This window comes from Channa argus, chromosome 4, assembly GCF_033026475.1.
Source record: "Channa argus isolate prfri chromosome 4, Channa argus male v1.0, whole genome shotgun sequence".
Classification (NCBI taxonomy): domain Eukaryota; kingdom Metazoa; phylum Chordata; class Actinopteri; order Anabantiformes; family Channidae; genus Channa; species Channa argus.
In genome coordinates, this window is record NC_090200.1 from 23,604,399 (window position 1) to 23,676,217 (window position 71,819).

The 71,819-nt window shown below is 43.4% G+C and overlaps 16 non-coding genes across 16 annotated transcripts; all 16 read right to left on the reverse strand.

Annotated features, from left to right (window-relative positions):
- Nucleotides 1-17,012: 17,012 nt before the first annotated feature.
- trnar-ucu (transfer RNA arginine (anticodon UCU)) lies at nucleotides 17,013-17,085 on the reverse strand. The gene has a single exon. It is a non-coding gene; the product is annotated as a tRNA-Arg (tRNA).
- Nucleotides 17,086-19,155: 2,070 nt separating this feature from the next.
- trnar-ucu (transfer RNA arginine (anticodon UCU)) lies at nucleotides 19,156-19,228 on the reverse strand. The gene has a single exon. It is a non-coding gene; the product is annotated as a tRNA-Arg (tRNA).
- A 2,062-nt stretch (nucleotides 19,229-21,290) lies between these two features.
- On the reverse strand, nucleotides 21,291-21,363 carry trnar-ucu (transfer RNA arginine (anticodon UCU)). The gene has a single exon. It is a non-coding gene; the product is annotated as a tRNA-Arg (tRNA).
- A 2,064-nt stretch (nucleotides 21,364-23,427) lies between these two features.
- trnar-ucu (transfer RNA arginine (anticodon UCU)) lies at nucleotides 23,428-23,500 on the reverse strand. The gene has a single exon. It is a non-coding gene; the product is annotated as a tRNA-Arg (tRNA).
- Nucleotides 23,501-27,696: 4,196 nt separating this feature from the next.
- trnar-ucu (transfer RNA arginine (anticodon UCU)) lies at nucleotides 27,697-27,769 on the reverse strand. Its single transcript has one exon. It is a non-coding gene; the product is annotated as a tRNA-Arg (tRNA).
- Nucleotides 27,770-29,832: 2,063 nt separating this feature from the next.
- Nucleotides 29,833-29,905, reverse strand: trnar-ucu (transfer RNA arginine (anticodon UCU)). Its single transcript has one exon. It is a non-coding gene; the product is annotated as a tRNA-Arg (tRNA).
- Nucleotides 29,906-36,249: 6,344 nt separating this feature from the next.
- trnar-ucu (transfer RNA arginine (anticodon UCU)) lies at nucleotides 36,250-36,322 on the reverse strand. The gene has a single exon. It is a non-coding gene; the product is annotated as a tRNA-Arg (tRNA).
- A 2,059-nt stretch (nucleotides 36,323-38,381) lies between these two features.
- On the reverse strand, nucleotides 38,382-38,454 carry trnar-ucu (transfer RNA arginine (anticodon UCU)). The gene has a single exon. It is a non-coding gene; the product is annotated as a tRNA-Arg (tRNA).
- Nucleotides 38,455-40,527: 2,073 nt separating this feature from the next.
- On the reverse strand, nucleotides 40,528-40,600 carry trnar-ucu (transfer RNA arginine (anticodon UCU)). The gene has a single exon. It is a non-coding gene; the product is annotated as a tRNA-Arg (tRNA).
- Nucleotides 40,601-42,672: 2,072 nt separating this feature from the next.
- Nucleotides 42,673-42,745, reverse strand: trnar-ucu (transfer RNA arginine (anticodon UCU)). The gene has a single exon. It is a non-coding gene; the product is annotated as a tRNA-Arg (tRNA).
- A 2,073-nt stretch (nucleotides 42,746-44,818) lies between these two features.
- On the reverse strand, nucleotides 44,819-44,891 carry trnar-ucu (transfer RNA arginine (anticodon UCU)). The gene has a single exon. It is a non-coding gene; the product is annotated as a tRNA-Arg (tRNA).
- A 2,059-nt stretch (nucleotides 44,892-46,950) lies between these two features.
- trnar-ucu (transfer RNA arginine (anticodon UCU)) lies at nucleotides 46,951-47,023 on the reverse strand. The gene has a single exon. It is a non-coding gene; the product is annotated as a tRNA-Arg (tRNA).
- A 2,072-nt stretch (nucleotides 47,024-49,095) lies between these two features.
- Nucleotides 49,096-49,168, reverse strand: trnar-ucu (transfer RNA arginine (anticodon UCU)). The gene has a single exon. It is a non-coding gene; the product is annotated as a tRNA-Arg (tRNA).
- A 2,072-nt stretch (nucleotides 49,169-51,240) lies between these two features.
- Nucleotides 51,241-51,313, reverse strand: trnar-ucu (transfer RNA arginine (anticodon UCU)). The gene has a single exon. It is a non-coding gene; the product is annotated as a tRNA-Arg (tRNA).
- A 2,096-nt stretch (nucleotides 51,314-53,409) lies between these two features.
- On the reverse strand, nucleotides 53,410-53,482 carry trnar-ucu (transfer RNA arginine (anticodon UCU)). The gene has a single exon. It is a non-coding gene; the product is annotated as a tRNA-Arg (tRNA).
- A 2,104-nt stretch (nucleotides 53,483-55,586) lies between these two features.
- trnar-ucu (transfer RNA arginine (anticodon UCU)) lies at nucleotides 55,587-55,659 on the reverse strand. Its single transcript has one exon. It is a non-coding gene; the product is annotated as a tRNA-Arg (tRNA).
- Nucleotides 55,660-71,819: the final 16,160 nt, after the last annotated feature.

Sequence of the window (71,819 nt, forward strand, 5' to 3'; positions counted from 1 at the left end):
GAAGCTAGAGACTCTGTTCTATTGAAATATGTATTGGAACTTAATTTGTAAAACTACTATCCCTTGATATAAAAGTATAACTCCTTTATTGGACGATCTTTCATTTATGCCAATACATTGATTTTTAAATGTCTAATGTATCACCGAGTTTAAGGCCCTAGAACAAGGATATAAAATAAACTGTGCAGCACTAAGGGGCCAAGGACACTTTCAGATGATTTTTCATTTGAAGTGTAATAAACAGTGTCTCTAAGATTAATCAAGGAACGAGGCACAAATATCCAAATTTGTTTTCTGGTTAATCAACACTTTGGATGATGAAAAAAAATCTACATTTAATAATAATCTATATAGTATATAATCTAAAACTGAAAGAAGATGAAAAATTTTGGGTTTTTTTAAGTTTACATTAAAGAATAACAGATTTTACTGGTGTCAGACTTTTGGAGTTCATTGTAAATTATCTCTGCACACATAATACATAGCAGTGCAAATAACTGGCAAAAATTTCAGAATTTGCTGGCTCATAGCAGGCAAAGGTTGGCCTGGGAGCTCACCAAGTTTCACTTTATATATTTTCTGTCCAGAAATTTGACGTAGCTTATTCAACATTATGACAAGTCCTCCATCCTTCATGCTGTAGCCCTTGTCGGTAAGGAAAGGCACATTTATTTATAGAGCATATTTCATCACAAAAACGTTATTTATTTAAGTCCCGCCCCCCAAAAAATGTTTATCTTGAATACAGCATTTATAACACTCAGCTCATCAGACAAAGCAAGAGTGAGGGTCAACAGTAACTAAATGCACCTTTGCCAGATCCTGATCATATGGTAGGTATGATCAGAAAGCCATTAGCTACTAACCTAAAAGATCTAATAGGATACAAATTGGTAAACAGTTGAAAAATACAGTGCATCCAGAAAATATTTTCAGCATTTTGTTATCTTCTTTTCCTTTCGGCTGTTCCCTTTCAGGAGTCGCCACAGCGAATCATGTGCCTCCATCTAACTCTATCCTCTGCATCCTCTTCACTCACACCAACTAACTTCATGTCCTCTCTCACTACATCCATAAATCTCCTCTTTGGTCTTCCTCTAGACCTCCTGCCTGGCAGCTCCAACCTCAGCATCCTTCTACTGATATATTCACAATGTCTTCTCTGAACATGTCCAAACCACCTCAATCTGGCCTCTCTGACTTTATCTCCAAAACATCTAACATGAGCTGTCCCTCTGATGTACTCATTCCTGATCCTGTCCATCCTCGTCACTCCCAAAGAGAACCTATACATCTTAAGCTCTGCTACCTCCAGCTCTGCCTCCTGTCTTTTCTTCAGTGCCACTGTCTCTAAGCCGAACAACATCGCTGGTCTCACCACCGTCTTGAACACCTTTCCTTTCATTCTCGCTGATACTCTTTTATCACACAACACACCTGACACGTTTCTCCACCCGTTCCAACCTGCCTGCACTCGTCTCTTCACCTGTTTTCCAAACTCACCGTTGCTCTGAACCGTTGACCCTAAGTACTTAAAGTCCTGCACCTTCTTCACCTCTGCTCCCTGTAACCTCACCGTTCCACCTGGGTCTCTCTCATTGACACACATGTATTCTGTCTTGCTGCGGCTAAGCTTCATTCCTCTGTTTTCCAGAGCAGACCTCCACCTCTCTAGATTTTCCTCCACCTTCTCCCTGCTCTCACTACAAATCACAATGTCATCGGCAAACATCATAGTCCATGGAGATTCTTCTCTAACCTCATCTGTCAGTCTGTCCATCACCAGAGCAAACAAGAAGGGGCTCAGAGCCGATCCTTGATGCAGACCCACCTCCACCTTGAACTCCTCTGTCACAGCTACAGCACACCTCACCACTGTCTTACAGCTCTCATACATGTCCTGCACCACTCTAACATACTTCTCTGCCACTCCAGACGTCCTCATACAATACCACAGCTCCTCTCTCGGCAACCTGTCATACGCTTTTTCTAAATCTACGAAGACACAATGCAACTCCCTATGACCCTCTCTGTACTTCTCCATCAGCATCCTCAAAGCAAATACTGCATCTGTTGTACTCTTTCTAGGAATGAAACCATATTGCTGCTCACAAATGCTCAACTCTGCCCTTAGCCGAGCTTCCACTACTCTTTCCCACAACTTCATTGTGTGGCTCATCAGCTTTATTCCTCTGTAGTTGCCACAGCTCTGCACATCTCCCTTGTTCTTAAAAATTGGTACCAGTACACTTCTCCTCCAGTCCTCTGGCATCCTCTCACTCTCCAAGATCTTGTTAAACAAACTAGTCAGAAACTCTACTGCCACCTCTCCTAGACACTTCCATACCTCCACAGGTATGTCATCAGGAACAACTGCCTTTCCACTCTTCATCCTCTTCAATGTTCTCCTAACTTCACTCTTACTAATCTTTGCCACTTCCTGCTCCACACCAGTCACCTCTTCTACTCTTCGTTCCCTTTCATTTTCCTCGTTCATCAACTCTTCAAAGTTCTCCTTCCATCTTCCCATCACACTCCTGGCACCTGTCAATACATTTCCATCCTTATCTTTAATCACACTAACCTGCTGCACATCCTTCCCATCTCTATCTCTTTGTCTGGCCAACCTGTACAAATCCACCTCTCCCTCTTTAATGTCCAACCTAGCATACAAGTACTCATATGCGCTTTGTTTGGCCTTTGCCACCTCTACCTTCATCTTACGCTGTATCTCCCTGTACTCCTGTCTACTCTCTTCAGTCCTCTCAGTGTCCCACTTCTTCTTAGCTAACCTCTTTCTCTGTATACACTCCTGAACTTCCTCGTTCCACCAACAAGTCTCCTTGTCCGCTTTCCTCTTTCCAGATGACACACCGAGTACCCTCCTACCTGTCTCCCTGATCAAATTAGCTGTAGTAGTCCAGTCATCTGGAAGCACCTCCTAACCACCAAGATTCTGTCTCAGCTCCTCCCTGAAAACTACACAACATTATTCCTTTTTCAACTTCCACCACTTCGTCCTCTGCTCTGCCTTAGTCCTCTTCATCTTCCTCACCACCAGCATCATTTTACACACCACCATCCTGTGTTGTCTGGCTACACTCTCCCCTACCAATGCTTTACAGTCACTGATCTCTTTCAGATTACAGCGTCTACACAAGATGTACTCTAACTGAGTGCTTCTACCTCCGCTCTTGTACGTCACCCTATGCTCCTGCCTCTTCTGAAAGAAAGTGTTCACTACAGCCATTTCCATCCTCTTTGCAAAGTCAACCACCATCTGACATTCCGCATTCCTGTCCTGAACACCAAACCTGCCCATAACAGTCTCATCACCTCTGTTCCCTTCACCTACACGCCCATTGAAATCTGCACCAATGACCACTCTCTCACCTCTGGGGATGCTCTGCATCACTTCATCTAACTCGCTCCAGAATTTCTCCTTCTCTTCTAACTCACATCCTACCTGTGGGGCATAACCACTCACAACATTGAACATCACCCCTTCCACTTCCAGCTTCAGACTCATCAACCTGTCTGATACTCTTTTCACCTCTAGAACATTCCTCACAAAATCCTCTTTCAGTATAACTCCTACTCCATTTCTCTTCCTATCTGACCCATGGTAGAACAACTTGAACCCTGCTCCTAAGCTTCTAGCCTTGCTACCTTTCCACCTGGTCTCCTGGATACACAGTATGTCCACCTTCCTTCTCTGCATCATGTCGATCAACTCCCTAGCCTTCCCTGTCATAGTACCAACATTCAAAGTCCCTACTGTCAGTCCTACATTCTTAGCTTTCCTCTTCTCTCTCTGCCTACGAACACACCTTCCTCCTCTTCTTCTTCGTCTTCGACCAACAGTAGTCCAATTTCCACCGGTACCCTGTAGGTCAACAGCACTGGTGGCGGTCGTTGTTAACCCGGGCCCCGACCGATCCGGTATGGAAGTCTTTGTCACGATTTGCATGTTTGATTTGGCATGTGTTTTACGTCGGATGCCCTTCCTGCCACAACCCTCTGCATTTATCCAGACTTGGGACTGGCACAAGAAGACACTGGCTTGTGCCCCCTTGCGGCTGCATTATTTTCAGCATTTTGTTATATTACAGCCTTATTCCAAAATTGATCAAATTCAACATTTTCCTTAAAATTATACAAACTAAACTACAAAATAATGAAAATGTTAAAGATATATTTTTTTAATCTTTGCAAATGTATTAAATATAAAAAACAAAAAATCATGTACATAAGTATTTATTGCCTTTGCCATGACACTCAAAATTGCCCTCTGGTGGATCCTGTTTCCACTGATTCTCCTTGAGAGCTTTCTACAACTCGATTGGAGTCCAGCTGATCCAGAATTAGTTGATTGGACATGATTTGGAAAAGCACACACCTGTCTATATAAGGTCCCTCAGTTAACAGTGCATGTCACAGCACAAACCACCAGGACTCTTCCTAGAGTGGGTCGGCCAAACTCAGCAATCAAGAGAGTAGGGCCTTAGTCAGAGAGGTGACCAAGAAACCGCTGGTCACTCTGAAAGAGCTCCAGCATTTCTCTGTGGAGAGAGGAGAACCTTCCAGAAGAACAACCATCTCCACCAATCTCCACCAATGCAGGCCGGTATGGTAGAGTGGCTGACGTAAACCACTCCTCAGTAAAAGGCACATGACAGATACCACTTCTTGGGTGGTAAGGAAGTGCTCCCAGATGACTGGACCACTACAGCTAATGTGATCAGCTAATGTGGTCATCTGGAAAGAGGAAAGTGGACAAGGAGACTTGGCGGTGAATTGAGGAAGTTCAGGAGTGTATATAGAGAAAGAGGTTAGCTAAGAAGAAGTGGGACACTGAGAGGACTGTAGACAGGAGTACAGGGAGATGCAGCATAAGGTGAAGTTAGAGATGGCAAAGGCCAAACAAAGAGCATATGAGGACTTGTATGCTAGGTTGGACACTAAAGAGGGAGAGGTGGATTTGTACAGGTTGGCTATACATAGAGATAGAGATGGGAAGGATGTGCAGCAGGTTAGGGTGGTCAAAGATAAGGATGGAAATGTATTGAGAGGTGCCAGGAGTGTTATGGGAAGATGGAAGGAGTACTTTGAAGAGTTGATGAATGAGGAAAATGAAAGGGAACGAAGAGTAAAAGAGGTGACTGGTGTGGAGCTGGAAGATTGAAGAGTGAAGTGAGGAGGACGTTGAAGAGGATGAGGTACGGAAGTGTCTAGGAGATGTAGCAGTAGAGTTTCTGACTAGTTTGTTTAACAAGATCTTGGAGAGTGAGAGGATGCCCAAGGAATGGATGAGAAATGTACTGGTGCTGATTTTTAAGAACAAGGGAGATGTCCAGAGCTGTGGCAACTACACATGAATAACGCTGATGAGCCAAACAATGAAGTTGTGGGAAAGAGTAGTGGAAGCTAGGGTAAGGGCAGAGGTGAACATTTGTGAGCAGCAATATGGTTTCATGCCTAGAAAGAGTACAACAGATGCAGTATTTGCTTTGAGGATGCTGATGGAGAAGTACAGAGAGGGTCATAGGGAGTTGCATTGTGTCATTGTCGATTTAGAGGGAGCAGAGGTGAAGAAGGTGCAGGACTTTAAGTACTTAGGGTCAACATTTCAGAGCAACGGAGAGTGTGGAAAAGAGGTGAAGAGGTGAGTGCCAGCAGGTTGGAACGGGTGGACAAAAGTGTCAGGTGTGTTGTGTGATAAAAAGAATATCAGCGAGAATGAAAGGAAAGGTGTTCAAGACGGTGGTGAGACCAGCGATGTTGTTCGGCTTAGAGACAGTGGCGTTTTGGGAGTGACGAGGATATACAGGATCAGGAATGAGTACATCACAGAGACAGCTCATGTTAGATGTTTCGGAGATAAAGTCAGAGACGCCAGATTGAGGTGTTTTGGACATGTCCAGAGGAGAAACTGTGAATATATCGGTAGAAGGATGCTGATGTTGGAGCTGCCAGGCAGGAGGTCTAGAGGAAGACCAAAGAGGAGATTTATGGATGTAGTGAGAGAGGACATGAAGTTAGTTGGTGTGACAGAAGAGGATGCAGAGGACAGGGTTAGATGGAGGCACGTGATTCGCTGTGGCGACTCCTGAAAGGGAACATCCGAAAGGAAAAGAAGAAGTAAAAGGCACATGACAGCCCATCTGGAGTTTTCCAAAAGGCACCTGAAGGAATCTCAGACCATGAGGAAAATTCTCTGGTCTAATGAAACAAAGGTTGAATTTCCCTGAAAAAACATTCCTACCTTACCTGTTATTCCTTAACAGAGGCTAGAAAAGCCCTGTAAAGTAATTACAAATTTGTAGGGCTCACCAAGTCATACAAAAACAAAGAACAGATTGAATCAGATTGGGAATGCAATCAATAAGTTCAGTGGAAGATATAAGCTACTGTATTCTGTTGTGAAAGTAAAATGTAAAAAATTTGGCAACACATTGTTTAAAACACAAGGGCTGTACGGAAGTTTAAAAGTATTAGTCTTTGTAGTTTTATTTGTATCTCTAATGTGATTAGAATCAGACTACCTAGTATAATCCTCCCAGAGGGCATTGTGCACTTCTCCTTTACATTATCTTCTTATTACACTGTATAAATGATATAATGTATGTAACTTTAAAAAAACTAAGAGTATATTTATGGGTCTATCTTAAATCTTATAATCTACAATGGTCAAACGCACACACAGACACAAGCACGAACACCAGCCACAGGTGGGAAACAATAGTGTTGGAACATGGGAAGAATGCAAAAAACAGGGAAGAAAGGGGGAGAATGAAAGATAAAGAAAAGACAGAAAAAGATGACAAAATTGAGAAAAGGGGAAGGAAATAAAAATGTCAAATGCTTATATTCAACCCTATGGTCAATACTTACCATATTTTTAATTAAATAAATTTTTAAAATAATGTTACAGGACGAGGTTCACCAGGTCGAGGGATCGAGTTGCATCTCCAGCACGGCTGAAGTTTATGATGTGCAGTATAGAAGTGTATTTGTTGACTATGCAAACCCAAATTTGCTCAAAATACTATAAATAAATTTAGTATTTATACATGAATTAAGGAACAGACTGACAACTGTTGGTTTAGTATTTGGACAATGAAAGTGTTACCATCTAACTTCTCTTAACCAATTGAGACCTAATACAACCTGTAACCTGGAATCATCTGTGATGCCATTTGACCTACCTGCTTTCTTAAAGTGGAATTGTACTTCTCTCCCATGCACATATATGCTGACACAGACCTATGCAGAGCAGGGAATTTTAGGTAACAATAGGCTGCAGAGGCTTACAGAGGCCTCGACATGCACGCCTCGAAAAATCTTAACAATGTGTTGTGCAGATATGTGTGTTTGATATTTATCTAAGCAATGAACATCTGCTCTCTACTTCTGTAAAATTCCGTTAAATAGACCACACCTCAGCACAGCATTGTGGCAAAGAACCATTCCTGCAGAGGTCTGGAAAAATGAATCAGGTCCTATCCATTTTATCACTGAAATTGGCATTTACCTGCAGATATGCTGAGTGTTGTGAATTATAGAATACGTGCATTTAATTTCTGCTTTCGAGTTGTTTCCTTATTTTCAGCAAATTGATATTTGTTGAACTCGATATTCCCCTCTTGTGGACACATAAGTCTATGGAGCAAGTACAAAAAAAACGTGTGAACATATCAGTGTAGTTCCACATCAACATTTAAATGCATCGATAGAGAAGTTTAATTCCACATTTACCTGTGTCTGCTGGGTCCCACTTCTTTCACAGTCACCCTCCAGCAGAGTTCATCATTTCTCCATACCTGACCAGTAGGTCTGCTCCCTTTTATGACATTATTATTTTCCAGGACTGACTCTGCACTTACCTGCTTTTCTATTCCAGTTTCCCAGAACACTTGTCGTGCAGTATTTTGTGGTAGAGAGTATACACCGGCATAAGGCTCTGCTGTGAATTCTAAATTTACAAGGTTATAATTTCTCAGTTTTTAGGTTGAAACTGTCAGAAAGGTGATAATTTTAATATGTGTGTTTGATTAAGGACATAGTGGCTAGCGGAGTCTAACTGGAGTGCATTATGAGAAGTGGTGGTGATATTTTGGCCACCTCATTCATTTTAAATTTTAAATTGGATAGCCAAAACAAATCCAGCCCTCTTTCTGGGTGCCCAAATCGTCAAGTGTTAAGTTTATCCTGATGTCTGGCAGCAAAGGCCACTAGCTGTTTGTCATAGTCCAGCATATTTTCCCACAGTGATACAACTACTGAAATGAAAAGTGTTACTCTAAATTGCAGTTATTGCTTAGCTGCTGGTTGCTGAGGGTTATAGATGTCTGTTCCATGAGTTCTACAAGATCCTCTGCAAGGCTGTGTACTCGATCCATACCTTGCATACCATGAACATCTACTGCCTAAAAAAATACATGATCAACAATTAAATAAACAAATTGCAGGAAATATAAACTGTATACAACATATGACTAATATAAAAAGACCTTTATAATGAAAAAGCAAAAACAAATCCATTAATATCATTTCTGCATAAGCAATAAACTTTTGTAACTAATAACAAGATATTCCAGTATATTTAGTAAAACAATATAACTGTATGGATTTTAGATGGTTGCAGACAGAATACAGGGAAAAGGTTGGGATGGTCCACAAGATTGACATACACCTTTTTATAAAGCTAATAACGCAGCTTCTGAAGTAAAATCATAGCCAACTCTTGACCAGTTTGCCATCACTAGTGTTTGCTCGTCAGCTCTGATGAATTATTAAACAGATCAAGAGTCCTAAGTGTGACCCTTGTGTGACTTTGTTTAAGTTAAGGCAAGAGACAAGATTGCCAACTCTTACACACTGAACACACCTTATTATACAGCCTATCTGCAGCCTATCAAGGAAGCTCTTCCAAAGCTTCTTGTCCAGTGAGCTTAATCACCTGCACTCACATGTCAACAGTGTGATTTCTGCATCTACTGTCACACTCGAGTTCCCTGCACAAAACAGTATTTGATTTACAATTGGATGTTGTAAAGTCCAGCAGAAGTTTTGATCTGTGTTCGTCTAAAAACCTTAATCAGCTATGTGCCAAGTTACCCTATTGACATGCAACGAGGATGGGATTCAAACCCACGCGTGCAGAGCACAATGGATTAGACGCCCATCACCTTAACCACTCGGCCAGAGATGGGGCAAAAGGGACTGCTAATCGGGGGGGGGGAAGAAAAAAGAAGAGAGGAAGGGAGGAAGAGAAAGAGAAAGACAAGGAGAAAAATTAAATAAAAAATCTATAATACACAGTAACAGTAACATAGAAAATGTTAATACTTCAGCATACATTGAGATATGGTTCAAATGTTTTGCCCCTAATTCATTTTAAACATGAATTAGGCCAAATCATTAGAATCACATCTTAATATAATGCACTTCAGCGCACCTCAACCACCCATTATTACCTCATTATAAACACATAGTAGGATTACAGATTATATTAAAAATCTCTTAATGAAAACTGGTATATGAAACCTAGTAAATGAAATACTGATTGTGCACATAACACACTCACACAGGATTTGCACCTGGAGACTTCCACCCAAAGGATGGATGTGTTTCTATTACACCACAAGAGTTGTGTTTTGTTTTTTTTTACTTTTTTTAAAGAGAAGGTGCAAACACAACAACTAAAGACTATATACAATAACAATTTAACCCTAACCCAAAACACAACACATATTAAAAAATTACACAATCCCATGTAAAGTGTCCCTCCACTGTGCCAAGGATAGTCCTGAGGCTTGACAATACCACTGCCCCTTCAGCTGAGTGTGGCCAGTTGTTTTATTTTTTGCCTTTTCACACTCCTTGCAGGTATAATGGTAGAGGTCCTCTGCAAGGCGCTTCCGTGGTGTTTCACCCCTAGCCACCCTCTCTGCATCTTCAGCTGCACTTTTCCGCTTTCTCCATGAATGGTGCCTAGGCTCAGTAGTGGTGAAAACTTTCTGTGACTGGTCAGTAGGTGGCTGGAACTGAGGAGATGCTTGAAACTGAGGAGGTGGCTGATTATCATTAATCACCTGTGGTGTGGTGGTCAGTGGTAAAAAAGATGCAGGAGAGGGAAATGGAGTGGGTGGGGCAGGTGGGTAGTTCAGAAATGGTGAGTAGGATGCAGGAGAGGGAAATGGAGAGCCTCTAGCAGGTAGGTAAGATCCAGGTGGTGGTCTGGGCCATGACCATAAAGGCCAGTTAGACGCCACTGACCTATCTAAGGTGCGCTTCCGTATTGTGTATTTCGCCTCCTGGTTTTCTGGCTTTCTGGTGGTGTTGTTTATTGGGACCAGAACTATGTTGGTCTGGCTCAGAATTGCCCTGCTGTCCTCCACCAGTTGTTTCAGATGGCTGTACACAACCACAATAGAACAGTCTGTGGAAAATGACAGTATATAGTGCTGTAAACTAAGAAAGATCAGAATAAGGGACTACTACTTTACAAAACAGTTACCAATTTATTTAATCAAAATAACTGCAAATTGCATGAAATCACCTCTCCGCTGCTTGCTGTCCAGGAGCAGAACCACTTCGCTTCCTGGATGCTCTCCAAGGTCCTGGTAAGGTCTTCTTCCTAGCCTTTTGGCTACATTTTGTAGGTGTCTTATCCATGGGATGGAGAGCTGTGTAAAGGCGGACTATGTCGGCCTCCTCTTCTGTTGATAAGGCAATGATTGTTCTATTCAGTCCAACTAGGTAGGCTGCTATTTCATCTACTGCCTCCCATCCCAAGACACCGCTAGAATCACAGTGGGTAATCTGAAAAGTGATAGTAAAATCAGAAACATTCTCATTAAAGTGTGTACTTTTTGGTAATCACATGCGTAATGTCTTAAATTGCAAATATATACGGTAACTGTTTTAACTTTACAAGCCAGTGGTTAAATATCTTGCAACACTATCCAGATATGATATTTTTGAAAAAATTAAAGATGACAGCAACAGTACCTGGCTTGATGTGCTGGGAACTGTGTCATCATCTTCTTCCTGCTCTTCCTCACTGATCTCCTCATGCACAGACGTTGGTCCGGTATTACCATCCTGACTGGTCACGTGGGCCTCCATATGACTCTCATCCAGATGCCTGAGTATATCATTGCCATGGACGGTTTCAAACCACTGGGCAAGCGGAAGGGGCCTGAAGGGCAGAGGAGGACAATAATCACCTGCAGTTGCAGATGGAATGATAGCAGTCTTCCTCAAATGAAGGTCACACTCAGAAAGGTGGTCTGTCATGCCCACTGCTCACTGTGCAGTTCCTCTAAAGCTGAGTGGAGGTAGGAGGGACTGTTGCCACTGGTCCTTGGTTTAAGGAAGGTCACACATTTCCTGTCTAGAGGTAGTTGTTTAGTTAATACTGCTGGAAACAGACTTCTGTGTGCAACATCCAGTTGGACAAGGATGTCCTGGCTCCATGGGCATACAGGTAGCTTGCAAGTGCTGCAACGTGGATAGTCCCTTCCCACTAGGTAGTAGCGGCTGTCCATGTCGATCACCTCCCTCACCTTTGGGTAGATTCCAGAATGGTGCATTTTCCGCCTACACTATGGACATTTCAAAGGAATCCCCCACATCCTCATCGGTGCCCAGATAACAATCCTCTGTCGGTAGTACCAACCAGGATCAGGAGGAGATGGCTTGGGCTGCAGTGGCGGATAAAACCAGTTGGCCTCAATTTTCTGCCTCAATTAACCTGTTGGCTCATATAGACATTTGGCAATCCACCCTGAATCTGCTGGCTGGAGAACTCTTTTGAATTGACTGGGAAGAAAACCTTCCCAATCAATGCGAGCGTGTTGAAGGGGAAGCGGTGATGGGGCCTGTAGAACTGGTGTCAATGCTAAACTGTCGTGTACAAGGGTTGAGCTAAATGTTAGAAGGGTATGTAGAGATGGTTTTTAACTGTAGAGATGGTGCAGTATGTGAAACTCTTTTTAGCTGTGGAGTTAGCTGTGGAGATGGTGCAGGAAGTGGACTTGAAATTAGCTGTGGAGATGGTGTCAAATGTGGTTATAAGGTCAGCGAGGTCAGCCACGGAGAGGGTTTCAGTCGTGGAGATTGAGTGACACTAGGAGACGGTGAAGCCAATAAGGCCCCATAATGTTGAGTCTCAATGTGCTGCAGCAGCCCTATAGTGCCCTTAACCTAGGCCCCACAGGTATCACATCTCTCCTCAGCGTGGTTGTCATAAAAGGTGCTAAGGCGATCTTTCTGCATCCACAACCTTACTACACGTTGAACATTCCAATCCCTGTGCTACCTGTGATGTCCCTGCCCCCCTGACAGCTGTGCCTGACTGGGATGCCTCTGCCTCACTTGAGCAGCTGCCAGTTGTGCCTGACTATTTCATTAATAATTCTCAAATGAGTTTTATTCAGAAATGTGCATACATAAAAATGAATATGGTGCATAAAACATTCTGCTGTATGATATGGTGACATGCATGATAATAACACCTTGATAACTCATCATTTACCTTATGAAACCCACAAGAACAAACGATCTGTCTGCGCAGGAAAAAAAACACAATAATGGCCCCAAACGCAGTTGACATAATAAGATGGAGGGAGTTATTTAAAGGTGCAGAGAAAAAGATGTGAACCACGTCAAAATTCAAATGCCATACTCATATGAAACTGGCATTGTACAGTAGGTGAATATATACAACCTCCTCTGTAGAAGAGGATAGTTTCAATATGCTCCAGGGCCTCTTTCCATTTCTTACTACCAGGTTTTTTGCCAGTAGTGAAATGGTATTTGCCCTAGGCATACTTAAAGAGGATGTCCATCCAGTAGGAGTTGGACTTCCCTGTTTTAGTCATAGCTGCAGAAAGTTGTTAGCACAGAAAACAGCTGCAGAAAGTTGTTAGCACAGAAAAAACAAATCATTGTTGTCACTTGTAACATCGGCCAGGATATTTAACATACTGAAGCTCTGTGACCACCAAAAACCACCTCTTAATACAATCTCCAGTTGTATAACCTTGTAAAAGTAGACATACACCTAGACATACAAACAAGCAGTTAATATAGTAAGATGAAGGAAAGCATTTGAAAGAGCAGAGAAAAAAATAAGAAATATATAAAAATCGCATTCCCAAGCTGATATGCATCTGGAATTGTAAAGTAGGTCATTATGTACTTTCAGTATCTTACTGACTGGATCCGTGAACAATGCACTACGCTTAGGAATGGTGTGAGGAAGTGGTGCAAATCCAAGACTCCATCTGCCCTTGCTGAGTATCAGAACCTGCTTAGATCTTTTTCTCACAGTGTCACCAGGGCAAAGATCGATTACTACCAGGAATAGCTCAGCAACACCTCGGACACCAAAAATCTGTTCTCCACTTTCAAATCACTCATCTACCCACCTTCACCTCTGCCATCTACCTCTCTCACTGCTGACGACTTTGCCGACTTCTTTACCAACAAGGTGGCAGCCATCAGCTCACAGTTCTCTCCTCCAGATGATGACATCCGTCTTCCGACTTCCTCGATGTCAACCAGTCTGGCTTCAAGAGGGGTCACTCCACAGAACTGGCACTCCTGACTGTCGTGGAAAATCTTCGAGTGTGCCACAGGGCTCAGTTCTTGGTCCGCTTCTTTTTTCTGTCTATACTGCCTCCCTGGGTTCCATCATTCACTCACATGGTCTTTCCTATCACTGCTACGCTGAAGACACACAGCTCTTCCTGACCTTTCTACCGGACGAGTCCACTGTCTCATCGCGCATTTCTGCCTGCCTCTCAGACATCTTCAACTCAACCTCTCCAAAAGTGAAGTCCTTGTCTTCCCAGCCAGACCTTCGTCACAACACAACATCAGCATCAACATTGGATCTACAGTGATCGTCCGCACTAAATCGTCCAAAAATCTGGAGGTCATCATCGACGACCAACTGAGCTTTAAGGACCACATCTCCTCAGTCTCTAGCGCATGCAGATTTGCCTTCTACAACATCAGGAAGATCAGACCCTACATCACGGAATATACAACCCAACTCATTGTACAGGTGCTTGTCATATCTCGTGTCAATTACTGCAACGCTTTGTTGATGGGGTTACCGATATCCACAATCAAACCCTTGCAGATGATCCAAAACGCAGCAGCTCGCCTCATTTTTAATCAGCCAAAAAGGACCCATGTCACACCACTGTTTAGCTCTCTACACTGGCTTCCTGTAGCTGCTCGCATCAGGTACAAAGCTCTGTCTCTTGCTTACAAGGTGATTAACTCAAGAGCTCCCGCTTGCCTCAACTCACTCATTCAAGTCTACAATCCTTCCTGCCCGCTGTGGTCTCCAAACGAATGACGTCTGGTGGTCCCACCAGCGCACAGAAGACACTAAGCAAAACATTTTAGCGCAATGATCCCACGATGATGGAACGAGTTACCAAACTCTGCACGCTCAGCAGACTATCTCCCAATATTCAAAAACCTGCTGAAAACAGAATTCTTCAACCTCTTCCTAAGCACCTAATTTTTTTTTTTTTTTTAAAAAGTCCTTTCTGCTCTTTCTCGCACTTGCATCTCGTGAATTGCGAACACTTTTCTGATAGGACTTTGCTTTGATGGTTTCTTCTTGACTATGATTTTTGCTTTGTACACTTGTAAGTCGCTTTGGATAAAAGCGTCTGCTAAATGACTAAATGTAAATTCAGTATTTTGTTCACTTTACTAAGAGTTTGTAAAGGCCTTAAGTCAGCTTACAAAATACAGTCAGCAGAGGATGGTTTTGATCCATCGACCTCTGGGTTATGGGCTCAGCACACTTCCGCTGCACCACTCTGCTTTCAACCACCCCAGAGGGGACTTGAACCCACAATCCCAGGCTTAGAAGGCCAGTGCCTTATCCATTAGGCCACTGGGGCTTCACAAACAATCTTATTCATCAGTTCTTTCAGCAAACAGTTGCTTCCTATACAGAGCATAATATGAGACGTGCCATGTTGGCTTTGGGCAACACAATAATGGCCCCAAAGGCAGTTGATATAGTAAGATGGAGGGAATTATTTAAAAGTGCAGAGAAAATGATGTGAAACACGTCAAAATTGAAATGCCATACTTATATGAAACTGGCATTGTACAGTAGGTGAATATATACAACCTCCTCTGTAGAAGAGGATAGTTTCAATCCATCGATCTCTGGATTATGGGCACAGCACACTTCCGCTGCACCACTCTGCTTTCAACCACCCCAAATGGGACTCGAATCCTTTGGGTAACACAATAATGAGAATAAAGGCAGTTAATATAGCAAGATGGAGGAAAGCATTTGAAAGAGCCAACCTCTTTCAAGCAGGCCCAGATTACCCCACTGCTCAAGAAACCTCCTCTTAATCCTTCTGTAATGGAGAACTACCGACCTGTGTCTCTTCTTCCTTTTCTGGCCAAGACAATGGAGCGAGCAGTCTTCAATCAAATCTCAGACTTCCTTTCCAAGAACGACTTCCTCGAAGTCAACCAGTCTGGCTTCAAGAGGGGTCACTCCACAGAAATGGCACTCCTGACTGTCGTGGAAAATATTCGAGCTCCAAAAGCCACAAGTCAGTCTTCTGTCTTAATTCTACTTGATCTATCGTCAGCCTTTGACACTGTGAACCATCAGATCCTCTTGTCCACACTCTCTGACTTAGGCATTTCTGGATCAACTCTAGACTGGCTTCGTTCTTACCTATCAGGACGAACCTTCAAGGTATCCTGGTGGGGGCATCTTTCTCACTGTCATAGCTTCTCTACCGGTGTGCCACAGGGCTCAGTTCTTGGTCCTCTTCTTTTTTCTGTGTATACTGCCTCCCTGGGTTCCATCATTCACTCACATGGTCTTTCCTATCACTGCTACGCTGAAGACACACAGCTCTTCCTGACCTTTCTACCGGACGAGTCCACTTTCTCATTGCGCATTTCTGCCTGCCTCTCAGACATCTTCAACTCAACCTCTCCAAAACTGAAGTCTTTGTCTTCCCAGCCAGACCTTCGACACAACACAACATCAGCATCAACATTGGATCTACAGTGATTGTCCGCACTAAATCGTCCAAAAATCTGGAGGTCATCATCGACGACCAACTGAGCTTTAAAGACCACATCTCCTCAGTCTCTAGGGCATGCAGATTTGCCCTCTACAACATCAGGAAGATCAGACCCTACATCCCGAAATATACAACCCAACTCATTGTACAGGTGCTTGTGATATCTCGTGTCAATTACTGCAACGCTTTGTTGATGGGGTTACCGATATCCACAATCAAACCCTTGCAGATGATCCAAAACGCAGAAGCTCGCCTCATTTTTAATCAGCCAAAAAGGACCCATGGCTTCCTGTAGCTGCTCGCATCAGGTTCAAAGCTCTGTCTCTTGCTTACAAGGTGGTTAACTCAAGAACTCCCGCTTACCTCAACTCACTCATTCAAGTCTACAATCCTTCCTGCCCGCTGTGGTCTCCAAACGAATGACGTCTGGTGGTCCCAGCAGCGCACAGAAGACACTAAGCAAAACATTTTAGCGCAATGATCCCACGATGGTGGAACGAGTTACCAAACTCTGCACGCTCAGCAGACTATCTCCCAATATTCAAAAACCTGCTGAAAACAGAATTCTTCAACCTCTTCCTAAGCACCTAAATTTATTTAAAAAAAAAAAAATTCCTTTCTGCTCTTTCTCGCACTTGCATCTCGTGAATTGTGAACACTTTTCTGATAGGACTTTGCTTTGATGGTTTCTTCTTGACTATGATTTTTGCCTTGTACCTCACTTGTAAGTCGCTTTGGATAAAAGCGTCTGCTAAATGACTAAATGTAAATTCAGTATTTGGTTCACTTTACTAAGAGTTTGTAAAGGCCTTAAGTCAGCTTACAAAATACAGTCAGCAGAGGATGGTTTCGATCCATCGACCTCTGGGTTATGGGCCCAGCACACTTCCGCTGCACCACTCTGCTTTTAACCACCCCAGATGGGACTCGAACCCACAATCCCAGGCTTAGAAGGCCAGTGCCTTATCCATTAGGCCACTGGGGCTTCACAACCAGCCTTATTCATCAGTTCTTTCAGAAAACAGTTGTTTCCTATACAGAGCATAATATGAGACGTGCCATGTTGGCTTTGGGCAACACAATAATGGCCCCAAAGGCAGTTTATATAGTAAGATGGAGGGAATTATTTAAAGGTGCAGAGAAAAAGATGTGAAACACGTCAAAATTGAAATGCCATACTTATATGAAACTGGCATTGTACAGTAGGTGAATATATACAACCTCCTCTGTAGAAGAGGATAGTTTCATTCTTTCGATCTCTGGGTTATGGGCACAGCATGCTTCCGCTGAGCCACTCTGCTTTCAACCACCCCAAATGGGACTCGAATCCTTTGGGTAACACAATAATGAGAATAAAGGCAGTTAATATAGCAAGATGGAGGAAAGCATTTGAAAGAGCCAACCTCTTTCAAGCAGGCCCAGATTACCCCACTGCTCAAGAAGCATCCTCTTAATCCTTCTGTAATGGAGAACTACCGACCTGTGTCTCTTCTTCCTTTTCTGGCCAAGACAATGGAGCGAGCAGTCTTCAATCAAATCTCAGACTTCCTTTCCAAGAACGATTTCCTCGAAGTCAACCAGTCTGGCTTCAAGAGGGGTCACTCCACAGAAATGGCACTCCTGACTATCGTGGAAAATATTCGAGCTCCAAAAGCCACAAGTCAGTCTTCTGTCTTAATTCTACTTGATCTATCGTCAGCCTTTGACACTGTGAACCATCAGATCCTCTTGTCCACACTCTCTGACTTAGGCATTTCTGGATCAACTTTAGACTGGCTTCGTTCTGACCTATCAAGACGGACCTTCAAGGTATCCTGGTGGGGGCATCTTTCTCACTGTCATAGCTTCTCTACCGGTGTGCCACAGGGCTCAGTTCTTGGTCCTCTTCTTTTTTCTGTCTATACTGCCTCCCTGGGTTCCATCATTCACTCACATGGTCTTTCCTATCACTGCTACGCTGAAGACACACAGCTCTTCCTGACCTTTCTACCGGACGAGTCCACTTTCTCATCGCGCATTTCTGCCTGCCTCTCAGACATTTTCAACTCAACCTCTCCAAAACTGAAGTCCTTGTCTTCACAGCCAGACCTTCAACACAACACAACATCAGCATCAACATTGGATCTACAGGGATTGTCCGCACTAAATCGTCCAAAAATCTGGAGGTCATCATCGACGACCAACTGAGCTTTAAGGACCACATCTCCTCAGTCTCTAGGGCATGCAGATTTGCCCTCTACAACATCAGGAAGATCAGACCCTACATCACGGAATATACAACCCAACTCATTGTACAGGTGCTTGTCATATCTCGTGTCAATTACTGCAACGCTTTGTTGATGGGGTTACCGATATCCACAATCAAACCCTTGCAGATGATCCAAAACGCAGCAGCTCGCCTCATTTTTAATCAGCCAAAAAGGACCCATGGCTTCCTGTAGCTGCTCGCATCAGGTTCAAAGCTCTGTCTCTTTCTTACAAGGTGGTTAACTCAAGAGCTCCCGCTTACCTCAACTCACTCATTCAAGTCTACAATCCTTCCTGCCCGCTGTGGTCTCCAAATGAATGACGTCTGGTGGTCCCAGCAGCGCACAGAAGACACTAAGCAAAACGTTTCAGCGCAATGATCCCACGATGGTGGAACGAGTTACCAAACTGCACGCTCAGCAGACTATCTCCCAATATTCAAAAACCTGCTGAAAACAGAATTCTTCAACCTCTTCCTAAGCACCTAAATTTATAAAAAAAAAAAAAAGTCCTTTCTGCTCTTTCTCGCACTTGCATCTCGTGAATTGTGAACACTTTTCTGATAGGACTTTGCTTTGATGGTTTCTTCTTGACTATGATTTTTGCCTTGTACCTCACTTGTAAGTCGCTTTGGATAAAAGCGTCTGCTAAATGACTAAATGTAAATTCAGTATTTGGTTCACTTTACTAAGAGTTTGTAAAGGCCTTAAGTCAGCTTACAAAATACAGTCAGCAGAGGATGGTTTCGATCCATCGACCTCTGGGTTATGGGCCCAGCACACTTCCGCTGCACCACTCTGCTTTTAACCACCCCAGATGGGACTCGAACCCACAATCCCAGGCTTAGAAGGCCAGTGCCTTATCCATTAGGCCACTGGGGCTTCACAATCAACCTTATTCATCAGTTCTTTCAGCAAACAGTTGCTTCCTATACAGAGCATAATATGAGACGTGCCATGTTGGCTTTGGGCAACACAATAATGGCCCCAAAGGCAGTTTATATAGTAAGATGGAGGGAATTATTTAAAGGTGCAGAGAAAAAGATGTGAAACACGTCAAAATTGAAATGCCATACTTATATGAAACTGGCATTGTACAGTAGGTGAATATATACAACCTCCTCTGTAGAAGAGGATAGTTTCATTCTTTCGATCTCTGGGTTATGGGCACAGCATGCTTCCGCTGAGCCACTCTGCTTTCAACCACCCCAAATGGGACTCGAATCCTTTGGGTAACACAATAATGAGAATAAAGGCAGTTAATATAGCAAGATGGAGGAAAGAGCCAACCTCTTTCAAGCAGGCCCAGATTAACCCACTGCTCAAGAAGCCTCCTCTTAATCCTTCTGTAATGGAGAACTACCGACCTGTGTCTCTTCTTCCTTTTCTGGCCAAGACAATGGAGCGAGCAGTCTTCAATCAAATCTCAGACTTCCTTTCCAAGAACGACTTCCTCGAAGTCAACCAGTCTGGCTTCAAGAGGGGTCACTCCACAGAAATGGCACTCCTGACTGTCGTGGAAAATATTCGAGCTCCAAAACCCACAAGTCAGTCTTCTGTCTTAATTCTACTTGATCTATCGTCTGCCTTTGACACTGTGAACCATCAGATCCTCTTGTCCACACTCTCTGACTTAGGCATTTCTGGATCAACTCTAGACTGGCTTCGTTCTTACCTATCAGGACGAACCTTCAAGGTATCCTGGTGGGGGCATCTTTCTCACTGTCATAGCTTCTCTACCGGTGTGCCACAGGGCTCAGTTCTTGGTCCTCTTCTTTTTTCTGTCTATACTGCCTCCCTGGGTTCCATCATTCACTCACATGGTCTTTCCTATCACTGCTACGCTGAAGACACACAGCTCTTCCTGACCTTTCTACCGGACGAGTCCACTTTCTCATTGCGCATTTCTGCCTGCCTCTCAGACATCTTCAACTCAACCTCTCCAAAACTGAAGTCTTTGTCTTCCCAGCCAGACCTTCGACACAACACAACATCAGCATCAACATTGGATCTACAGAGATTGTCCGCACTAAATCGTCCAAAAATCTGGAGGTCATCATCGACGACCAACTGAGCTTTAAAGACCACATCTCCTCAGTCTCTAGGGCATGCAGATTTGCCCTCTACAACATCAGGAAGATCAGACCCTACATCACGAAATATACAACCCAACTCATTGTACAGGTGCTTGTCATATCTCGTGTCAATTACTGCAACGCTTTGTTGATGGGGTTACCGATATCCACAATCAAACCCTTGCAGATGATCCAAAACGCAGAAGCTCGCCTCATTTTTAATCAGCCAAAAAGGACCCATGGCTTCCTGTAGCTGCTCGCATCAGGTTCAAAGCTCTGTCTCTTGCTTACAAGGTGGTTAACTCAAGAACTCCCGCTTACCTCAACTCACTCATTCAAGTCTACAATCCTTCCTGCCCGCTGTGGTCTCCAAACGAATGACGTCTGGTGGTCCCAGCAGCGCACAGAAGACACTAAGCAAAACATTTTAGCGCAATGATCCCACGATGGTGGAACGAGTTACCAAACTCTGCACGCTCAGCAGACTATCTCCCAATATTCAAAAACCTGCTGAAAACAGAATTCTTCAACCTCTTCCTAAGCACCTAAATTTATTTAAAAAAAAAAAATTCCTTTCTGCTCTTTCTCGCACTTGCATCTCGTGAATTGTGAACACTTTTCTGATAGGACTTTGCTTTGATGGTTTCTTCTTGACTATGATTTTTGCCTTGTACCTCACTTGTAAGTCGCTTCGGATAAAAGCGTCTGCTATATGACTAAATGTAAATTCAGTATTTGGTTCACTTTACTAAGAGTTTGTAAAGGCCTTAAGTCAGCTTACAAAATACAGTCAGCAGAGGATGGTTTCGATCCATCGACCTCTGGGTTATGGGCCCAGCACACTTCCGCTGCACCACTCTGCTTTCAACCACCCCAGATGGGACTCGAACCCACAATCCCAGGCTTAGAAGGCCAGTGCCTTATCCATTAGGCCACTGGGGCTTCACAAACAACCTTATTCATCAGTTCTTTCAGCAAACGGTTGCTTCCTATACAGAGCATAATATGAGACGTGCCATGTTGGCTTTGGGCAACACAATAATGGCCCCAAAGGCAGTTGATATAGTAAGATGGAGGGAATTATTTAAAGGTGCAGAGAAAAAGATGTGAAACACGTCAAAATTGAAATGCCATACTTATATGAAACTGGCATTGTACAGTAGGTGAATATATACAACCTCCTCTGTAGAAGAGGATAGTTTCAATCCAACGATCTCTGGGTTATGGGCACAGCATGCTTCCGCTGAGCCACTCTGCTTTCAACCACCCCAAATGGGACTCGAATCCTTTGGGTAACACAATAATGAGAATAAAGGCAGTTAATATAGCAAGATGGAGGAAAGCATTTGAAAGAGCCAACCTCTTTCAAGCAGGCCCAGATTACCCCACTGCTCAAGAAGCCTCCTCTTAATCCTTCTGTAATGGAGAACTACCGACCTGTGTCTCTTCTTCCTTTTCTGGCCAAGACAATGGAGCGAGCAGTCTTCAATCAAATCTCAGACTTCCTTTCCAAGAACGACTTCCTCGAAGTCAACCAGTCTGGCTTCAAGAGGGGTCACTCCACAGAAATGGCACTCCTGACTGTCGTGGAAAATATTCGAGCTCCAAAAGCCACAAGTCAGTCTTAATTCTACTTGATCTATCGTCAGCCTTTGACACTGGGAACCATCAGATCCTCTTGTCCACACTCTCTGACTTAGGCATTTCTGGATCAACTCTAGACTGGCTTCGTTCTTACCTATCAGGACGAACCTTCAAGGTATCCTGGTGGGGGCATCTTTCTCACTGTCATAGCTTCTCTACCGGTGTGCCACAGGGCTCAGTTCTTGGTCCTCTTCTTTTTTCTGTCTATACTGCCTCCCTGGGTTCCATCATTCACTCACATGGTCTTTCCTATCACTGCTACGCTGAAGACACACAGCTCTTCCTGACCTTTCTACCGGACGAGTCCACTTTCTCATTGCGCATTTCTGCCTGCCTCTCAGACATCTTCAACTCAACCTCTCCAAAACTGAAGTCTTTGTCTTCCCAGCCAGACCTTCGACACAACACAACATCAGCATCAACATTGGATCTACAGTGATTGTCCGCACTAAATCGTCCAAAAATCTGGAGGTCATCATCGACGACCAACTGAGCTTTAAAGACCACATCTCCTCAGTCTCTAGGGCATGCAGATTTGCCCTCTACAACATCAGGAAGATCAGACCCTACATCACGAAATATACAACCCAACTCATTGTACAGGTGCTTGTGATATCTCGTGTCAATTACTGCAACGCTTTGTTGATGGGGTTACCGATATCCACAATCAAACCCTTGCAGATGATCCAAAACGCAGAAGCTCGCCTCATTTTTAATCAGCCAAAAAGGACCCATGGCTTCCTGTAGCTGCTCGCATCAGGTTCAAAGCTCTGTCTCTTGCTTACAAGGTGGTTAACTCAAGAACTCCCGCTTACCTCAACTCACTCATTCAAGTCTACAATCCTTCCTGCCCGCTGTGGTCTCCAAACGAATGACGTCTGGTGGTCCCAGCAGCGCACAGAAGACACTAAGCAAAACGTTTCAGCGCAATGATCCCACGATGGTGGAACGAGTTACCAAACTGCACGCTCAGCAGACTATCTCCCAATATTCAAAAACCTGCTGAAAACAGAATTCTTCAACCTCTTCCTAAGCACCTAAATTTATAAAAAAAAAAAAAAAGTCCTTTCTGCTCTTTCTCGCACTTGCATCTCGTGAATTGTGAACACTTTTCTGATAGGACTTTGCTTTGATGGTTTCTTCTTGACTATGATTTTTGCCTTGTACCTCAGTTGTAAGTCGCTTTGGATAAAAGCGTCTGCTAAATGACTAAATGTAAATTCAGTATTTGGTTCACTTTACTAAGAGTTTGTAAAGGCCTTAAGTCAGCTTACAAAATACAGTCAGCAGAGGATGGTTTCAATCCATCGACCTCTGGGTTATGGGCCCAGCACACTTCAGCTGCACCACTCTGCTTTTAACCACCCCAGATGGGACTCGAACCCACAATCCCAGGCTTAGAAGGCCAGTGCCCTATCCATTAGGCCACTGGGGCTTCACAATCAACCTTATTCATCAGTTCTTTCAGCAAACAGTTGTTTCCTATACAGAGCATAATATGAGACGTGCCATGTTGGCTTTGGGCAACACAATAATGGCCCCAAAGGCAGTTGATATAGTAAGATGGAGGGAATTATTTAAAGGTGCAGAGAAAAAGATGTGAAACACGTCAAAATTGAAATGCCATACTTATATGAAACTGGCATTGTACAGTAGGTGAATATATACAACCTCCTCTGTAGAAGAGGATAGTTTCATTCTTTCGATCTCTGGGTTATGGGCACAGCATGCTTCCTCTGAGCCACTCTGCTTTCAACCACCCTAAATGGGACTCGAATCCTTTGGGTAACACAATAATGAGAATAAAGGCAGTTAATATAGCAAGATGGAGGAAAGAGCCAACCTCTTTCAAGCAGGCCCAGATTAACCCACTGCTCAAGAAGCCTCCTCTTAATCCTTCTGTAATGGAGAACTACCGACCTGTGTCTCTTCTTCCTTTTCTGGCCAAGACAATGGAGCGAGCAGTCTTCAATCAAATCTCAGACTTCCTTTCCAAGAACGACTTCCTCGAAGTTAACCAGTCTGGCTTCAAGAGGGGTCACTCCACAGAAATGGCACTCCTGACTGTCGTGGAAAATATTCGAGCTCCAAAAGCCACAAGTCAGTCTTCTGTCTTAATTCTACTTGATCTATCGTCAGCCTTTGACACTGTGAACCATCAGATCCTCTTGTCCACACTCTCTGACTTAGGCATTTCTGGATCAACTCTAGACTGGCTTCGTTCTTACCTATCAGGACGAACCTTCAAGGTATCCTGGTGGGGGCATCTTTCTCACTGTCATAGCTTCTCTACCGGTGTGCCACAGGGCTCAGTTCTTGGTCCTCTTCTTTTTTCTGTGTATACTGCCTCCCTGGGTTCCATCATTCACTCACATGGTCTTTCCTATCACTGCTACGCTGAAGACACACAGCTCTTCCTGACCTTTCTACCGGACGAGTCCACTTTCTCATTGCGCATTTCTGCCTGCCTCTCAGACATCTTCAACTCAACCTCTCCAAAACTGAAGTCTTTGTCTTCCCAGCCAGACCTTCGACACAACACAACATCAGCATCAACATTGGATCTACAGTGATTGTCCGCACTAAATCGTCCAAAAATCTGGAGGTCATCATCGACGACCAACTGAGCTTTAAAGACCACATCTCCTCAGTCTCTAGGGCATGCAGATTTGCCCTCTACAACATCAGGAAGATCAGACCCTACATCCCGAAATATACAACCCAACTCATTGTACAGGTGCTTGTGATATCTCGTGTCAATTACTGCAACGCTTTGTTGATGGGGTTACCGATATCCACAATCAAACCCTTGCAGATGATCCAAAACGCAGAAGCTCGCCTCATTTTTAATCAGCCAAAAAGGACCCATGGCTTCCTGTAGCTGCTCGCATCAGGTTCAAAGCTCTGTCTCTTGCTTACAAGGTGGTTAACTCAAGAACTCCCGCTTACCTCAACTCACTCATTCAAGTCTACAATCCTTCCTGCCCGCTGTGGTCTCCAAACGAATGACGTCTGGTGGTCCCAGCAGCGCACAGAAGACACTAAGCAAAACGTTTCAGCGCAATGATCCCACGATGGTGGAACGAGTTACCAAACTGCACGCTCAGCAGACTATCTCCCAATATTCAAAAACCTGCTGAAAACAGAATTCTTCAACCTCTTCCTAAGCACCTAAATTTATAAAAAAAAAAAAAAGTCCTTTCTGCTCTTTCTCGCACTTGCATCTCGTGAATTGTGAACACTTTTCTGATAGGACTTTGCTTTGATGGTTTCTTCTTGACTATGATTTTTGCCTTGTACCTCAGTTGTAAGTCGCTTTGGATAAAAGCGTCTGCTAAATGACTAAATGTAAATTCAGTATTTGGTTCACTTTACTAAGAGTTTGTAAAGGCCTTAAGTCAGCTTACAAAATACAGTCAGCAGAGGATGGTTTCAATCCATCGACCTCTGGGTTATGGGCCCAGCACACTTCCGCTGCACCACTCTGCTTTTAACCACCCCAGATGGGACTCGAACCCACAATCCCAGGTTTAGAAGGCCAGTGCCCTATCCATTAGGCCACTGGGGCTTCACAATCAACCTTATTCATCAGTTCTTTCAGCAAACAGTTGTTTCCTATACAGAGCATAATATGAGACATGCCATGTTGGCTTTGGGCAACACAATAATGGCCCCAAAGGCAGTTGATATAGTAAGATGGAGGGAATTATTTAAAGGTGCAGAGAAAAAGATGTGAAACACGTCAAAATTGAAATGCCATACTTATACGAAACTGGCATTGTACAGTAGGTGAATATATACAACCTCCTCTGTAGAAGAGGATAGTTTCATTCTTTCGATCTCTGGGTTATGGGCACAGCATGCTTCCTCTGAGCCACTCTGCTTTCAACCACCCCAAATGGGACTCGAATCCTTTGGGTAACACAATAATGAGAATAAAGGCAGTTAATATAACAAGATGGAGGAAAGAGCCAACCTCTTTCAAGCAGGCCCAGATTACCCCACTGCTCAAGAAGCCTCCTCTTAATCCTTCTGTAATGGAGAACTACCGACCTGTGTCTCTTCTTCCTTTTCTGGCCAAGACAATGGAGCGAGCAGTCTTCAATCAAATCTCAGACTTCCTTTCCAAGAACGACTTCCTCGAAGTCAACCAGTCTGGCTTCAAGAGGGGTCACTCCACAGAAATGGCACTCCTGACTGTCGTGGAAAATATTCGAGCTCCAAAAGCCACAAGTCAGTCTTCTGTCTTAATTCTACTTGATCTATCGTCAGCCTTTGACACTGTGAACCATCAGATCCTCTTGTCCACACTCTCTGACTTAGGCATTTCTGGATCAACTCTAGACTGGCTTCGTTCTTACCTATCAGGACGAACCTTCAAGGTATCCTGGTGGGGGCATCTTTCTCACTGTCATAGCTTCTCTACCGGTGTGCCACAGGGCTCAGTTCTTGGTCCTCTTCTTTTTTCTGTGTATACTGCCTCCCTGGGTTCCATCATTCACTCACATGGTCTTTCCTATCACTGCTACGCTGAAGACACACAGCTCTTCCTGACCTTTCTACCGGACGAGTCCACTTTCTCATTGCGCATTTCTGCCTGCCTCTCAGACATCTTCAACTCAACCTCTCCAAAACTGAAGTCTTTGTCTTCCCAGCCAGACCTTCGACACAACACAACATCAGCATCAACATTGGATCTACAGTGATTGTCCGCACTAAATCGTCCAAAAATCTGGAGGTCATCATCGACGACCAACTGAGCTTTAAAGACCACATCTCCTCAGTCTCTAGGGCATGCAGATTTGCCCTCTACAACATCAGGAAGATCAGACCCTACATCCCGAAATATACAACCCAACTCATTGTACAGGTGCTTGTGATATCTCGTGTCAATTACTGCAACGCTTTGTTGATGGGGTTACCGATATCCACAATCAAACCCTTGCAGATGATCCAAAACGCAGAAGCTCGCCTCATTTTTAATCAGCCAAAAAGGACCCATGGCTTCCTGTAGCTGCTCGCATCAGGTTCAAAGCTCTGTCTCTTGCTTACAAGGTGGTTAACTCAAGAACTCCCGCTTACCTCAACTCACTCATTCAAGTCTACAATCCTTCCTGCCCGCTGTGGTCTCCAAACGAATGACGTCTGGTGGTCCCAGCAGCGCACAGAAGACACTAAGCAAAACATTTTAGCGCAATGATCCCACGATGGTGGAACGAGTTACCAAACTCTGCACGCTCAGCAGACTATCTCCCAATATTCAAAAACCTGCTGAAAACAGAATTCTTCAACCTCTTCCTAAGCACCTAAATTTATTTAAAAAAAAAAAAATTCCTTTCTGCTCTTTCTCGCACTTGCATCTCGTGAATTGTGAACACTTTTCTGATAGGACTTTGCTTTGATGGTTTCTTCTTGACTATGATTTTTGCCTTGTACCTCACTTGTAAGTCGCTTTGGATAAAAGCGTCTGCTAAATGACTAAATGTAAATTCAGTATTTGGTTCACTTTACTAAGAGTTTGTAAAGGCCTTAAGTCAGCTTACAAAATACAGTCAGCAGAGGATGGTTTCGATCCATCGACCTCTGGGTTATGGGCCCAGCACACTTCCGCTGCACCACTCTGCTTTTAACCACCCCAGATGGGACTCGAACCCACAATCCCAGGCTTAGAAGGCCAGTGCCTTATCCATTAGGCCACTGGGGCTTCACAATCAGCCTTATTCATCAGTTCTTTCAGAAAACAGTTGTTTCCTATACAGAGCATAATATGAGACGTGCCATGTTGGCTTTGGGCAACACAATAATGGCCCCAAAGGCAGTTTATATAGTAAGATGGAGGGAATTATTTAAAGGTGCAGAGAAAAAGATGTGAAACACGTCAAAATTGAAATGCCATACTTATATGAAACTGGCATTGTACAGTAGGTGAATATATACAACCTCCTCTGTAGAAGAGGATAGTTTCATTCTTTCGATCTCTGGGTTATGGGCACAGCATGCTTCCGCTGAGCCACTCTGCTTTCAACCACCCCAAATGGGACTCGAATCCTTTGGGTAACACAATAATGAGAATAAAGGCAGTTAATATAGCAAGATGGAGGAAAGAGCCAACCTCTTTCAAGCAGGCCCAGATTAACCCACTGCTCAAGAAGCCTCCTCTTAATCCTTCTGTAATGGAGAACTACCGACCTGTGTCTCTTCTTCCTTTTCTGGCCAAGACAATGGAGCGAGCAGTCTTCAATCAAATCTCAGACTTCCTTTCCAAGAACGACTTCCTCGAAGTCAACCAGTCTGGCTTCAAGAGGGGTCACTCCACAGAAATGGCACTCCTGACTGTCGTGGAAAATATTCGAGCTCCAAAAGCCACAAGTCAGTCTTCTGTCTTAATTCTACTTGATCTATCGTCAGCCTTTGACACTGTGAACCATCAGATCCTCTTGTCCACACTCTCTGACTTAGGCATTTCTGGATCAACTCTAGACTGGCTTCGTTCTTACCTATCAGGACGAACCTTCAAGGTATCCTGGTGGGGGCATCTTTCTCACTGTCATAGCTTCTCTACCGGTGTGCCACAGGGCTCAGTTCTTGGTCCTCTTCTTTTTTCTGTCTATACTGCCTCCCTGGGTTCCATCATTCACTCACATGGTCTTTCCTATCACTGCTACGCTGAAGACACACAGCTCTTCCTGACCTTTCTACCGGACGAGTCCACTTTCTCATTGCGCATTTCTGCCTGCCTCTCAGACATCTTCAACTCAACCTCTCCAAAACTGAAGTCTTTGTCTTCCCAGCCAGACCTTCGACACAACACAACATCAGCATCAACATTGGATCTACAGTGATTGTCCGCACTAAATCGTCCAAAAATCTGGAGGTCATCATCGACGACCAACTGAGCTTTAAAGACCACATCTCCTCAGTCTCTAGGGCATGCAGATTTGCCCTCTACAACATCAGGAAGATCAGACCCTACATCACGAAATATACAACCCAACTCATTGTACAGGTGCTTGTGATATCTCGTGTCAATTACTGCAACGCTTTGTTGATGGGGTTACCGATATCCACAATCAAACCCTTGCAGATGATCCAAAACGCAGAAGCTCGCCTCATTTTTAATCAGCCAAAAAGGACCCATGGCTTCCTGTAGCTGCTCGCATCAGGTTCAAAGCTCTGTCTCTTGCTTACAAGGTGGTTAACTCAAGAACTCCCGCTTACCTCAACTCACTCATTCAAGTGTACAATCCTTCCTGCCCGCTGTGGTCTCCAAACGAATGACGTCTGGTGGTCCCAGCAGCGCACAGAAGACACTAAGCAAAACATTTTAGCGCAATGATCCCACGATGGTGGAACGAGTTACCAAACTCTGCACGCTCAGCAGACTATCTCCCAATATTCAAAAACCTGCTGAAAACAGAATTCTTCAACCTCTTCCTAAGCACCTAAATTTATTTTAAAAAAAAAAATTCCTTTCTGCTCTTTCTCGCACTTGCATCTCGTGAATTGTGAACACTTTTCTGATAGGACTTTGCTTTGATGGTTTCTTCTTGACTATGATTTTTGCCTTGTACCTCACTTGTAAGTCGCTTCGGATAAAAGCGTCTGCTATATGACTAAATGTAAATTCAGTATTTGGTTCACTTTACTAAGAGTTTGTAAAGGCCTTAAGTCAGCTTACAAAATACAGTCAGCAGAGGATGGTTTAGATCCATCGACCTCTGGGTTATGGGCCCAGCACACTTCCGCTGCACCAACTCTGCTTTCAACCACCCCAGATGGGACTCGAACCCACAATCCCAGGCTTAGAAGGCCAGTGCCTTATCCATTAGGCCACTGGGGCTTCACAAACAACCTTATTCATCAGTTCTTTCAGCAAATGGTTGCTTCCTATACAGAGCATAATATGAGACGTGCCATGTTGGCTTTGGGCAACACAATAATGGCCCCAAAGGCAGTTGATATAGTAAGATGGAGGGAATTATTTAAAGGTGCAGAGAAAAAGATGTGAAACACGTCAAAATTGAAATGCCATACTTATATGAAACTGGCATTGTACAGTAGGTGAATATATACAACCTCCTCTGTAGAAGAGGACAGTTTCAATCCAACGATCTCTGGGTTATGGGCACAGCATGCTTCCGCTGAGCCACTCTGCTTTCAACCACCCCAAATGGGACTCGAATCCTTTGGGTAACACAATAATGAGAATAAAGGCAGTTAATATAGCAAGATGGAGGAAAGCATTTGAAAGAGCCAACCTCTTTCAAGCAGGCCCAGATTACCCCACTGCTCAAGAAGCCTCCTCTTAATCCTTCTGTAATGGAGAACTACCGACCTGTGTCTCTTCTTCCTTTTCTGGCCAAGACAATGGAGCGAGCAGTCTTCAATCAAATCTCAGACTTCCTTTCCAAGAACGACTTCCTCGAAGTCAACCAGTCTGGCTTCAAGAGGGGTCACTCCACAGAAATGGCACTCCTGACTGTCGTGGAAAATATTCGAGCTCCAAAAGCCACAAGTCAGTCTTAATTCTACTTGATCTATCGTCAGCCTTTGACACTGTGAACCATCAGATCCTCTTGTCCACACTCTCTGACTTAGGCATTTCTGGATCAACTCTAGACTGGCTTCGTTCTTACCTATCAGGACGAACCTTCAAGGTATCCTGGTGGGGGCATCTTTCTCACTATCATAGCTTCTCTACCGGTGTGCCACAGGGCTCAGTTCTTGGTCCTCTTCTTTTTTCTGTCTATACTGCCTCCCTGGGTTCCATCATTCACTCACATGGTCTTTCCTATCACTGCTACGCTGAAGACACACAGCTCTTCCTGACCTTTCTACCGGACGAGTCCACTTTCTCATCGCGCATTTCTGCCTGCCTCTCAGACATCTTCAACTCAACCTCTCCAAAACTGAAGTCCTTGTCTTCCCAGCCAGACCTTCAACACAACACAACATCAGCATCAACATTGGATCTACAGTGATTGTCCGCACTAAATCGTCCAAAAATCTGGAGGTCATCATCGACGACCAACTGAGCTTTAAGGACCACATCTCCTCAGTCTCTAGGGCATGCACATTTGCCCTCTACAACATCAGGAAGATCAGACCCTACATCACGGAATATACAACCCAACTCATTGTACAGGTGCTTGTCATATCTCGTGTCAATTACTGCAACGCTTTGTTGATGGGGTTACCGATATCCACAATCAAACCCTTGCAGATGATCCAAAACGCAGCAGCTCGCCTCATTTTTAATCAGCCAAAAAGGACCCATGGCTTCCTGTAGCTGCTCGCATCAGGTTCAAAGCTCTGTCTCTTGCTTACAAGGTGGTTAACTCAAGAGCTCCCGCTTACCTCAACTCACTCATTCAAGTCTACAATCCTTCCTGCCTGCTGTGGTCTCCAAACGAATGACGTCTGGTGGTCCCAGCAGCGCACAGAAGACACTAAGCAAAACGTTTTAGCGCAATGATCCCACGATGGTGGAACGAGTTACCAAACTGCACGCTCAGCAGACTATCTCCCAATATTCAAAAACCTGCTGAAAACAGAATTCTTCAACCTCTTCCTAAGCACCTAAATTTATTTAAAAAAAAAAAAAAGTCCTTTCTGCTCTTTCTCGCACTTGCATCTCGTGAATTGTGAACACTTTTCTGATAGGACTTTGCTTTGATGGTTTCTTCTTGACTATGATTTTTGCCTTGTACCTCAGTTGTAAGTCGCTTTGGATAAAAGCGTCTGCTAAATGACTAAATGTAAATTCAGTATTTGGTTCACTTTACTAAGAGTTTGTAAAGGCCTTAAGTCAGCTTACAAAATACAGTCAGCAGAGGATGGTTTCGATCCATCGACCTCTGGGTTATGGGCCCAGCACACTTCCGCTGCACCACTCTGCTTTTAACCACCCCAGATGAGACTCGAACCCACAATCCCAGGCTTAGAAGGCCAGTGCCTTATCCATTAGGCCACTGGGGCTTCACAATCAACCTTATTCATCAGTTCTTTCAGAAAACAGTTGTTTCCTATACAGAGCATAATATGAGACGTGCCATGTTGGCTTTGGGCAACACAATAATGGCCCCAAAGGCAGTTTATATAGTAAGATGGAGGGAATTATTTAAAGGTGCAGAGAAAAAGATGTGAAACACGTCAAAATTGAAATGCCATACTTATATGAAACTGGCATTGTACAGTAGGTGAATATATACAACCTCCTCTGTAGAAGAGGATATTTTAATTCTTTCGATCTCTGGGTTATGGGCACAGCATGCTTCCGCTGAGCCACTCTGCTTTCAACCACCCCAAATGGGACTCGAATCCTTTGGGTAACACAATAATGAGAATAAAGGCAGTTAATATAGCAAGATGGAGGAAAGAGCCAACCTCTTTCAAGCAGGCCCAGATTAACCCACTGCTCAAGAAGCCTCCTCTTAATCCTTCTGTAATGGAGAACTACCGACCTGTGTCTCTTCTTCCTTTTCTGGCCAAGACAATGGAGCGAGCAGTCTTCAATCAAATCTCAGACTTCCTTTCCAAGAACGACTTCCTCGAAGTCAACCAGTCTGGCTTCAAGAGGGGTCACTCCACAGAAATGGCACTCCTGACTGTCGTGGAAAATATTCGAGCTCCAAAAGCCACAAGTCAGTCTTCTGTCTTAATTCTACTTGATCTATCGTCAGCCTTTGACACTGTGAACCATCAGATCCTCTTGTCCACACTCTCTGACTTAGGCATTTCTGGATCAACTCTAGACTGGCTTCGTTCTTACCTATCAGGACGAACCTTCAAGGTATCCTGGTGGGGGCATCTTTCTCACTGTCATAGCTTCTCTACCGGTGTGCCACAGGGCTCAGTTCTTGGTCCTCTTCTTTTTTCTGTCTATACTGCCTCCCTGGGTTCCATCATTCACTCACATGGTCTTTCCTATCACTGCTACGCTGAAGACACACAGCTCTTCCTGACCTTTCTACCGGACGAGTCCACTTTCTCATTGCGCATTTCTGCCTGCCTCTCAGACATCTTCAACTCAACCTCTCCAAAACTGAAGTCTTTGTCTTCCCAGCCAGACCTTCGACACAACACAACATCAGCATCAACATTGGATCTACAGTGATTGTCCGCACTAAATCGTCCAAAAATCTGGAGGTCATCATCGACGACCAACTGAGCTTTAAAGACCACATCTCCTCAGTCTCTAGGGCATGCAGATTTGCCCTCTACAACATCAGGAAGATCAGACCCTACATCCCGAAATATACAACCCAACTCATTGTACAGGTGCTTGTGATATCTCGTGTCAATTACTGCAACGCTTTGTTGATGGGGTTACCGATATCCACAATCAAACCCTTGCAGATGATCCAAACCCAGAAGCTCGCCTCATTTTTAATCAGCCAAAAAGGACCCATGGCTTCCTGTAGCTGCTCGCATCAGGTTCAAAGCTCTGTCTCTTGCTTACAAGGTGGTTAACTCAAGAACTCCCGCTTACCTCAACTCACTCATTCAAGTCTACAATCCTTCCTGCCCGCTGTGGTCTCCAAACGAATGACGTCTGGTGGTCCCAGCAGCGCACAGAAGACACTAAGCAAAACATTTTAGCGCAATGATCCCACGATGGTGGAACGAGTTACCAAACTCTGCACGCTCAGCAGACTATCTCCCAATATTCAAAAACCTGCTGAAAACAGAATTCTTCAACCTCTTCCTAAGCACCTAAATTTATTTTAAAAAAAAAAAATTCCTTTCTGCTCTTTCTCGCACTTGCATCTCGTGAATTGTAAACACTTTTCTGATAGGACTTTGCTTTGATGGTTTCTTCTTGACTATGATTTTTGCCTTGTACCTCACTTGTAAGTCGCTTTGGATAAAAGCGTCTGCTATATGACTAAAAGTAAATTCAGTATTTGGTTCACTTTACTAAGAGTTTGTAAAGGCCTTAAGTCAGCTTACAAAATACAGTCAGCAGAGGATGGTTTAGATCCATCGACCTCTGGGTTATGGGCCCAGCACACTTCCGCTGCACCACTCTGCTTTCAACCACCCCAGATGGGACTCGACCCACAATCCCAGGCTTAGAAGGCCAGTGCCTTATCCATTAGGCCACTGGGGCTTCACAAACGACCTTATTCATCAGTTCTTTCAGCAAACAGTTGCTTCCTATACAGAGCATAATATGAGACGTGCCATGTTGGCTTTGGGCAACACAATAATGGCCCCAAAGGCAGTTGATATAGTAAGATGGAGGGAATTATTTAAAGGTGCAGAGAAAAAGATGTGAAACACGTCAAAATTGAAATGCCATACTTATATGAAACTGGCATTGTACAGTAGGTGAATATATACAACCTCCTCTGTAGAAGAGGATAGTTTCAATCCAACGATCTCTGGGTTATGGGCACAGCATGCTTCCGCTGAGCCACTCTGCTTTCAACCACCCCAAATGGGACTCGAATCCTTTGGGTAACACAATAATGAGAATAAAGGCAGTTAATATAGCAAGATGGAGGAAAGCATTTGAAAGAGCCAACCTCTTTCAAGCAGGCCCAGATTACCCCACTGCTCAAGAAGCCTCCTCTTAATCCTTCTGTAATGGAGAACTACCGACCTGTGTCTCTTCTTCCTTTTCTGGCCAAGACAATGGAGCGAGCAGTCTTCAATCAAATCTCAGACTTCCTTTCCAAGAACGACTTCCTCGAAGTCAACCAGTCTGGCTTCAAGAGGGGTCACTCCACAGAAATAGCACTCCTGACTGTCGTGGAAAATATTCGAGCTCCAAAAGCCACAAGTCAGTCTTCTGTCTTAATTCTACTTGATCTATCGTCAGCCTTTGACACTGTGAACCATCAGATCCTCTTGTCCACACTCTCTGACTTAGGCATTTCTGGATCAACTCTAGACTGGCTTCGTTCTTACCTATCAGGACGAACCTTCAAGGTATCCTGGTGGGGGCATCTTTCTCACTGTCATAGCTTCTCTACCGGTGTGCCACAGGGCTCAGTTCTTGGTCCTCTTCTTTTTTCTGTCTATACTGCCTCCCTGGGTTCCATCATTCACTCACATGGTCTTTCCTATCACTGCTACGCTGAAGACACACAGCTCTTCCTGACCTTTCTACCGGACGAGTCCACTTTCTCATTGCGCATTTCTGCCTGCCTCTCAGACATCTTCAACTCAACCTCTCCAAAACTGAAGTCTTTGTCTTCCCAGCCAGACCTTCGACACAACACAACATCAGCATCAACATTGGATCTACAGTGATTGTCCGCACTAAATCGTCCAAAAATCTGGAGGTCATCATCGACGACCAACTGAGCTTTAAAGACCACATCTCTTCAGTCTCTAGGGCATGCAGATTTGCCCTCTACAACATCAGGAAGATCAGACCCTACATCCCGAAATATACAACCCAACTCATTGTACAGGTGCTTGTGATATCTCGTGTCAATTACTGCAACGCTTTGTTGATGGGGTTACCGATATCCACAATCAAACCCTTGCAGATGATCCAAAACGCAGAAGCTCGCCTCATTTTTAATCAGCCAAAAAGGACCCATGGCTTCCTGTAGCTGCTCGCATCAGGTTCAAAGCTCTGTCTCTTGCTTACAAGGTGGTTAACTCAAGAACTCCCGCTTACCTCAACTCACTCATTCAAGTCTACAATCCTTCCTGCCCGCTGTGGTCTCCAAACGAATGACGTCTGGTGGTCCCAGCAGCGCACAGAAGACACTAAGCAAAACATTTTAGCGCAATGATCCCACGATGGTGGAACGAGTTACCAAACTCTGCACGCTCAGCAGACTATCTCCCAATATTCAAAAACCTGCTGAAAACAGAGTTCTTCAACCTCTTCCTAAGCACCTAAATTTATTTTTAAAAAAAAAATTCCTTTCTGCTCTTTCTTGCACTTGCATCTCGTGAATTGTGAACACTTTTCTGATAGGACTTTGCTTTGATGGTTTCTTCTTGACTATGATTTTTGCCTTGTACCTCACTTGTAAGTCGCTTCAGATAAAAGCGTCTGCTATATGACTAAATGTAAATTCAGTATTTGGTTCACTTTACTAAGAGTTAGTAAAGGCCTTAAGTCAGCTTACAAAATACAGTCAGCAGAGGATGGTTTAGATCCATCGACCTCTGGGTTACGGGCCCAGCACACTTCCGCTGCACCACTCTGCTTTCAACCACCCCAGATGGGACTCGAACCCACAATCCCAGGCTTAGAAGGCCAGTGCCTTATCCATTAGGCCACTGGGGCTTCACAAACAACCTTATTCATCAGTTCTTTCAGCAAACAGTTGCTTCCTATACAGAGCATAATATGAGACGTGCCATGTTGGCTTTGGGCAACACAATAATGGCCCCAAAGGCAGTTGATATAGTAAGATGGAGGGAATTATTTAAAGGTGCAGAGAAAAAGATGTGAAACACGTCAAAATTGAAATGCCATACTTATATGAAACTGGCATTGTACAGTAGGTGAATATATACAACCTCCTCTGTAGAAGAGGATAGTTTCAATCCAACGATCTCTGGGTTATGGGCACAGCATGCTTCCGCTGAGCCACTCTGCTTTCAACCACCCCAAATGGGACTCGAATCCTTTGGGTAACACAATAATGAGAATAAAGGCAGTTAATATAGCAAGATGGAGGAAAGAGCCAACCTCTTTCAAGCAGGCCCAGATTAACCCACTGCTCAAGAAGCCTCCTCTTAATCCTTCTGTAATGGAGAACTACCGACCTGTGTCTCTTCTTCCTTTTCTGGCCAAGACAATGGAGCGAGCAGTCTTCAATCAAATCTCAGACTTCCTTTCCAAGAACGACTTCCTCGAAGTCAACCAGTCTGGCTTCAAGAGGGGTCACTCCACAGAAATGGCACTCCTGACTGTCATGGAAAATATTCGAGCTCCAAAAGCCACAAGTCAGTCTTCTGTCTTAATTCTACTTGATCTATCGTCAGCCTTTGACACTGTGAACCATCAGATCCTCTTGTCCACACTCTCTGACTTAGGCATTTCTGGATCAACTCTAGACTGGCTTCGTTCTGACCTATCAAGACGGACCTTCAAGGTATCCTGGTGGGGGCATCTTTCTCACTGTCATAGCTTCTCTACCGGTGTGCCACAGGGCTCAGTTCTTGGTCCTCTTCTTTTTTCTGTCTATACTGCCTCCCTGGGTTCCATCATTCACTCACATGGTCTTTCCTATCACTGCTACGCTGAAGACACACAGCTCTTCCTGACCTTTCTACCGGACGAGTCCACTTTCTCATTGCGCATTTCTGCCTGCCTCTCAGACATCTTCAACTCAACCTCTCCAAAACTGAAGTCCTTGTCTTCACAGCCAGACCTTCAACACAACACAACATCAGCATCAACATTGGATCTACAGGGATTGTCCGCACTAAATCGTCCAAAAATCTGGAGGTCATCATCGACGACCAACTGAGCTTTAAGGACCACATCTCCTCAGTCTCTAGGGCATGCAGATTTGCCCTCTACAACATCAGGAAGATCAGACCCTACATCACGGAATATACAACCCAACTCATTGTACAGGTGCTTGTCATATCTCGTGTCAATTACTGCAACGCTTTGTTGATGGGGTTACCGATATCCACAATCAAACCCTTGCAGATGATCCAAAACGCAGCAGCTCGCCTCATTTTTAATCAGCCAAAAAGGACCCATGGCTTCCTGTAGCTGCTCGCATCAGGTTCAAAGCTCTGTCTCTTTCTTACAAGGTGGTTAACTCAAGAGCTCCCGCTTACCTCAACTCACTCATTCAAGTCTACAATCCTTCCTGCCCGCTGTGGTCTCCAAACGAATGACGTCTGGTGGTCCCAGCAGCGCACAGAAGACACTAAGCAAAACGTTTCAGTGCAATGATCCCACCATGGTGGAACGAGTTACCAAACTGCACGCTCAGCAGACTATCTCCCAATATTCAAAAACCTGCTGAAAACAGAATTCTTCAACCTCTTCCTAAGCACCTAAATTTATTTAAAAAAAAAAAATTCCTTTCTGCTCTTTCTCGCACTTGCATCTCGTGAATTGTGAACACTTTTCTGATAGGACTTTGCTTTGATGGTTTCTTCTTGACTATGATTTTTGCCTTGTACCTCACTTGTAAGTCGCTTTGGATAAAAGCGTCTGCTAAATGACTAAATGTAAATTCAGTATTTGGTTCACTTACTAAGAGTTTGTAAAGGCCTTAAGTCAGCTTACAAAATACAGTCAGCAGAGGATGGTTTCGATCCATCGACCTCTGGGTTATGGGCCCAGCACACTTCCGCTGCACCACTCTGCTTTCAACCACCCCAGATGGGACTCGAACCCACAATCCCAGGCTTAGAAGGCCAGTGCCTTATCCATTAGGCCACTGGGGCTTCACAAACAACCTTATTAATCAGTTCTTTCAGCAAACAGTTGCTTCCTATACAGAGCATAATATGAGACGTGCCATGTTGGCTTTGGGCAACACAATAATGGCCCCAAAGGCAGTTGATATAGTAAGATGGAGGGAATTATTTAAAGGTGCAGAGAAAAAGATGTGAAACACGTCAAAATTGAAATGCCATACTTATATGAAACTGGCATTGTACAGTAGGTGAATATATACAACCTCCTCTGTAGAAGAGGATAGTTTCAATCCAACGATCTCTGGGTTATGGGCACAGCATGCTTCCGCTGAGCCACTCTGCTTTCAACCACCCCAAATGGGACTCGAATCCTTTGGGTAACACAATAATGAGAATAAAGGCAGTTAATATAGCAAGATGGAGGAAAGCATTTGAAAGAGCCAACCTCTTTCAAGCAGGCCCAGATTACCCCACTGCTCAAGAAGCCTCCTCTTAATCCTTCTGTAATGGAGAACTACCGACCTGTGTCTCTTCTTCCTTTTCTGGCCAAGACAATGGAGCGAGCAGTCTTCAATCAAATCTCAGACTTCCTTTCCAAGAACGACTTCCTCGAAGTCAACCAGTCTGGCTTCAAGAGGGGTCACTCCACAGAAATGGCACTCCTGACTGTCGTGGAAAATATTCGAGCTCCAAAACCCACAAGTCAGTCTTCTGTCTTAATTCTACTTGATCTATCGTCTGCCTTTGACACTGTGAACCATCAGATCCTCTTGTCCACACTCTCTGACTTAGGCATTTCTGGATCAACTCTAGACTGGCTTCGTTCTTACCTATCAGGACGAACCTTCAAGGTATCCTGGTGGGGGCATCTTTCTCACTGTCATAGCTTCTCTACCGGTGTGCCACAGGGCTCAGTTCTTGGTCCTCTTCTTTTTTCTGTCTATACTGCCTCCCTGGGTTCCATCATTCACTCACATGGTCTTTCCTATCACTGCTACGCTGAAGACACACAGCTCTTCCTGACCTTTCTACCGGACGAGTCCACTTTCTCATTGCGCATTTCTGCCTGCCTCTCAGACATCTTCAACTCAACCTCTCCAAAACTGAAGTCTTTGTCTTCCCAGCCAGACCTTCGACACAACACAACATCAGCATCAACATTGGATCTACAGTGATTGTCCGCACTAAATCGTCCAAAAATCTGGAGGTCATCATCGACGACCAACTGAGCTTTAAAGACCACATCTCTTCAGTCTCTAGGGCATGCAGATTTGCCCTCTACAACATCAGGAAGATCAGACCCTACATCCCGAAATATACAACCCAACTCATTGTACAGGTGCTTGTGATATCTCGTGTCAATTACTGCAACGCTTTGTTGATGGGGTTACCGATATCCACAATCAAACCCTTGCAGATGATCCAAAACGCAGAAGCTCGCCTCATTTTTAATCAGCCAAAAAGGACCCATGGCTTCCTGTAGCTGCTCGCATCAGGTTCAAAGCTCTGTCTCTTGCTTACAAGGTGGTTAACTCAAGAACTCCCGCTTACCTCAACTCACTCATTCAAGTCTACAATCCTTCCTGCCCGCTGTGGTCTCCAAACGAATGACGTCTGGTGGTCCCAGCAGCGCACAGAAGACACTAAGCAAAACATTTTAGCGCAATGATCCCACGATGGTGGAACGAGTTACCAAACTCTGCACGCTCAGCAGACTATCTCCCAATATTCAAAAACCTGCTGAAAACAGAGTTCTTCAACCTCTTCCTAAGCACCTAAATTTATTTAAAAAAAAAAAAATTCCTTTCTGCTCTTTCTTGCACTTGCATCTCGTGAATTGTGAACACTTTTCTGATAGGACTTTGCTTTGATGGTTTCTTCTTGACTATGATTTTTGCCTTGTACCTCACTTGTAAGTCGCTTCAGATAAAAGCGTCTGCTATATGACTAAATGTAAATTCAGTATTTGGTTCACTTTACTAAGAGTTTGTAAAGGCCTTAAGTCAGCTTACAAAATACAGTCAGCAGAGGATGGTTTAGATCCATCGACCTCTGGGTTATCGGCCCAGCACACTTCCGCTGCACCACTCTGCTTTCAACCACCCCAGATGGGACTCGAACCCACAATCCCAGGCTTAGAAGGCCAGTGCCTTATCCATTAGGCCACTGGGGCTTCACAAACAACCTTATTCATCAGTTCTTTCAGCAAACAGTTGCTTCCTATACAGAGCATAATATGAGACGTGCCATTTTGGCTTTGGGCAACACAATAATGGCCCCAAAGGCAGTTGATATAGTAAGATGGAGGGAATTATTTAAAGGTGCAGAGAAAAAGATGTGAAACACGTCAAAATTGAAATGCCATACTTATATGAAACTGGCATTGTACAGTAGGTGAATATATACAACCTCCTCTGTAGAAGAGGATAGTTTCAATCCAACGATCTCTGGGTTATGGGCACAGCATGCTTCCGCTGAGCCACTCTGCTTTCAACCACCCCAAATGGGACTCGAATCCTTTGGGTAACACAATAATGAGAATAAAGGCAGTTAATATAGCAAGATGGAGGAAAGCATTTGAAAGAGCCAACCTCTTTCAAGCAGGCCCAGATTAACCCACTGCTCAAGAAGCCTCCTCTTAATCCTTCTGTAATGGAGAACTACCGACCTGTGTCTCTTCTTCCTTTTCTGGCCAAGACAATGGAGCGAGCAGTCTTCAATCAAATCTCAGACTTCCTTTCCAAGAACGACTTCCTCGAAGTCAACCAGTCTGGCTTCAAGAGGGGTCACTCCACAGAAATGGCACTCCTGACTGTCGTGGAAAATATTCGAGCTCCAAAAGCCACAAGTCAGTCTTCTGTCTTAATTCTACTTGATCTATCGTCAGCCTTTGACACTGTGAACCATCAGATCCTCTTGTCCACACTCTCTGACTTAGGCATTTCTGGATCAACTCTAGACTGGCTTCGTTCTTACCTATCAGGACGAACCTTCAAGGTATCCTGGTGGGGGCATCTTTCTCACTGTCATAGCTTCTCTACCGGTGTGCCACAGGGCTCAGTTCTTGGTCCTCTTCTTTTTTCTGTCTATACTGCCTCCCTGGGTTCCATCATTCACTCACATGGTCTTTCCTATCACTGCTACGCTGAAGACACACAGCTCTTCCTGACCTTTCTACCGGACGAGTCCACTTTCTCATTGCGCATTTCTGCCTGCCTCTCAGACATCTTCAACTCAACCTCTCCAAAACTGAAGTCTTTGTCTTCCCAGCCAGACCTTCGACACAACACAACATCAGCATCAACATTGGATCTACAGTGATTGTCCGCACTAAATCGTCCAAAAATCTGGAGGTCATCATCGACGACCAACTGAGCTTTAAAGACCACATCTCCTCAGTCTCTAGGGCATGCAGATTTGCCCTCTACAACATCAGGAAGATCAGACCCTACATCCCGAAATATACAACCCAACTCATTGTACAGGTGCTTGTGATATCTCGTGTCAATTACTGCAACGCTTTGTTGATGGGGTTACCGATATCCACAATCAAACCCTTGCAGATGATCCAAAACGCAGAAGCTCGCCTCATTTTTAATCAGCCAAAAAGGACCCATGGCTTCCTGTAGCTGCTCACATCAGGTTCAAAGCTCTATCTCTTGCTTACAAGGTGGTTAACTCAAGAACTCCCGCTTACCTCAACTCACTCATTCAAGTCTACAATCCTTCCTGCCCGCTGTGGTCTCCAAACGAATGACGTCTGGTGGTCCCAGCAGCGCACAGAAGACACTAAGCAAAACATTTTAGCGCAATGATCCCACGATGGTGGAACGAGTTACCAAACTCTGCACGCTCAGCAGACTATCTCCCAATATTCAAAAACCTGCTGAAAACAGAATTCTTCAACCTCTTCCTAAGCACCTAAATTTATTTAAAAAAAAAAAATTCCTTTCTGCTCTTTCTCGCACTTGCATCTCGTGAATTGTGAACACTTTTCTGATAGGACTTTGCTTTGATGGTTTCTTCTTGACTATGATTTTTGCCTTGTACCTCAGTTGTAAGTCGCTTTGGATAAAAGCGTCTGCTATATGACTAAATGTAAATTCAGTATTTGGTTCACTTTACTAAGAGTTTGTAAAGGCCTTAAGTCAGCTTACAAAATACAGTCAGCAGAGGATGGTTTCGATCCATCGACCTCTGGGTTATGGGCCCAGCACACTTCCGCTGCACCACTCTGCTTTCAACCACCCCAGATGGGACTCGAACCCACAATCCCAGGCTTAGAAGGCCAGTGCCTTATCCATTAGGCCACTGGGGCTTCACAAACAACCTTATTCATCAGTTCTTTCAGCAAACAGTTGCTTCCTATACAGAGCATAATATGAGACGTGCCATGTTGGCTTTGGGCAACACAATAATGGCCCCAAAGGCAGTTGATATAGTAAGATGGAGGGAATTATTTAAAGGTGCAGAGAAAAAGATGTGAAACACGTCAAAATTGAAATGCCATACTTATATGAAACTGGCATTGTACAGTAGGTGAATATATACAACCTCCTCTGTAGAAGAGGATAGTTTCAATCCAACGATCTCTGGGTTATGGGCACAGCATGCTTCCGCTGAGCCACTCTGCTTTCAACCACCCCAAATGGGACTCGAATCCTTTGGGTAACACAATAATGAGAATAAAGGCAGTTAATATAGCAAGATGGAGGAAAGCATTTGAAAGAGCCAACCTCTTTCAAGCAGGCCCAGATTAACCCACTGCTCAAGAAGCCTCCTCTTAATCCTTCTGTAATGGAGAACTACCGACCTGTGTCTCTTCTTCCTTTTCTGGCCAAGACAATGGAGCGAGCAGTCTTCAATCAAATCTCAGACTTCCTTTCCAAGAACGACTTCCTCGAAGTCAACCAGTCTGGCTTCAAGAGGGGTCACTCCACAGAAATGGCACTCCTGACTGTCGTGGAAAATATTCGAGCTCCAAAAGCCACAAGTCAGTCTTCTGTCTTAATTCTACTTGATCTATCGTCAGCCTTTGACACTGTGAACCATCAGATCCTCTTGTCCACACTCTCTGACTTAGGCATTTCTGGATCAACTTTAGACTGGCTTCGTTCTTACCTATCAGGACGAACCTTCAAGGTATCCTGGTGGGGGCATCTTTCTCACTGTCATAGCTTCTCTACCGGTGTGCCACAGGGCTCAGTTCTTGGTCCTCTTCTTTTTTCTGTCTATACTGCCTCCCTGGGTTCCATCATTCACTCACATGGTCTTTCCTATCACTGCTACGCTGAAGACACACAGCTCTTCCTGACCTTTCTACCGGACGAGTCCACTTTCTCATTGCGCATTTCTGCCTGCCTCTCAGACATCTTCAACTCAACCTCTCCAAAACTGAAGTCTTTGTCTTCCCAGCCAGACCTTCGACACAACACAACATCAGCATCAACATTGGATCTACAGTGATTGTCCGCACTAAATCGTCCAAAAATCTGGAGGTCATCATCGACGACCAACTGAGCTTTAAAGACCACATCTCTTCAGTCTCTAGGGCATGCAGATTTGCCCTCTACAACATCAGGAAGATCAGACCCTACATCCCGAAATATACAACCCAACTCATTGTACAGGTGCTTGTGATATCTCGTGTCAATTACTGCAACGCTTTGTTGATGGGGTTACCGATATCCACAATCAAACCCTTGCAGATGATCCAAAACGCAGAAGCTCGCCTCATTTTTAATCAGCCAAAAAGGACCCATGGCTTCCTGTAGCTGCTCGCATCAGGTTCAAAGCTCTGTCTCTTGCTTACAAGGTGGTTAACTCAAGAACTCCCGCTTACCTCAACTCACTCATTCAAGTCTACAATCCTTCCTGCCCGCTGTGGTCTCCAAACGAATGACGTCTGGTGGTCCCAGCAGCGCACAGAAGACACTAAGCAAAACATTTTAGCGCAATGATCCCACGATGGTGGAACGAGTTACCAAACTCTGCACGCTCAGCAGACTATCTCCCAATATTCAAAAACCTGCTGAAAACAGAGTTCTTCAACCTCTTCCTAAGCACCTAAATTTATTTAAAAAAAAAAAAATTCCTTTCTGCTCTTTCTTGCACTTGCATCTCGTGAATTGTGAACACTTTTCTGATAGGACTTTGCTTTGATGGTTTCTTCTTGACTATGATTTTTGCCTTGTACCTCACTTGTAAGTCGCTTCAGATAAAAGCGTCTGCTATATGACTAAATGTAAATTCAGTATTTGGTTCACTTTACTAAGAGTTTGTAAAGGCCTTAAGTCAGCTTACAAAATACAGTCAGCAGAGGATGGTTTCGATCCATCGACCTCTGGGTTATGGGCCCAGCACACTTCCGCTGCACCACTCTGCTTTCAACCACCCCAGATGGGACTCGAACCCACAATCCCAGGCTTAGAAGGCCAGTGCCTTATCCATTAGGCCACTGGGGCTTCACAAACAACCTTATTCATCAGTTCTTTCAGCAAACAGTTGCTTCCTATACAGAGCATAATATGAGACGTGCCATGTTGGCTTTGGGCAACACAATAATGGCCCCAAAGGCAGTTGATATAGTAAGATGGAGGGAATTATTTAAAGGTGCAGAGAAAAAGATGTGAAACACGTCAAAATTGAAATGCCATACTTATATGAAACTGGCATTGTACAGTAGGTGAATATATACAACCTCCTCTGTAGAAGAGGATAGTTTCAATCCAACGATCTCTGGGTTATGGGCACAGCATGCTTCCGCTGAGCCACTCTGCTTTCAACCACCCCAAATGGGACTCGAATCCTTTGGGTAACACAATAATGAGAATAAAGGCAGTTAATATAGCAAGATGGAGGAAAGAGCCAACCTCTTTCAAGCAGGCCCAGATTAACCCACTGCTCAAGAAGCCTCCTCTTAATCCTTCTGTAATGGAGAACTACCGACCTGTGTCTCTTCTTCCTTTTCTGGCCAAGACAATGGAGCGAGCAGTCTTCAATCAAATCTCAGACTTCCTTTCCAAGAACGACTTCCTCGAAGTCAACCAGTCTGGCTTCAAGAGGGGTCACTCCACAGAAATGGCACTCCTGACTGTCGTGGAAAATATTCGAGCTCCAAAAGCCACAAGTCAGTCTTCTGTCTTAATTCTACTTGATCTATCGTCAGCCTTTGACACTGTGAACCATCAGATCCTCTTGTCCACACTCTCTGACTTAGGCATTTCTGGATCAACTCTAGACTGGCTTCGTTCTGACCTATCAAGACGGACCTTCAAGGTATCCTGGTGGGGGCATCTTTCTCACTGTCATAGCTTCTCTACCGGTGTGCCACAGGGCTCAGTTCTTGGTCCTCTTCTTTTTTCTGTCTATACTGCCTCCCTGGGTTCCATCATTCACTCACATGGTCTTTCCTATCACTGCTACGCTGAAGACACACAGCTCTTCCTGACCTTTCTACCGGACGAGTCCACTTTCTCATCGCGCATTTCTGCCTGCCTCTCATACATTTTCAACTCAACTTCTCCAAAACTGAAGTCCTTGTCTTCACAGCCAGACCTTCAACACAACACAACATCAGCATCAACATTGGATCTACAGGGATTGTCCGCACTAAATCGTCCAAAAATCTGGAGGTCATCATCGACGACCAACTGAGCTTTAAGGACCACATCTCCTCAGTCTCTAGGGCATGCAGATTTGCCCTCTACAACATCAGGAAGATCAGACCCTACATCACGGAATATACAACCCAACTCATTGTACAGGTGCTTGTCATATCTCGTGTCAATTACTGCAACGCTTTGTTGATGGGGTTACCGATATCCACAATCAAACCCTTGCAGATGATCCAAAACGCAGAAGCTCGCCTCATTTTTAATCAGCCAAAAAGGACCCATGGCTTCCTGTAGCTGCTCGCATCAGGTTCAAAGCTCTGTCTCTTTCTTACAAGGTAGTTAACTCAAGAGCTCCCGCTTACCTCAACTCACTCATTCAAGTCTACAATCCTTCCTGCCCGCTGTGGTCTCCAAACGAATGACGTCTGGTGGTCCCAGCAGCGCACAGAAGACACTAAGCAAAACGTTTCAGCGCAATGATCCCACGATGGTGGAACGAGTTACCAAACTGCACGCTCAGCAGACTATCTCCCAATATTCAAAAACCTGCTGAAAACAGAATTCTTAAACCTCTTCCTAAGCACCTAAATTTATTTAAAAAAAAAAAATTCCTTTCTGCTCTTTCTCGCACTTGCATCTCGTGAATTGTGAACACTTTTCTGATAGGACTTTGCTTTGATGGTTTCTTCTTGACTATGATTTTTGCCTTGTACCTCACTTGTAAGTCGCTTTGGATAAAAGCGTCTGCTAAATGACTAAATGTAAATTCAGTATTTGGTTCACTTACTAAGAGTTTGTAAAGGCCTTAAGTCAGCTTACAAAATACAGTCAGCAGAGGATGGTTTAGATCCATCGACCTCTGGGTTATCGGCCCAGCACACTTCCGCTGCACCACTCTGCTTTCAACCACCCCAGATGGGACTCGAACCCACAATCCCAGGCTTAGAAGGCCAGTGCCTTATCCATTAGGCCACTGGGGCTTCACAAACAACCTTATTCATCAGTTCTTTCAGCAAACAGTTGCTTCCTATACAGAGCATAATATGAGACGTGCCATGTTGGCTTTGGGCAACACAATAATGGCCCCAAAGGCAGTTGATATAGTAAGATGGAGGGAATTATTTAAAGGTGCAGAGAAAAAGATGTGAAACACGTCAAAATTGAAATGCCATACTTATATGAAACTGGCATTGTACAGTAGGTGAATATATACAACCTCCTCTGTAGAAGAGGATAGTTTCAATCCAACGATCTCTGGGTTATGGGCACAGCATGCTTCCGCTGAGCCACTCTGCTTTCAACCACCCCAAATGGGACTCGAATCCTTTGGGTAACACAATAATGAGAATAAAGGCAGTTAATATAGCAAGATGGAGGAAAGCATTTGAAAGAGCCAACCTCTTTCAAGCAGGCCCAGATTACCCCACTGCTCAAGAAGCCTCCTCTTAATCCTTCTGTAATGGAGAACTACCGACCTGTGTCTCTTCTTCCTTTTCTGGCCAAGACAATGGAGCGAGCAGTCTTCAATCAAATCTCAGACTTCCTTTCCAAGAACGACTTCCTCGAAGTCAACCAGTCTGGCTTCAAGAGGGGTCACTCCACAGAAATGGCACTCCTGACTGTCGTGGAAAATATTCGAGCTCCAAAAGCCACAAGTCAGTCTTCTGTCTTAATTCTACTTGATCTATCGTCAGCCTTTGACACTGTGAACCATCAGATCCTCTTGTCCACACTCTCTGACTTAGGCATTTCTGGATCAACTCTAGACTGGCTTCGTTCTTACCTATCAGGACGAACCTTCAAGGTATCCTGGTGGGGGCATCTTTCTCACTGTCATAGCTTCTCTACCGGTGTGCCACAGGGCTCAGTTCTTGGTCCTCTTCTTTTTTCTGTCTATACTGCCTCCCTGGGTTCCATCATTCACTCACATGGTCTTTCCTATCACTGCTACGCTGAAGACACACAGCTCTTCCTGACCTTTCTACCGGACGAGTCCACTTTCTCATTGCGCATTTCTGCCTGCCTCTCAGACATCTTCAACTCAACCTCTCCAAAACTGAAGTCTTTGTCTTCCCAGCCAGACCTTCGACACAACACAACATCAGCATCAACATTGGATCTACAGTGATTGTCCGCACTAAATCGTCCAAAAATCTGGAGGTCATCATCGACGACCAACTGAGCTTTAAAGACCACATCTCTTCAGTCTCTAGGGCATGCAGATTTGCCCTCTACAACATCAGGAAGATCAGACCCTACATCCCGAAATATACAACCCAACTCATTGTACAGGTGCTTGTGATATCTCGTGTCAATTACTGCAACGCTTTGTTGATGGGGTTACCGATATCCACAATCAAACCCTTGCAGATGATCCAAAACGCAGAAGCTCGCCTCATTTTTAATCAGCCAAAAAGGACCCATGGCTTCCTGTAGCTGCTCGCATCAGGTTCAAAGCTCTGTCTCTTGCTTACAAGGTGGTTAACTCAAGAACTCCCGCTTACCTCAACTCACTCATTCAAGTCTACAATCCTTCCTGCCCGCTGTGGTCTCCAAACGAATGACGTCTGGTGGTCCCAGCAGCGCACAGAAGACACTAAGCAAAACATTTTAGCGCAATGATCCCACGATGGTGGAACGAGTTACCAAACTCTGCACGCTCAGCAGACTATCTCCCAATATTCAAAAACCTGCTGAAAACAGAGTTCTTCAACCTCTTCCTAAGCACCTAAATTTATTTAAAAAAAAAAAATTCCTTTCTGCTCTTTCTTGCACTTGCATCTCGTGAATTGTGAACACTTTTCTGATAGGACTTTGCTTTGATGGTTTCTTCTTGACTATGATTTTTGCCTTGTACCTCACTTGTAAGTCGCTTCAGATAAAAGCGTCTGCTATATGACTAAATGTAAATTCAGTATTTGGTTCACTTTACTAAGAGTTTGTAAAGGCCTTAAGTCAGCTTACAAAATACAGTCAGCAGAGGATGGTTTAGATCCATCGACCTCTGGGTTATCGGCCCAGCACACTTCCGCTGCACCACTCTGCTTTCAACCACCCCAGATGGGACTCGAACCCACAATCCCAGGCTTAGAAGGCCAGTGCCTTATCCATTAGGCCACTGGGGCTTCACAAACAACCTTATTCATCAGTTCTTTCAGCAAACAGTTGCTTCCTATACAGAGCATAATATGAGACGTGCCATGTTGGCTTTGGGCAACACAATAATGGCCCCAAAGGCAGTTGATATAGTAAGATGGAGGGAATTATTTAAAGGTGCAGAGAAAAAGATGTGAAACACGTCAAAATTGAAATGCCATACTTATATGAAACTGGCATTGTACAGTAGGTGAATATATACAACCTCCTCTGTAGAAGAGGATAGTTTCAATCCAACGATCTCTGGGTTATGGGCACAGCATGCTTCCGCTGAGCCACTCTGCTTTCAACCACCCCAAATGGGACTCGAATCCTTTGGGTAACACAATAATGAGAATAAAGGCAGTTAATATAGCAAGATGGAGGAAAGCATTTGAAAGAGCCAACCTCTTTCAAGCAGGCCCAGATTACCCCACTGCTCAAGAAGCCTCCTCTTAATCCTTCTGTAATGGAGAACTACCGACCTGTGTCTCTTCTTCCTTTTCTGGCCAAGACAATGGAGCGAGCAGTCTTCAATCAAATCTCAGACTTCCTTTCCAAGAACGACTTCCTCGAAGTCAACCAGTCTGGCTTCAAGAGGGGTCACTCCACAGAAATGGCACTCCTGACTGTCGTGGAAAATATTCGAGCTCCAAAAGCCACAAGTCAGTCTTCTGTCTTAATTCTACTTGATCTATCGTCAGCCTTTGACACTGTGAACCATCAGATCCTCTTGTCCACACTCTCTGACTTAGGCATTTCTGGATCAACTCTAGACTGGCTTCGTTCTTACCTATCAGGACGAACCTTCAAGGTATCCTGGTGGGGGCATCTTTCTCACTGTCATAGCTTCTCTACCGGTGTGCCACAGGGCTCAGTTCTTGGTCCTCTTCTTTTTTCTGTCTATACTGCCTCCCTGGGTTCCATCATTCACTCACATGGTCTTTCCTATCACTGCTACGCTGAAGACACACAGCTCTTCCTGACCTTTCTACCGGACGAGTCCACTTTCTCATTGCGCATTTCTGCCTGCCTCTCAGACATCTTCAACTCAACCTCTCCAAAACTGAAGTCTTTGTCTTCCCAGCCAGACCTTCGACACAACACAACATCAGCATCAACATTGGATCTACAGTGATTGTCCGCACTAAATCGTCCAAAAATCTGGAGGTCATCATCGACGACCAACTGAGCTTTAAAGACCACATCTCTTCAGTCTCTAGGGCATGCAGATTTGCCCTCTACAACATCAGGAAGATCAGACCCTACATCCCGAAATATACAACCCAACTCATTGTACAGGTGCTTGTGATATCTCGTGTCAATTACTGCAACGCTTTGTTGATGGGGTTACCGATATCCACAATCAAACCCTTGCAGATGATCCAAAACGCAGAAGCTCGCCTCATTTTTAATCAGCCAAAAAGGACCCATGGCTTCCTGTAGCTGCTCGCATCAGGTTCAAAGCTCTGTCTCTTGCTTACAAGGTGGTTAACTCAAGAACTCCCGCTTACCTCAACTCACTCATTCAAGTCTACAATCCTTCCTGCCCGCTGTGGTCTCCAAACGAATGACGTCTGGTGGTCCCAGCAGCGCACAGAAGACACTAAGCAAAACATTTTAGCGCAATGATCCCACGATGGTGGAACGAGTTACCAAACTCTGCACGCTCAGCAGACTATCTCCCAATATTCAAAAACCTGCTGAAAACAGAGTTCTTCAACCTCTTCCTAAGCACCTAAATTTATTTAAAAAAAAAAAATTCCTTTCTGCTCTTTCTTGCACTTGCATCTCGTGAATTGTGAACACTTTTCTGATAGGACTTTGCTTTGATGGTTTCTTCTTGACTATGATTTTTGCCTTGTACCTCACTTGTAAGTCGCTTCAGATAAAAGCGTCTGCTATATGACTAAATGTAAATTCAGTATTTGGTTCACTTTACTAAGAGTTTGTAAAGGCCTTAAGTCAGCTTACAAAATACAGTCAGCAGAGGATGGTTTAGATCCATCGACCTCTGGGTTACGGGCCCAGCACACTTCCGCTGCACCACTCTGCTTTCAACCACCCCAGATGGGACTCGAACCCACAATCCCAGGCTTAGAAGGCCAGTGCCTTATCCATTAGGCCACTGGGGCTTCACAAACAACCTTATTCATCAGTTCTTTCAGCAAACAGTTGCTTCCTATACAGAGCATAATATGAGACGTGCCATGTTGGCTTTGGGCAACACAATAATGGCCCCAAAGGCAGTTGATATAGTAAGATGGAGGGAATTATTTAAAGGTGCAGAGAAAAAGATGTGAAACACGTCAAAATTGAAATGCCATACTTATATGAAACTGGCATTGTACAGTAGGTGAATATATACAACCTCCTCTGTAGAAGAGGATAGTTTCAATCCAACGATCTCTGGGTTATGGGCACAGCATGCTTCCGCTGAGCCACTCTGCTTTCAACCACCCCAAATGGGACTCGAATCCTTTGGGTAACACAATAATGAGAATAAAGGCAGTTAATATAGCAAGATGGAGGAAAGAGCCAACCTCTTTCAAGCAGGCCCAGATTAACCCACTGCTCAAGAAGCCTCCTCTTAATCCTTCTGTAATGGAGAACTACCGACCTGTGTCTCTTCTTCCTTTTCTGGCCAAGACAATGGAGCGAGCAGTCTTCAATCAAATCTCAGACTTCCTTTCCAAGAACGACTTCCTCGAAGTCAACCAGTCTGGCTTCAAGAGGGGTCACTCCACAGAAATGGCACTCCTGACTGTCATGGAAAATATTCGAGCTCCAAAAGCCACAAGTCAGTCTTCTGTCTTAATTCTACTTGATCTATCGTCAGCCTTTGACACTGTGAACCATCAGATCCTCTTGTCCACACTCTCTGACTTAGGCATTTCTGGATCAACTCTAGACTGGCTTCGTTCTGACCTATCAAGACGGACCTTCAAGGTATCCTGGTGGGGGCATCTTTCTCACTGTCATAGCTTCTCTACCGGTGTGCCACAGGGCTCAGTTCTTGGTCCTCTTCTTTTTTCTGTCTATACTGCCTCCCTGGGTTCCATCATTCACTCACATGGTCTTTCCTATCACTGCTACGCTGAAGACACACAGCTCTTCCTGACCTTTCTACCGGACGAGTCCACTTTCTCATCGCGCATTTCTGCCTGCCTCTCAGACATTTTCAACTCAACCTCTCCAAAACTGAAGTCCTTGTCTTCACAGCCAGACCTTCAACACAACACAACATCAGCATCAACATTGGATCTACAGGGATTGTCCGCACTAAATCGTCCAAAAATCTGGAGGTCATCATCGACGACCAACTGAGCTTTAAGGACCACATCTCCTCAGTCTCTAGGGCATGCAGATTTGCCCTCTACAACATCAGGAAGATCAGACCCTACATCACGGAATATACAACCCAACTCATTGTACAGGTGCTTGTCATATCTCGTGTCAATTACTGCAACGCTTTGTTGATGGGGTTACCGATATCCACAATCAAACCCTTGCAGATGATCCAAAACGCAGCAGCTCGCCTCATTTTTAATCAGCCAAAAAGGACCCATGGCTTCTTGTAGCTGCTCGCATCAGGTTCAAAGCTCTGTCTCTTTCTTACAAGGTGGTTAACTCAAGAGCTCCCGCTTACCTCAACTCACTCATTCAAGTCTACAATCCTTCCTGCCCGCTGTGGTCTCCAAACGAATGACGTCTGGTGGTCCCAGCAGCGCACAGAAGACACTAAGCAAAACATTTTAGCGCAATGATCCCACGATGGTGGAACGAGTTACCAAACTCTGCACGCTCAGCAGACTATCTCCCAATATTCAAAAACCTGCTGAAAACAGAGTTCTTCAACCTCTTCCTAAGCACCTAAATTTAAATTATTTAATTTATTTATTAATTTAATAAAAAAAAATTTTTTTAAAAAATTCCTTTCTGCTCTTTCTCGCACTTGCATCTCGTGAATTGTGAACACTTTTCTGATAGGACTTTGCTTTGATGGTTTCTTCTTGACTATGATTTTTGCCTTGTACCTCACTTGTAAGTCGCTTCAGATAAAAGCGTCTGCTATATGACTAAATGTAAATTCAGTATTTGGTTCACTTACTAAGAGTTTGTAAAGGCCTTAAGTCAGCTTACAAAATACAGTCAGCAGAGGATGGTTTCGATCCATCGACCTCTGGGTTATGGGCCCAGCACACTTCCGCTGCACCACTCTGCTTTCAACCACCCCAGATGGGACTCGAACCCACAATCCCAGGCTTAGAAGGCCAGTGCCTTATCCATTAGGCCACTGGGGCTTCACAAACAACCTTATTCATCAGTTCTTTCAGCAAACAGTTGCTTCCTATACAGAGCATAATATGAGACGTGCCATGTTGGCTTTGGGCAACACAATAATGGCCCCAAAGGCAGTTGATATAGTAAGATGGAGGGAATTATTTAAAGGTGCAGAGAAAAAGATGTGAAACACGTCAAAATTGAAATGCCATACTTATATGAAACTGGCATTGTACAGTAGGTGAATATATACAACCTCCTCTGTAGAAGAGGATAGTTTCAATCCAACGATCTCTGGGTTATGGGCACAGCATGCTTCCGCTGAGCCACTCTGCTTTCAACCACCCCAAATGGGACTCGAATCCTTTGGGTAACACAATAATGAGAATAAAGGCAGTTAATATAGCAAGATGGAGGAAAGCATTTGAAAGAGCCAACCTCTTTCAAGCAGGCCCAGATTAACCCACTGCTCAAGAAGCCTCCTCTTAATCCTTCTGTAATGGAGAACTACCGACCTGTGTCTCTTCTTCCTTTTCTGGCCAAGACAATGGAGCGAGCAGTCTTCAATCAAATCTCAGACTTCCTTTCCAAGAACGACTTCCTCGAAGTCAACCAGTCTGGCTTCAAGAGGGGTCACTCCACAGAAATGGCACTCCTGACTGTCGTGGAAAATATTCGAGCTCCAAAAGCCACAAGTCAGTCTTCTGTCTTAATTCTACTTGATCTATCGTCAGCCTTTGACACTGTGAACCATCAGATCCTCTTGTCCACACTCTCTGACTTAGGCATTTCTGGATCAACTCTAGACTGGCTTCGTTCTTACCTATCAGGACGAACCTTCAAGGTATCCTGGTGGGGGCATCTTTCTCACTGTCATAGCTTCTCTACCGGTGTGCCACAGGGCTCAGTTCTTGGTCCTCTTCTTTTTTCTGTCTATACTGCCTCCCTGGGTTCCATCATTCACTCACATGGTCTTTCCTATCACTGCTACGCTGAAGACACACAGCTCTTCCTGACCTTTCTACCGGACGAGTCCACTTTCTCATTGCGCATTTCTGCCTGCCTCTCAGACATCTTCAACTCAACCTCTCAAAAACTGAAGTCTTTGTCTTCCCAGCCAGACCTTCGACACAACACAACATCAGCATCAACATTGGATCTACAGTGATTGTCCGCACTAAATCGTCCAAAAATCTGGAGGTCATCATCGACGACCAACTGAGCTTTAAAGACCACATCTCTTCAGTCTCTAGGGCATGCAGATTTGCCCTCTACAACATCAGGAAGATCAGACCCTACATCCCGAAATATACAACCCAACTCATTGTACAGGTGCTTGTGATATCTCGTGTCAATTACTGCAACGCTTTGTTGATGGGGTTACCGATATCCACAATCAAACCCTTGCAGATGATCCAAAACGCAGAAGCTCGCCTCATTTTTAATCAGCCAAAAAGGACCCATGGCTTCCTGTAGCTGCTCGCATCAGGTTCAAAGCTCTGTCTCTTGCTTACAAGGTGGTTAACTCAAGAACTCCCGCTTACCTCAACTCACTCATTCAAGTCTACAATCCTTCCTGCCCGCTGTGGTCTCCAAACGAATGACGTCTGGTGGTCCCAGCAGCGCACAGAAGACACTAAGCAAAACGTTTCAGCGCAATGATCCCACGATGGTGGAACGAGTTACCAAACTGCACGCTCAGCAGACTATCTCCCAATATTCAAAAATCTGCTGAAAACAGAATTCTTCAACCTCTTCCTAAGCACCTAAATTTAAATTATTTAATTTATTTATTAATTTAATAAAAAAAAATTTTTTTTAAAAATTCCTTTCTGCTCTTTCTCGCACTTGCATCTCGTGAATTGTGAACACTTTTCTGATAGGACTTTGCTTTGATGGTTTCTTCTTGACTATGATTTTTGCCTTGTACCTCACTTGTAAGTCGCTTCAGATAAAAGCGTCTGCTATATGACTAAATGTAAATTCAGTATTTGGTTCACTTACTAAGAGTTTGTAAAGGCCTTAAGTCAGCTTACAAAATACAGTCAGCAGAGAATGGTTTCGATCCATCGACCTCTGGGTTATGGGCCCAGCACACTTCCGCTGCACCACTCTGCTTTCAACCACCCCAGATGGGACTCGAACCCACAATCCCAGGCTTAGAAGGCCAGTGCCTTATCCATTAGGCCACTGGGGCTTCACAAACAACCTTATTCATCAGTTCTTTCAGCAAACAGTTGCTTCCTATACAGAGCATAATATGAGACGTGCCATGTTGGCTTTGGGCAACACAATAATGGCCCCAAAGGCAGTTGATATAGTAAGATGGAGGGAATTATTTAAAGGTGCAGAGAAAAAGATGTGAAACACGTCAAAATTGAAATGCCATACTTATATGAAAGTGGCATTGTACAGTAGGTGAATATATACAACCTCCTCTGTAGAAGAGGATAGTTTCAATCCAACGATCTCTGGGTTATGGGCACAGCATGCTTCCGCTGAGCCACTCTGCTTTCAACCACCCCAAATGGGACTCGAATCCTTTGGGTAACACAATAATGAGAATAAAGGCAGTTAATATAGCAAGATGGAGGAAAGCATTTGAAAGAGCCAACCTCTTTCAAGCAGGCCCAGATTACCCCACTGCTCAAGAAGCCTCCTCTTAATCCTTCTGTAATGGAGAACTACCGACCTGTGTCTCTTCTTCCTTTTCTGGCCAAGACAATGGAGCGAGCAGTCTTCAATCAAATCTCAGACTTCCTTTCCAAGAACGACTTCCTCGAAGTCAACCAGTCTGGCTTCAAGAGGGGTCACTCCACAGAAATGGCACTCCTGACTGTCGTGGAAAATATTCGAGCTCCAAAAGCCACAAGTCAGTCTTCTGTCTTAATTCTACTTGATCTATCGTCAGCCTTTGACACTGTGAACCATCAGATCCTCTTGTCCACACTCTCTGACTTAGGCATTTCTGGATCAACTCTAGACTGGCTTCGTTCTTACCTATCAGGACGAACCTTCAAGGTATCCTGGTGGGGGCATCTTTCTCACTGTCATAGCTTCTCTACCGGTGTGCCACAGGGCTCAGTTCTTGGTCCTCTTCTTTTTTCTGTCTATACTGCCTCCCTGGGTTCCATCATTCACTCACATGGTCTTTCCTATCACTGCTACGCTGAAGACACACAGCTCTTCCTGACCTTTCTACCGGACGAGTCCACTTTCTCATTGCGCATTTCTGCCTGCCTCTCAGACATCTTCAACTCAACCTCTCCAAAACTGAAGTCTTTGTCTTCCCAGCCAGACCTTCGACACAACACAACATCAGCATCAACATTGGATCTACAGTGATTGTCCGCACTAAATCGTCCAAAAATCTGGAGGTCATCATCGACGACCAACTGAGCTTTAAAGACCACATCTCTTCAGTCTCTAGGGCATGCAGATTTGCCCTCTACAACATCAGGAAGATCAGACCCTACATCCCGAAATATACAACCCAACTCATTGTACAGGTGCTTGTGATATCTCGTGTCAATTACTGCAACGCTTTGTTGATGGGGTTACCGATATCCACAATCAAACCCTTGCAGATGATCCAAAACGCAGAAGCTCGCCTCATTTTTAATCAGCCAAAAAGGACCCATGGCTTCCTGTAGCTGCTCGCATCAGGTTCAAAGCTCTGTCTCTTGCTTACAAGGTGGTTAACTCAAGAACTCCCGCTTACCTCAACTCACTCATTCAAGTCTACAATCCTTCCTGCCCGCTGTGGTCTCCAAACGAATGACGTCTGGTGGTCCCAGCAGCGCACAGAAGACACTAAGCAAAACGTTTCAGCGCAATGATCCCACGATGGTGGAACGAGTTACCAAACTGCACGCTCAGCAGACTATCTCCCAATATTCAAAAATCTGCTGAAAACAGAATTCTTCAACCTCTTCCTAAGCACCTAAATTTATAAAAAAAAAAAAAGTCCTTTCTGCTCTTTCTCGCACTTGCATCTCGTGAATTGTGAACACTTTTCTGATAGGACTTTGCTTTGATGGTTTCTTCTTGACTATGATTTTTGCCTTGTACCTCACTTGTAAGTTGCTTTGGATAAAAGCGTCTGCTAAATGACTAAATGTAAATTCAGTATTTGGTTCACTTTACTAAGAGTTTGTAAAGGCCTTAAGTCAGCTTACAAAATACAGTCAGCAGAGGATGGTTTCGATCCATCGACCTCTTGGTTATGGGCCCAGCACACTTCCGCTGCACCACTCTGCTTTTAACCACCCCAGATGGGACTCGAACCCACAATCCCAGGCTTAAAAGGCCAGTGCCTTATCCATTAGGCCACTGGGGCTTCACAATCAACCTTATTCATCAGTTCTTTCGGAAAACAGTTGTTTCCTATACAGAGCATAATATGAGACGAGCCATGTTGGCTTTGGGCAACACAATAATGGCCCCAAAGGCAGTTTATATAGTAAGATGGAGGGAATTATTTAAAGGTGCAGAGAAAAAGATGTGAAACACGTCAAAATTGAAATGCCATACTTATATGAAACTGGCATTGTACAGTAGGTGAATATATACAACCTCCTCTGTAGAAGAGGATAGTTTCATTCTTTCGATCTCTGGGTTATGGGCACAGCATGCTTCCGCTGAGCCACTCTGCTTTCAACCACCCCAAATGGGACTCGAATCCTTTGGGTAACACAATAATGAGAATAAAGGCAGTTAATATAGCAAGATGGAGGAAAGCATTTGAAAGAGCCAACCTCTTTCAAGCAGGCCCAGATTAACCCACTGCTCAAGAAGCCTCCTCTTAATCCTTCTGTAATGGAGAACTACCGACCTGTGTCTCTTCTTCCTTTTCTGGCCAAGACAATGGAGCGAGCAGTCTTCAATCAAATCTCAGACTTCCTTTCCAAGAACGACTTCCTCGAAGTCAACCAGTCTGGCTTCAAGAGGGGTCACTCCACAGAAATGGCACTCCTGACTGTCGTGGAAAATATTCGAGCTCCAAAAGCCACAAGTCAGTCTTCTGTCTTAATTCTACTTGATCTATCGTCAGCCTTTGACACTGTGAACCATCAGATCCTCTTGTCCACACTCTCTGACTTAGGCATTTCTGGATCAACTTTAGACTGGCTTCGTTCTTACCTATCAGGACGAACCTTCAAGGTATCCTGGTGGGGGCATCTTTCTCACTGTCATAGCTTCTCTACCGGTGTGCCACAGGGCTCAGTTCTTGGTCCTCTTCTTTTTTCTGTCTATACTGCCTCCCTGGGTTCCATCATTCACTCACATGGTCTTTCCTATCACTGCTACGCTGAAGACACACAGCTCTTCCTGACCTTTCTACCGGACGAGTCCACTTTCTCATCGCGCATTTCTGCCTGCCTCTCAGACATCTTCAACTCAACCTCTCCAAAACTGAAGTCCTTGTCTTCCCAGCTAGACCTTCGACACAACACAACATCAGCATTAACATTGGATCTACAGTGATTGTCCGCACTAAATTGTCCAAAAATCTGGAGGTCATCATCGACGACCAACTGAGCTTTAAGGACCACATCTCCTCAGTCTCTAGGGCATGCAGATTTGCCCTCTACAACATCAGGAAGATCAGACCCTACATCACGGAATATACAACCCAACTCATTGTACAGGTGCTTGTCATATCTCGTGTCAATTACTGCAACGCTTTGTTGATGAGGTTACCGATATCCACAATCAAACCCGTGCAGATGATCCAAAACGCAGCAGCTCGCCTCATTTTTAATCAGCCAAAAAGGACCCATGGCTTCCTGTAGCTGCTCGCATCAGGTTCAAAGCTCTGTCTCTTTCTTACAAGGTGGTTAACTCAAGAGCTCCCGCTTACCTCAACTCACTCATTCAAGTCTACAATCCTTCCTGCCCGCTGTGGTCTCCAAACGAATGACGTCTGGTGGTCCCAGCAGCGCACAGAAGACACTAAGCAAAACGTTTCAGCGCAATGATCCCACGATGGTGGAACGAGTTACCAAACTGCACGCTCAGCAGACTATCTCCCAATATTCAAAAACCTGCTGAAAACAGAATTCTTCAACCCCTTCTTAAGCACCTAAATTTATTTAAAAAAAAAAAATTCCTTTCTGCTCTTTCTCGCACTTGCATCTCGTGAATTGTGAACACTTTTCTGATAGGACTTTGCTTTGATGGTTTCTTCTTGACTATGATTTTTGCCTTGTACCTCACTTGTAAGTCGCTTTGGATAAAAGCGTCTGCTATATGACTAAATGTAAATTCAGTATTTGGTTCACTTTACTAAGAGTTTGTAAAGGCCTTAAGTCAGCTTACAAAATACAGTCAGCAGAGGATGGTTTAGATCCATCGACCTCTGGGTTATGGGCCCAGCACACTTCCGCTGCACCACTCTGCTTTCAACCACCCCAGATGGGACTCGAACCCACAATCCCAGGCTTAGAAGGCCTTATCCATTAGGCCACTGGGGCTTCACAAACAACCTTATTCATCAGTTCTTTCAGCAAACAGTTGCTTCCTATACAGAGCATAATATGAGACGTGCCATGTTGGCTTTGGGCAACACAATAATGGCCCCAAAGGCAGTTGATATAGTAAGATGGAGGGAATTATTTAAAGGTGCAGAGAAAAAGATGTGAAACACGTCAAAATTGAAATGCCATACTTATATGAAACTGGCATTGTACAGTAGGTGAATATATACAACCTCCTCTGTAGAAGAGGATAGTTTCAATCCAACGATCTCTGGGTTATGGGCACAGCATGCTTCCGCTGAGCCACTCTGCTTTCAACCACCCCAAATGGGACTCGAATCCTTTGGGTAACACAATAATGAGAATAAAGGCAGTTAATATAGCAAGATGGAGGAAAGCATTTGAAAGAGCCAACCTCTTTCAAGCAGGCCCAGATTACCCCACTGCTCAAGAAGCCTCCTCTTAATCCTTCTGTAATGGAGAACTACCGACCTGTGTCTCTTCTTCCTTTTTTGGCCAAGACAATGGAGCGAGCAGTCTTCAATCAAATCTCAGACTTCCTTTCCAAGAACGATTTCCTCGAAGTCAACCAGTCTGGCTTCAAGAGGGGTCACTCCACAGAAATGGCACTCCTGACTGTCGTGGAAAATATTCGAGCTCCAAAAGCCACAGGTCAGTCTTCTGTCTTAATTCTACTTGATCTATCGTCAGCCTTTGACACTGTGAACCATCAGATCCTCTTGTCCACACTTTCTGACTTAGGCATTTCTGGATCAACTCTAGACTGGCTTCGTTCTTACCTATTGGGACGAACCTTCAATTTATCCTGGTGGGGGCATCTTTCTACCTGTCATATCTTCTCTACCGGTGTGCCACAGGGCTCAGTTCTTGGTCCTCTTCTTTTTTCTGTCGATACTGCCTCCCTGGGTTCCATCATTCACTCACAAGGTCTTTCCTATCACTGCTACGCTGAAGACACACAGCTCTTCCTGACCTTTCTACCGGACGAGTCCATTTTCCCATCGCGCATTTCTGCCTGCCTCTCAGACATCTTCAACTCAACCTCTCCAAAACTGAAGTCCTTGTCTTCCCAGCCAGACCTTCGACACAACACAACATCAGCATCAACATTGGATCTACAATGATTGTCCCTATTTAATCGGCCAATAATCTGGGGGTCATCATCGACGACCAACTAAGCTTTAATGACCACATCTCAGTCTGTAGGGCATGCAGATTTGCCCTCTACAACATCAGGAAGATCAGACCCTACATCACGGAATATACAACCCAACTCATTGTACAGGTGCTGGTCATATCTCTTCTCGATTACTGCAACGCTTTGTTGATGGGGTTACCGATATCCACAATCAAACCCTTGCAGACGATCTAAAACGCAGCAGCTCGCCTCATTTTTAATCAGTCAAAAAGGACCCATGTCACACCACTCTTTAGATCTCTACACTGGCTTCGTGCAGCTGCTCGCATCACTGCTACATCCCAGCCAGACCTTCGACACAACACAACACCAGCATCAAAATTGGATCTACAGTGATTGTCCCAACTAAATCCTGGAACCGTGGGACTGGCCCTGGCTGCTTTCTGGCCCCTCTACACACCCGCAACATCTTTTCTTCTTAAATAAGGAGTCTTTTAATCCATCCTAGTGGTCTGATTCTCTTGGGTCCCTACCTTATCCCTCACAACTTCCCATTATGCCAGTACTACTGTTACAAATCTCTTGGACATCCAGGCCAGGAACTCCAAAATAGTAATGAGCCTTTCATTAATTTTAATGTTGGGAAGGCTCTATTTGGGTAGAGCAAAAGTCAAGTTCTCTTCTGCCTGTTTGTTCTGTCGAGCAAAAGTCAAGGTGTGTGAAGGCCTTTTTAATATTACTTATATCCCACACATCCCACACAAAGAAACTGCTGGTGACAAGGGCCTGTCTGAGTTGTGATCATTGTTTGTTGCTTCAAAATTGTCTGAAAAAACAAAACCCTACAATATAGCAAAGACATGATTTTACAAACTTAGAGACAACTTCACAAGACTATAGTACAGGTAAGATTTTTTTTTTATTTACCTGAAGCCCGGCAACTTGTATAAAACCTCATAAAATGGACATCAACTTGGGTTCCTGCCACTTGTCCTGTTGTGCATTAGGTGGTTGGACAGTTTCACCATTTTCCAACAACCTTTTGTAGTCCTCTTTAACCATGCAACTGGACAACCTTTTAAAACTACCACTATTATAGTGCTTTCAATCATCCATACACTTCAGCATGAATAAAGTCTCTTTGCCTCTCCAATAATGCTGGCTTTTGGTAACATTTCTTGCTGGGTTGCTGCAAGCATTTCTTGCTGCTGTTCGCAAAGTGGAAAAATCTGCCTGTTTAAATTGGTGACAAATTCCTGCATCAGGTGATGCAGTTGTAAATCTCAGAGGTCCTACAGTTAGGAATTGTCAATTGTTAACACAGAATGCTCAATGAGATAAAAAAGGAACCTTAAACTAACAACTAAAAACCTACACGATTCATTGGAGTTGGTTAACATTACTGTTCAGGACTATGCAAAACATTGAACAGGCTCTTCAAAAAATACCATTCCAGGGTACCTCAGGTTTGTTAAAATTCACCTTAAATCCACCTTAACACACAACACTGCTGGGAAAATGTAGACTGATGAAATTAAGGTAGAAGGGTCTGGGAACAACATACAGCACTACTCATTGCGTTATAACCGAACCCCATACGTACAAGAAAACATCATTCAATCAAAGTAGAGCGAGCATCATGATTGTGGCTGGCTTGCTGCCTCCGTACCTGGACCGTGTATACCTTTTCAGATGTTGAGTGCTGTGAATTGTCTACACAAAGAACACACACATTTCATTTGCGTTTCCAGATTGTTTCCTCATATTCAGCAAATTAAAGATTTATTAAATCCAATACTGCCCGTTGTGGACACATACCTCTGCCACAGTGTTTAGGAAATTATGTTAAAAGTCAGAAATTTTATGGGAATCTGTTTTTCAGTTAAATGTCTTTCTTGATTCTTCATTCTTAATCTGCCATTATTTTTTTCATGACCATACACAGCCGGCAGTAACATAAATAAAGTTTCACATCAAGAACTGTGAGTTCAAATGAAACTTGACATACAATTACATTAGTATTTGGATCAGCTTACTGATCCAGTTCAGTTGCTGCTCCTGTTTTGTAAAACAGCCATGCAAATAAAGTTGTCAACACACAAACATCACAGTCAATACATATACAACTGAGGGTGTCATTGGCAAAGATCTGATTTGTTTCCCTTTGACAGATTTAGAAGCTGAAAACATTTATTCTAGATAGTATAAAAACTTGCAGTTTATTTTTCCTGTTATGTGTTTCTTTTGGTTTCTGTTATGTAATGGCAGATGCTAAATGTGTGTGAGTAAGTTATGCATCAGGAGTATTCAGGCATTACCTTATTCTCAATCCTGAAAGTCATTTCCATCAAAGTTACAATATGAATGCATATCCCTCATCTAACATTTAACATTTATATTTAACATTTGCTAAATACTTACCTGAAAACATCACTTTCCAAGTCAAAGCTTATAACCCATAGTTTTGCATGCATGGCGTTATATAACATGTACTGCAATACTTTTATACTTTTTTCTTTCAAAAAACAAAACAACAATGGTGTCCCTGTAAGGAATATAATCAACTGTCTGGTGTCCTGCAGTAAAAAAAGTTGTGATGAACTGACAGTCTCTCCAGGATCGCCCTTCTCCCGCTCCATGACAGGTTGCATAGGTTTCAGTACCCTCGAGACTCTTTACAGGTTATAAAATTAATTTAAGCAGTTAAGTAGTGGATGGATGGATGGATGGATAAGTAAAGGTTATAATTAATGTTGATATGATGATGACACTGAGCAGAAGGAAATTTTTAAAATTATTATAAATTTTAATAAAATATTCTCAAATAAAATCAGATCCCTCTGAGGTTCCTAGGGCACCAAATGGTCCAGAAACATCTGTGTGAACTGTGGAGCAGAAAGGGAATGAGGCAGGCCTTTGCAGACTGACAGTGAGAGATCGCACAGTTCACCCTTCTGCTCCCCTGAGTATTGTGGGTAAATAACCACAGTATGCTGATCTGATAGTGTGGTCAAATTTGTTGTAGTGTAACCACAGCATCTATTTGTACAGCAGGGTGAGGCAGACCATGTGGGAGTATGTGGTTTGAGAAAGTTGTAATGTTTGTTATAAATTAAAGGGTGCGCAGTAATTATTTTTCTGCTACAGAAGCAAGTTAGTCCAAGAAGCATGCTTTACACATAGACCATAGACCATAACAAAATTGAGCTGGAATAATGTTCTCCAAACATGAGAGGGTATAGACCAAAAGGGAGAAAAATAAATGAATATTCAATGCAAGAGGGCACAAGGTGCATATCTGAGTCAGGTCAGTTTAAATGAACCTTCTCAGCTTGCTAGCAATTCAGAACCAGCAGGGTGCTGGAGACAGTTCAAGATGTCTAGATTTCCAAAATGTAAAGATGACTGCACAGTGTCTTTCTAGTCTATAATGAGGCAACCTGCATTCCTCTCTTATTTCGTCAAAATGAATCTTGAAAATTGCCTTCCAGTAACAAATGAAAAACAGTGCAGTGATCTGACGGATCTGCTGTCATTTATTTAACATATGCAGGATTTAATTTAAATTATCATGAGTTAATTTCATATGTTATTTTGTTACCCTATTGTCAAGGCCTAGGGGCTTTTTGCTTTACTTATTAATGTTCTAACCCTGTCTCCCTCTGTGCAGAGTGGCCGTCCTCCTTCACTGTCATTGTCTCACCCCAGATTGGTTCTGTGGAGGGAGGCACAGCTGCCCGCACTTGCTGCTGATTGGTAGGAACCTTTTTACGCCTGCCTAGGAGCTCACACAGTGTTGGTTTGTCTTAGGAATTCCTTTGCCTGCCTGCCCGCCCTAAACTGCCGGGCCCCAGAAAGAGTTAATTGAAAAAGCAGCTCAGGAGCCTAACTGATGTTCCTTTCTTTTTTTATCCACTTGGCCCACGAGGTCAGAAATTTTGGAAAAGTGTGTATAAAATTTATCGTCAGTACTGCCAACTAGTGCTAGGGGCTTGGTATTGCAAAAGATACACACTTCTGAAAGTGTATAACATTTCAACCAATGAGAGCACATCCTAATGATAAGAAAGCATTTGATTGGCTACTTCACCGTCACCAATTTGGGATATACCCCCATTTCCTCAAAGCAGAGTTGGTTGTGCCATTTTACATTATGAAAACTTCTTGATGACAGCAACAGGTAGGTTTACTTTATGATTTTTTATTTCTTAACCTGACACTGTTTCCTCCTCTGTACAGTTGCAAGCAGGGTACAAAGTGTAGTTGTAATACACATTTTTAGCTGCTAATGTTAGCTACAGCATGCTGGCTCGTAATGTTAGCAACAGCATGCTAGCTTCTAATATTAGCTACAGTATGTTACAGCTTACAGCTTGTAAAGTGATCTATAGCTCGATAGCTGCTACTGTAATGTTATAGATACATATCTGGCACATTTTCTCTTAAGGTTAAAATACAATTAATTTTGTATGATAAACTCATTTGGATCGTAGCTAGACAACATAAGTTGCCTTCACGTCACCTACATCACAAGTTGTAAATCTACATGTCATTAATATCTTACTTTTTAACTTTCAAAATATATTAAATTGCATGTATGAGATCAATATAGATTAAAAAGGAAATAAATGCATCATTTAATGTGCTTTAAATGATGGGAAGAGGCTATTTTGTTTAAGGTGTACTTGTAAATGCATATCGACAGTATAGATACTGAAAAGACCCACACTTTTGTGGGCTTTGAATGCACTCTGTGAAGACCACACGCTTCTTGTGGATTAAACAGGACAAATTCACTACAGAAGTACAAAGAAATGTAAGTTAACTTATCCCTCAAATACTAACAATGCTAACAGAGGGTTGATAATGAGCTTTATATTTTTAACTTGTTTGTAATGCTCAGTCTCATGCAAGATTGTTTTCTTATTTAGCATTAGTGTTAACATTAGCATTTACGTTAGATTCTGTTTGTTTATACTGTCTCCATGTCAGAAAATTGTATATGGCCTAATAAATACATTTTTACAATGTTTTATGTGTATAAATGCATGCAGTTCTCTCTCCTTGTAGATGAATCAAGCAGCTTAATAGTGGCAGGATTAAATATTAGCCAGTAATAGTCACAGTAAAATCAATGTTGGAACATAACCTATGCTCAATTTATATTTAATCATAAAGGGGAGTTGGCTGTGTAAGAGCCAACCCGGGTTTCCTCAGTTTTTTTATTTATATTGTGTATTGTTAATTGGATTAGGAGATGATGATGTCATTAGTGGCATGATATGGCTTTGATGATTGGCCTTTATAGTTTCCCTTTTAAATATGTTGTAAACAAAACATAGCAAAGGTTTTGTTACGAGAGTTCAGTAACTTACATTATTAGCTTAATAGCCTGATTTGCTTTTGATTTTGGTCTGAATACCAGGTGACAAACAAGCAGACTCCTGCTTTTGACAGTTGAGACCGATACGTCCCATAAAGATCATCCGACCTATGAGGATTCAAACAGAGATGATCCCAAGATGCAGCTAAAGAAGTAAGGAACACACTAATCACAAAGGATTTATTTTGACCTGGACTTTGTGTATTTCTCGTATCAAGATACGGAGCTGTTCACTGCTCTTCCAAAACAGTAATCCTCCTTTTGAGTCAGGATTACTGTTTGGATAAAGTGCTGGCTTGTGGTTGAGGGAACAGAGTAAACCTTAACACACCTTCCTAGTCTTTCCCTCATGGGGCCCTCATGCATCCAGTTATCCTGAGACACAAATATGCTTGTGTTTCTAGTCTTCCACTTATGGGGCCCTCAAGTAGTCACTGAATCTCACACTCCTAATTTTAGAGTTTCTGCCTTTATGGGGTCCTCTCGTATGGATCTAACTTATATATATTAGTTATTTTACTAATTTATAGTAAAGTAGTTATTTTACATCATTATCTTAAGACCATTCAGCATCAAAACCCAAGTTGTTATAGTTATTATGCTGCACCTCTTTATGGGCTTCATGTTTTCAAATATATAGTCACTATTTTATGTTGTCCTTTGAAGTTTACCTTTTTAAGATTATTTAACAAGTTGTCGTAGGAACTATCTAATAGAACATTTAATAAAAGAGGAGTTTAGCCCAGCCTTTGGAAAGAACAAGAAGACCTACTTCGAAGTAATGGAGCATTCCAAGAAAATGTATTTGATCCCACAGTACCAGCTGGATGCTTTAAAACAGCATCATCAGATTCAAAATACAGGTTCTATCAGACAGTCAGTGGAAAATGAGCTAGATAAAGCTATGGCCATTATTTTGAGCCTGCCTGACACGGATTTGTATGAAAAGGCCAAAAAGTACAACAGTGTTTTACAGCGGTACTGGTCACTGGTGAAACAGGGTGATCGTGCAAAAGGTATGATCAACTTGACACTATCTGGTGGTGAAAACCACAGTGTATATCCTAATGTCACGCAGGTCTATGATGCTGACGCCAGCGGTACCTCTGACTTAAAACACATGCCCGTTAAACATAAGACATGCACAGCAAATATTAGACACCATGGCTAAAAACTCATGGACTGGTCAGGGGGAGCTTGTTGTTGGGGAGGTTTTGAAGGGGTCGTACATATACTATCTGTTAAAAAGCATTATACAGGCGCAGGATGTGTCTAATGACAAAAGACTTCATGGTTGGGACAAGTTTTTGCAGGTCATGGCTGCAGGTCATCTTCCATCCCCAACACTCAGGTTAGACGGCTCATTACAGGGATCAAAATGGGTGATTGTCAAACACCTTCTTAAAATGTCTGAGTGAATAATACCCCACACTGAGTCATACCCCAGGGCGTAAAAAACAGAAAAATGTATGGATTAATTTTTAATTACGTGTAGATATTGATTTATTTGAATGTTCTAATAAAATGTCTTACTTTTCAACATTTTGTTTATTGTGACCTATTATGTGTTTTATTATTTCTCATCTAATGTTTATATACAGCTTTTGATATTTCTTATTTTTTCTAATACTTGCATTTTGTCTCCATTCTGATTTTAAAAACCATAACTATTGTGTTATAACACCTGTATAAGTATGCAATGATTGAATAAAGAGTTTATTTACACTGTTTTTCTAATTAAACATACTATAAACTCTATACACAGCGAGTGATAACTATGAAACAATTATTCACAGGTGAGGTTTTACACATTGAACACAGGTATAGTCATATTTTTGACAAACACCAGGTTGTATTTTGTTAAATTTATAAACCATAACATCATTACAATTCAGATTTGAGCCATATTTGTCTATAAAGTCCTCATAAGACATCCCTCTTTGCATATGATACAGAAAAAAGTGTGGCCAGAAGCCATTGAATCACTATCATGCACCTGTTTTGTAGAATAAAACACTAATGTACAATTCTGTTTAAAAAAAATTGACGGAAATTGAGTGTGTGATTGTGGGGGGCTGACAAAGCTATCAAAAAAATAACTTTTTAGCCAATGTTAACCAGGCATATCAGAAGGGTGAGTGTTAACAACCAACATGGCAGGTAGTCTGCTTATCGTATCGTTTTAGAGGTTGTATAGAAAGACACCCAAGAAATCAGTCTGTCGGCTGGTAATCCTTTTAAGAATACTAGTCAGTTTTACAGTATTCATGATGTCTAATAAAAGTCCATCAAAATCTGTCTTGCAGACACAGAATATACACAGAATATACCAAAATGGCAACTTTGCGAGGCAGAGGCTGTCTAAAGCGAGCTTCTAGTCTGACATTTCCACTTTTAACCAGAGACATGACCGGTGCATCCCTTGTCTGGATCTGGATTAAAACGAGTGTGTATCCTCTAGCAAAATCCTGACGTGATATCGCTAGCGAACAGTGTTTTAGATATCTTCCCGTTGTCTATCAGCTGGTAGCATTCGCGAACGCACTGGCCCCTATTAAACAACGGCTGAAATGGTTTAGCAGGGTATGGTACCCCATTGGCATAAAGACTCATAAATTCAACATCATAAAATTGGAAATTAAATGGATTGTAAGCACAGGTCCCTGTGAAAGCCTCGTCAACAAATGCTATTATGACAAACTTTTGACCTATATAAAGATTTTCCAGGTTACACACTCTTGTACCAGCGTGTACTAAAAAGGTTTTCATACACTAGAGCATATTTTGCTTTGAACGTATAAATTTTATCAACTCCGTTCAATAATAGTTTCTCCTGAAAGGACAGATCCCTGTGTATCGGAGCTATTAACTCCACTATTTCCGGTGTAATCAGCCTTTGATGCAAGGCCTTCATTGTTGCCATCTATTGATGAATTGTCCATTTTGTTAGCTGTATTAATGCAAAACTGAGTTTTTCTTCCTTAGTTTGTAAGCAGTTCCAGAATGCCTCTGTATGGATATGTGTTGGAGGATTGTGTTATAAGCCTTCCCCCCAGTGTTATATCAACCTTTGAAAAAAACTGATGCTCCCAGATAATAAACAAATCCCACGTTTGCAGTTTTTGACCCGTCAGGGTTAGTGATTTAGACACGGGAGTACAGGTATGTATTATTTAAGTCTAGATAAGTGGAAAGTGATCGCAGAGAGATTTTATAGTACTTTTCTGCCTATAGGGTATGGCAAAATGGTGTAGTACGCTCTTTACACACAGTTTTGATTGGCTGTGAATTAGCGCCATTGTTTATTTCAGAAGATGTCGGTGCTTGTCAGGCCTGCTCTATGTGTGGTCCTGCCTCCTTTGCTGCCTGGTTTTTTCTTAGCAATCCTTGCTGTTTTACACAATTTTTTTACTGGTTTTGGGCTCTATGACACCACGCCTATATCCCACAGGAGGTCTTTTTATTGGTCTTTTACAGTACACAGCTAGTCCTTGTCCCTCCTGCTTCTGCATGCTTCTCCCAATAGACACCACATGACCCACAATACCCGATGCTGCTTTTTTCAGATGAGGAGTGGCAAGACTGAATCCCCGAGTAATGGCATGGCCATTCTGAAGAAGCCATTCTGATTTAGATAATAAGCCGTGTATCTCCCATCATGTGTGTATGGATTGTACTTTATAACAATTCCTTAACTTGACAGCTGTGGTTCCGAAATATTGTTTTAAAGGTGTAAAGTGGAGTTAAACGATTCCTTTCCTGTATGTAAATGGTATATATTGATTCTGATTGTTTTTTAAAGAAATTTCTATTTCATCTATGACTGATTTGGAGAGAGATGTGTAGTGCAGCTTATCATAACTAAGAGTGGGCATCCTACGCTAGTCGTCGCATATGTTTATACTTCTTAGGAGTGGGACATGGCTGTCCCCCACAAGCTGATAATCCACAATGTTGCTGTAAATAAATATATTCACCACCATAGATGTCTGCAGGGCAGGGAGCTATATGTTTTTTTTTCTTTTCAGTATCTATGGGGATGATAAAAGTGAATCCTGGTTTGAATCCCAATATCTGTGCTAGTTTTCCCTTGAATATGAAAGTTAGGCCATTAACCCCCATGAAGAAACCATGATTTCTAATATTGTTCTACTACATGGACACCCTCACTGTTAAACTGATTCTCAATAACGCGGGCATTTAATTCTTTCACTATTTTAGTGACGGTCTCGCAAAATCCCACAGACAGTGTAATGGTGTACAACTCTCTTGTTTTGGTATTATAAATATTTATAACCACATCCTTGCGTGAAAAGTGTTCCAGACCCTAGGAAACTGCATTTCAATAATCCCCACCTCGTAAGGTTCCTTAAGAACTATGGGTCTCGCGAGCTTTGTTCTGTAATTCCATATTTTATTGTTTGGGTATATATGTGCTGACAAGTTGCTTGGGAGCGTGATGTAAAATACATTTTTATTCATGATAGTTAAACAAGATCTGCTGCTCACAGCTGCACGCTTTGTAATGCTCGTACAGACTATCGTGTCCTGCTGTTAAGCACTTCAATGCAGATCGATTATTTCCTTTTCAGGTATTAAAGAGTTAAAATTTTCAGGCCATCGTAACCACTTTACCAAAACCTAATCACGTCCTACTTTTTTTCTATCCAAAAGTTTTTCAATTTTGAAGTCCTTATCTTTATTGACAATCACCCACTGTAACTCCTTTTCATAAAATGTACACTGCAATATTTCACCAGCACAGTCTACTAATCTGTACACCAGTGGCTCTCGCGCTACACACTCAGATATAGTGAAATATTCATTGCTGAATGTCTGTTCATATCCTTTCCTAAAAACACTGCGCAGTTTCGATATCCTTACAGTGTTTCCCAAATTGTACTTGAATTGACAATACTCCGGGGTTTTGTTTTGTAAAGAGTTTTAAAGACCACAGATTCATTACTCTTGTTAACATTTAAAGAAGCCATTTTTATCGATCTGTGTTGAGAATTATTATAGGAACCAACAAGCTCCTGTATAATTTCAATGTATCGCTATGAATTAACAGCGAAAAATAGCGCCACATTCTGGTGCATAAAGTTCTATTTTAACTGTTCTGCAACGCATGCTTTGGTCTTAATTTTTGTTGAAAAATGTCGAATATTAAAAGACTTTAACAGTCTCTGGAAAGCTCTATTATAGAATTCTGTACCAGAATCCGTCATCAGAGTTTGAGGAATCCGCCCCCTCGCTGAAAATGTCCCGAAATGCCTTGTTACAGAAGACCCCAATTTTTCTTTAAGAAACCTCACCCATGCATACTTAGAGAAAAG